Consider the following 72089-nt stretch of genomic DNA (forward strand, 5'->3'; position numbering starts at 1 on the left):
GAATTCATTGAATAAATTACCCAAAAGGCACTCATTTAGACGGAGGAAAAAAATTCTAAACTGGAATTTAACGACATATTTAACGATTATTGTTTGTCTCACATTAGGGAAATGGGGGGTTTATGTACAAAACGATATCCTTTGTTAGAAATAAAGGAAGTTCAGAGCCCTGTGGCCTCCATAAGTATTTATATTCTTATCCCCTTAATCGCTTTGTCTTAAATCCTTTTGTTTATGTTTATCTATAAGAGGTGACTGTTAAATGGGAAAAATGATCCAACTGTATTTGAGTCTCCAATATTCATTCTAGCCTCCCTTCACTGATAAAAATATATAGTTTTTGGGAACTGATTCCAGAGCCAGGAATGGTCCTAATTAGTAAAACCAGTCACTGTACCCATTTCCCTTGCCAGTAATCGGTTCTGGAACCTAGATCAATCATGCAGGGTTTTCCCCCAGCAAGAGGCAAGTGACTTGTGCTAAATTAGAACATAGGGGAAAAATGTATCCTATAGATGCAGAAGAGGAGACGTGGACACAGAAGACACGTGGAGTCCTTTGACTTAGAGCAGCCTGTAGTGTAAGCCCTGACAACTTACTTTCCTTTTTTGTGATGCAAGCGCCTGACAAGTTTTGATTGTGGAGGTATCCCCCTCAAAGATGGCTCTCTCTCTCCACTGAACACAGTACCGGCCACAGGAGTAGAAAAAGAGCCAGCCCGCCTCCCCCTCTCCCCCCAGGATCCTTTGTTTTACAGCTCTTGGTTGATCTCGATAACTGGCCATCTGGGCTCTTGCTTTTTCTCTTCTCACGCGCTAAAGTCCCACTCTTAGGTTTTCTCCACCAATACAGAGTGAACCCAAGAAACCCTAGGCCCCCACCCTTGACCCCAGTAAATGCAGAACCCCAGGCACACGCCCTCTGTCTCTCTTTCTCCCTGCAACCTCTCTGTGTGGCCTCAGGGGTGCAATGTAATTTCCAGGACCTGTAAATAATAAAAACTTCTCTTTTTTCCCCCAAAGTTTCCTGATGGTTATTGCTGTGGGTGTCTTGCAATCATAGTAAGAACCACAAGCACCGGTAAAGTCACAGCATTGGTTTTCCACAGGCTGAGACTGGGACAAAACACAGCCATTTTACCCCAGAGGAAAGACCTCAGAAAGAAATGAGTATCATACAATGTGGACCGGAGAGATGGAGGAATCTGAGTCCTTAACGATATAATTGAGCTGCTGAATCTCACAAATGTGAACCCACACAACTTCTGAACTTTTGCTATTTCCTTACTGTTTAAGTCAGTTTGTGTCAGGCATTTTGTTATTTAGAGCTGTCACCAGGTGGATGAGCGTTGTAATAAAATAGCTTCAACCGAGGAGGTCAACGGAAGGCCCAGACCAGCAATCTCGGTTCCACGACAGTAAGCAAAATATTGTGAACTACCACGTTAAGCTTAAGCATGAAGTAAAATTTATTTAAGCATAGGTACACTCTCAGAGAGCGGGCTGTTTCTGCGAATTGAAAGCAACACTCCTATACAGGCTTAAGGGAGCTTTTAAGGAGCATTTTGCAGGGAGGCGGGGGTGAGTGACAGGGGATCATTATTTGATTGACAGTCCCGAGCTACGGAACAAGTTTACTGCTGCGCATGTTCTCACCCTTGAATTGCTAAGAAACGTCCCGGGGTGGGGGTGGGAGGGGGCAAAACCACATGCAGATTTTATTATAATTATGGTATAATGAGTTTGGGTTTACTGTAGGTTAAACACCTGTCTGGTCTGGGCATGCGCAGCCCGGGGAAGCCGATCGGGTTACTGTGCTCCTCTTTATCAGGATAAGCTGTCCACCACACGACCATAGTTTCGCCTGTTCCAGGTGCAGGTCAAGGGAGAGTCCCCCAGACGGCTGGGTGTGACTCGATTTCTTCTTGTCTTTCTCACCACTGTCACCTCCTCGCTGCCAATGTCTAACTACCTAAGAGAGCCAGAAGCATCCCAATTGATACACACCAAGACAGGTCAATTTACAATGTTCTTGCAGCCGGTGGTCCCTATGAGTCAGTGTTATCTCAGATGAAAGACTTATACTGCCATTCACACCAAAGCTTTAACAGGAGTTAACAGAGGCTATTTCTAAAATAGCTTCAGCAAGGAGCTTCAAGATGGCGGAAGAGTAAGACGCGGAGATCACCTTCCTCCCAACAGATACATCAGAAATACATCTACACGTGGAACAACTCCTACAGAACACCTACTGAACGCTGGCAGAAGACCTCAGACCTCCCAAAAGGCAAGAAACTCCCCACGTACCTGGGTAGGGTAAAAGAAAAAAGAAAAACAAAGACAAAACAACAGGGACAGGACCTGCACCAGTGGGAGGGAGCAGTGAAGGAGGAAAGGTTTCTGCACACTAGAAGCCCCTGTGCGGGCAGAGACTGCGGGTGGCAGGGGGGGGAGCTTCAGAGCCACGGAGGAGAGCGCAGCCACAGGGGTGCAGAGGGCAAAGCGGAGAGATTCCCGCACAGAGGATCGGCGCCGACCAGCACTCACCAGCCCGAGAGGCGTGTCTGCTCACCCGCCAGGGCGGGCGAGGGCTGGGAGCTGAGGCTCGGGCCTTGGTCGGATCGCAGGGAGAGGACTGGGGTTGGTGGCATGAACACAGCCTGAAGGGTCTAGTGTGCCACAGCTAGCCGGGAGGGAGTCCAGGGAAAAGTCTTCGAAAAGTCTTCGAGCTGCCAAAGAGACAAGAGACCACTGTTTCGGGGTGCACGAGGAGAGGGGATTCAGAGCACCGCCTAAACGAGCTCCAGAGATGGGTGCGAGCCGCGGCTATCAGCGCGGACCCCAGAGACGGGCATGAGACGCTAAGGCTGCTGCTGCCACCACCAAGAAGCCTGTGTGCAAGCACAGGTCACTATCCACACCGCCCCTCCTGGGAGCCTGTGCAGCCCGCCACTGCCAGGGTCCCGTGATCCAGGGACAACTTTCCCGGGAGAACGCACGGTGCACCTCAGGCTGGTGCAACATAATGCTGGCCTCTGCCGCCACAGGCCCGCCCTGCATCCGTACCCCTCCCACCCCCGGCCTGAGTGAGCCAGAGCCCCCGAATCAGCTGCTCCTTTAACCCCGTCCTGTCTGAGCAAAGAACAGATGCCCTCAGATGACTTACACGCAGAGGCGGGTCCAAATCCAAAGCTGAACCCCGGGAACTGTGCGAACAAAGAAGAGAAAGGGAAATTTCTCCCAGCAGCCTCAGGAGCAGCGGATTAAATCTCCACAATCAACTTAATGTACCCTGCATCTGTTGAATACCTGAATAGAAAACGAATCATCCCAAATTAAGGAGGTGGACTTTGGGAGCAACAATATATATATATATTTTCCCTTTTTCTCTTTATGTCAGTGTGTATGTGTATGCTTCTGTGTGTGATTTTTTTCTGTATAGCTTTGCTTTTATCATTTGTCCTAGGGTTCTGTCTGTCTGTTTTTGTTTTTATTACTTAAAAATTTTTTTTATTAATAATTATTTTTTATTTTTATTTTAATAACTTTATTTTATTTTACTTTATTTTCTTTCATTTTCTTCTTTCTTTGTTTCTTTTTGTTCTCCCTTTTATTCTGACGAATGTGGAGGACAGGCTCTTGGTGCTCCAGCCAGGCATCAGGGCTGTGCCTCTGAGGTGGGAGAGCCAAGTTCAGGACATTGGTCCACAAGAGACCCCCCCACTCCACGTAATATCAAATGGCAAAAATCTCCCAGAGATCTCCATCTCAACAGTAAGACGCAACTCCACTCAACGACCAGCAAGCTACAGTGCTGGACACCCTATGCCAAACAACTAGCAAGACAGGAACACAAACCCATCCATTAGCAGAGAGGCTGCCTAAAATCATAATAAGACCACAGACACCCCAAAACACACCACCAGATGTGGACCTGCCCACCAGAAAGAAAAGATCCAGCCTTATCCACCAGAACATAGGCACTAGTCCCCTCCACCAGGAAGCCTACAGAGCCCACTGAGCCAACCTTAGCCATTGGGGACAGACACCAAAAACAACGGAAACTAAAAACTTGCAGCCTGTGAAAAGGAGACCCCAAACACAGTAAGTTAAGCAAAATGAGAAGACAGAGAAACTTACAGCAGATGAAGGAGCAAGGCAAAAACCCACCAGACCTAAAAAATGAAGAGGAAATAGGCAGTCTACCTGAAAAAGAAGTCAGAATAATGACAGTAAAGATGATCCAAAATCTTGGAAATAGAATGGAGAAAATACAAGAAACATTTAACAAGGACCTAGAAGAACTAAAGAGCAAACAAACAGTGATGAACAACACAATAAATGAAATTTAAAATTCTCTAGAAGGGATCAATAGCAGAATAACTGAGGCAGAAGAACGGAGAAGTGACCTGGAAGATAAAACAGTGGAAATAACTACTGCAGAGCAGAATAAAGAAAAAAGAATGAAAAGAATTGAGGACAGTCTCAGAGACTTCTGGGACAACATTAAATGCACCAACATTCGAATTATAGGGGTCCCAGAAGAAGAAGAGAAAAAGAAAGGGACTGAGAAAATATTTGAAGAGATTATAGTTGTAAACTTCCCTAATATGGGAAAGGAAATAGTTAATCAAGTCCAGGAAGCACAGAGAGTCTCATACAGGATAAATCCAAGGAGAAACACACCAAGACACATATTAATCAAACTATCAAAAATTAAATACAGAGAACAAATTTTAAAAGCAGCAAGGGGAAAGCAACAAATAACACATAAGGGAATCCCCGTAAGGTTAACAGCTGACCTTTAAGCAGAAACTCTGCAAGCCATAAGGAGGTGGCAGGACATATTTAAAGTGATGAAGGAGAAAAACCTACAACCAAGATTACTCTACCCAGCAAGGATCTCATTCAGATTTGACAGAGAAATTAAAAGCTTTACAGACAAGCAAAAGCTAAGAGAATTCAGCACCACCAAACCAGCTTTACAACAAATGCTAAAGGAACTTCTCTAGGCAGGAAACACAAGAGAAGGAAAAGACCTACAATAATAAACCTAAAACAATTAAGAAAATGGTAATAGGAACATACATATCAATAATTACCTTAAATGTAAATGGATTAAATGCTCCAACCAAAAGACATAGATTTGCTGAATGGATACAAAAACAAGACCCGTATATATGCTTTCTACAAGAGACCCACTTCAGACCTAGGGACACATACAGACTGAAAGTGAGGGGATGGAAAAAGATATTCCATGCAAATGGAAATCAAGAGAAAGCTGGAGTAGCAATTCTCTTATCAGAAAAAATAGACCTTAAAACAAAGTCTATTACAAGAGACAAAGAAGGACACTACATAATGATCAAGGGATCAATCCAAGAAGAAGATATAAAAATTGTAAATATTTATTCACCCAACATAGGAGCACCTCAACACATAAGGCAAATACTAACAGCCATAAAAGGGGAAATTGACAGTAACACAATCATAGTAGGGCACTTTAACACCCCACTTTCACCAATGGACAGATCATCCAAAATGAAAATAAATAAGGAAATACAAGCTTTAAATGATACATTAAACAAGATGGACTTAATTGATATTTCTAGGACATTCCACCCCAAAACAACAGAATACACATTCTTCTCAAGTGCTAATGGAACATTCTCCAGGATAGATCATACCTTGGGTCACAAATCAAGCCTTGGTAAATTAGACAAAATTGAAATCGTATCAGTATCTTTTCCGACCACAATGCTATGAGACTAGATATCTATTACATGAAAACATCTGTAAGAAATACAAACACATGGAGGCTAAAGAACACACTAATAATAACCAAGAGATCACTGAAGACATCAAAGAGGAAATCAAAAAATACCTAGAAACAAATGACAATGAAAACACAACGACCCAAAACCTATGGGATGCAGCAAATGCAGTTCTAAGAGAGAAGTTTATAACAATACAATCCTACCTTAAGAAACAAGAAACATCTCAAATAAACAACCTAACCTTACACCTAAAACAATTAGAGAAAGAAGAACAAAAAAACCCCAAAGTTAGCAGAAGGAAAGAAATCAGAAATAAATGAAAAAGAAATGAAGGAAACAATAGCTAAGATCAATAAAACTAAAAGCTGGTTCTTTGAGAAGATAAAATTGATAAACCATTAGCAAGACTTATCAAGAAAAAAAGGGAGAAGACTCAAATCAATAGAATTAGAAATGAAAAAGGGGAAGTAACCACTGACACTGCAGAAATACAAAGGATCATGAGAGATTACTACAAGCAACTATATGCCAATAAAATGGACAACCTGGAAGAAATGGACAAATTGTTAGAAATGCACAACCTTCCAAGACTGAACCAGGAAGAAACAGAAAATATGAACAGACCAATCACAAGCACTGAAATTGAAACTGTGATTAAAAATCTTCCAACAAACAAAAGTCCAGGACCAGATGGCTTCACAGGTGAATTCTATCAAACATTTAGAGAAGAGCTAACACCTGTCCTTCTCAAACTCTTCCAAAATATAGCAGAGGGAGGAACACTCCCAAACTCATTCTACGAGGCCACCATCACCCAGCTACCAAAACCAGACAAAGATGTTAAAAAAAGAGAAAACTACAGCCCAATATCACTGATGAACATAGCTGTAAAAATCCTCTACAAAATACTAGCAAACAGAATCCAACAGCACATTAAAAGGATCATACACCATGATCAACTGGGGTTTATCCCAGGAATGCAAGGATTCTTCAATATATGCAAATGAATCAATGTTATAAACCATATTAACAAATCGAAGGGCAAAAACCGTATGTTCATCTCAATAGATGCAGAGAAAGCTTTCGACAAAATTCAACACCCATTTATGATAAAAACCCTCCACAAAGTAGGCATAGAGGGAACTTTCCTCAACATAATAAAGGCCATATATAGGAAACCCACAGCCAACATTGTCCTCAACAGTGAAAAACTGTAACCATTTCCACTAATATCAGGAACAAGACAAGGTTGCCCACTCTCACCACTATTATTCAACATAGTTTTGGAAGTTTTAGCCACAGTGACCAGAAAAGAAAAAGAAATAAAAGGAATCCAAATTGGAAAAAAAGAAGTAAAGCTGTCACTGTTTGCAGATGTCATGATACTATACATAGAGAATCCTAAAGATGCTACCAGAAAACTACTAGGGCTAATCAATGAATTTGGTAAAGTAGCAGGATACAAAAGTAATGCACAGAAATCTCTTGCATTCCTATACACTAATGATGAAAAATTTGAAAGTGAAATTAAGAAAACACTCCTATTTACCATTGCAACAAAAAGAATAAAATATCTAGGAATAAACCTACCTAAGGAGAGAAAAGACCTGTATGCAGAAAACTGTAAGACACTGATGAAAGAAATTAAAGATGATAGCAACAGATGGAGAGATATACTGTGTTCTTGGATTGGAATAATCAACATTGTGAAAATGACTATACTACCCAAAGCAATCAACACGTTCAATGTAATCCCTATCAAACTACCACTGGCATTCTTCACAGAACTGGAGAAAAAATTTCACAATTTGTATGGAAACACAAAAGACCCCAAATGGCCAAAGCAATCTTGAGAAAGAAAAACGGAGTTAGAGGAATCAGGCTCCCTGACTTCAGACTATACTACAAAGCTACAGTAATCAAGACAGTACGGTACTGGCACAGAAACAGAAATATAGATCAATGGAACAGGATAGAAAGCCCAGAGATAAACCCACGCACATATGGTCACCTTATCTTTGATAAAGGAGGCAAGAATATACAGTGGAGAGAAGACAGCCTCTTCAAGAAGTGGTGCTGGGAAAACTGGACAGCTATATGTAAAAGAATGAAATTAGAACACTCTCTAACACCATACACAAAAATAAACTCAAAATGGATTAAAGACCTAAATGTAAGGCCAGACACTATCAAACTCTTAGAGGGAAACAGAGGTAGAAGACTCATGACATAAATCACAGCAAGTTCCTTTTTGACCCACCTCCTAGAGAAATGGAAATAAAAACAAAAATAAACAAATGGGACCTAATGAAACTTAAAAGCTTTTGCACAGCAAAGGAAACCATAAACAAGACCAAAAGACAACCCTCAGAATGGGAGAAAATATGTGCAAATGAAGCAACTGACAAAGGATTAATCTCCAAAATTTACAAGCAGCTCATGCAGCTCAATATCAAAAAAACAAACAACCCAATCCAGAAATGGGCAGAAGACCTAAATAGATATTTCTCCAAAGAAGATATACAGATTGCCAACAAACATATGAAAGAATGCTCAACATCATTAATCATTAGAGGAATGCACATCAAAACTCCAATGCGATATTATCTCACACCATTCAGAATGGCCATCATCAAAAAATCTACAAACAATAAATGCTGGAGAGGATGTAGAGAAAAGGGAACCCTCTTGCACTGTTGGTGGGAATGTAAACTGATACAGCCACTATGGAGAACAGTATGGAGGTTCCTTAAAAAACTAAAAATAGAACTACCATATGACCCAGCAAACCCACTACTGGGGATATACCCTGAGAAAACCATAATTCAAAAAGAGTCATGCACCACAATGTTCATTGCAGCTCTATTTACAATAGCCAGGATATGGAAGCAACCTAAGTGTCCATCGACAGATGAATGGATAAAGAAGATGTGGCACATATATACAATGGAATATTACTCAGCCATAAAAGAAATGAAATTGAGTTATTTGTGGTGAGGTGGATGGACCTAGAGTCTGTCCTCCAGAGTGAAGTAAGTCAGAAAGAGAAAAACAAATACCGTATGCTAACACATATATATGGAATCTAAAAAAAAAAAAAAAAAAAAAGGTTATGAAGAACCTAGGGGCAAGACGGGAATAAAGACACAGACTTACTAGAGAATGGACTTGATGATATGGGGAGGGGGAAGGGTAAGCTGGGACAGAGTGAGAGAGTGGCATGGACATATATACACTACCAAAGGTAAAATAGATAGCTAGTGGGAAGTAGCCACATAGCACAGGGAGATCAGCTCGGTGCTTTGTGACCACCTAGAGTGGTGGGATAGGGAGGGTGGGTAGGAGGGAGATGCAAGAGGGAAGAGAAATGGGGACATATGTATATGTATAACTGATTCACTTTGTTATAAAGCGGAAACTAACACACCATTGTAAAGCAGTTATATGCCAATAAAGATGTTAAAAAATATATATTATTTTGTAAGTTTGTATGATGATAGAGGATAACTAGACTTACTGTGGTGATTATTTTGCAGTGTATACAAATATCAAGTCATTGTGTTGTACACCTGAAACTAATATAACGTTATATGTCAATTACATCTCAATGAAAATTAAAAAATAAAATGAGACCAAAAAATAATAATAATAATAAAATAAAATAAAATAGCTTCAGCAGTAACCACAGTAGTAGTCAGCTTACCTCTCCAGCCTTAGATGCTATTTTGTAGTCCTATTATAAAGATCAGTGAATTGTTCTCCTTATTGAATTCCTTTTCATAAAAGAAAACTTTATTTCTTAAATTGCACAAGGGGGTGTTTTTCAGGAACAGAGAATATTCTCTACTGACAAACTAACAATAATCTCCAAACCCTCCTCTCTGGTAGAGCAAATTTTTAAAAAGAAAATGATTATCATATAATGATATTACTCTTGTAATTTTCATTCACACTGCTTGCTAAAAGCCACAACAAAAGTGCTACCTCTTCAAACGCTCCTTTGTGGAGCTCATTTGTAATGTGTAAAAATGGGTAGAAATTACAAGGCATTGTACAAATGAAGAATTTTAGAAAAAAAAGTTGTATAAATCCAATATATCTAATTATTTTTAAAAGAGAGAGGGAGGAAAGACTTAAGGATTTTTCCTGTACTAGTAGAAGAAATAATTATAGACATGTTTGTTGAAATGCTTCTTTATCTTAAAGCAATTTATCTTTTATTTATTAGTATTGCATACTTAAATATATACTGAAAGAAATGTAGGATATTGCTGGTAATGTTTTGTCCACTACATTTTGTAGCTATTTTATTGTGACACTTATAAAATTACATGTCAGGTAGGAAATTCAGAAAGAGAGATTCCAAAGGAACATACTGCCAAGTTCTCCTGTTAATTTATCTCAATTCTAGAAGCAGAGCCACTCTCAAGGTCAAGGAAGCTTTGCAACAGGATAATCCAGCTGATGCCTGACTTCAAACAATGATTTTGTTTATATTTGCCTTTAGAAAATATCTGCATAGGCAATGCAAATCTTAATTCTAAATTGTGAAATTTTGGCCTTACCTTCTAAGAGCTCCCTTTGCCATTCCAATTGTTCATTCAGGATTTACTCCAGAAGAATTTTATTTATTTTTTAATTTAATTTTTATTTTATATTGAGGTCAGAAGAATTTTAAAATTGGTCAATATTTTCTTAAAGTTATTTAGGTTTTGAAAATAGTATTAAAATAATTAGTGAGGAATAAGATGAAAACTATATAAAAAAGGAAAGTTATATGCTCCATGTTCAATTGAAAAGGCACAACATTTACACATGAGAAAAACAAGACCCTACATATTTCCTAATATGACATCACTCAATCTGGGTTTTAACTCACTTCCATAAGCTTTTCATTCATTTTAATTTGTAAAATAAATGAGTTGCTCTAAATAGATCTCTGAATAGTTCCTTAGAGCTTTAAGATATTATTCTGAGAATATATCAATAAAATATAAAAAGCATATTAACAGAAAATAAATAATTGAATCTAAGTGGGATCTGTGAGAGAATTTGGAGCCCAGAAGGGTGAAGTATTTGTTCTTCTGTCATGTTCCATCAAAAGAACAGAATCTATACCCTAAGTCTTAATCTATATTTTTAATAAATATTATTAGATATCTCCCTCTATTCTCTTTTTAAAAAGGAAGCTACAAAATCACACCTCATTTTCTTCTATGGTATCTAAAATTCTGGGTTTTATGGCCATCAAATGCTTTGAAATTTTTTCCTTGATTTATTACTTCTAACAATTCAGAAATAAATTCTATTTCAAATTAATTCTATTTTAATTAGCTAAGAATATCAGAATTTTCTTCAATTTGGACAAGCCTCTTCCTGAATTTGAACCTCAATTTTTCATCAATTAAATGAAGGAATGAAAATGTTGGATAAGGTTGCTTCTGTAGTCTCTACCAACACTGAAACTAATGATTCCATGGACCAATTTAGAGATACGTACTACAATATCATTTTTCTGGTGGAAAGTGGAGCTAGAGGCAAAGAATGGAAAAGTTCCCTGCAAATTACTACATGTAGCTGACAGAGAGAACATAAAAAATAGATTTTTTATAAGTGAAAATCTAAACAGCTTTAGAATTAAGTTTTGCTTGCATTACCTGAATAAGTTGAAATTATATAACATTAAAATAACTATTTTGAAGGCATCATCATCCATTTGGAAATACAATTCCAAAAAATTACTCAGTAAAAGCAATATTCTCCAAATATTCAGGATCTTGGGGGACTATACACACATATAGCCCTTTGCAAATTCATACTTTGCTAAAAACTAATTATGAATTCTTTTCATGCAAAACATGGCTTTTTGCCATATAACAATATAAAAATGTGAACTTCACATATACCAGATATGTTTTAATTATTTCCTTAAAGTTCTGTTTGTAATTATCCCATTTGGGTGGGAAGGAAAGGAGAGCAGATGGCAGATAGTATATGGGGAATAAATATACTCGTGTACTAGTATGTACTGTGATACATATCCTGTTTGTCCAGATGATACCTTCAGAACCAATACAGAAATACCTTGGAGATACTGTGGGTTTGGTTTCAGACCACGACAATAAAGTGAGTATTGCTATAAAGCAAGTCATGTAAATTTTTGGTTTCCCAGTGCATATAAAAGTTATGTTTACACTATACTGTAGTCTGTTAAGTGTGCAATAGCATTATATCTAAAGAAGTGTACATACCTTAATTAAAAATAATTTATTGCTAAAACGTACAAACCATCATCTGAGCCTTCAGTGAACTGTTTTTTTGTTTGTTTGTTTTTTTATTTGGTTGCACCAGGTCTTAGTTGCGGCATGCGGGATCTAGTTCCCTGACCAGGGATCGAATCTGGGACCCCTGCATTGGGAGTGCAGAGTCTTAACCACTGGACCACCAGGGAAGTCAGCCTTCAGTGAATTGTAATCTTTTTATTGGTGGAGTGTTTGCAATATTGAGAGAATTACCAAAATGTGACACAGAGGCACGAAGTGAGCAAAGGCTGTTAGAAAAATGGCACCATGGACTTGCTCCACACAGGGTTGCCACAAAACTTCAATTTGTAAATAACATGATATCTGTGAAGCACAATAAAATAAGGTATACCAGAACAGTAGTTATGACTGCCTCATAAAACAAGGTAATAATTGCCAAGACATAGTCCAAGAAGAACCAGTAGCATCATATTCATTTAGAAAAATATTTGTACCAAGAGAAAGAAATTTTACCATATTTTGAGAAAAGTGATAGAACAGGGTTTTGATATAACAGCATTCTTTGTTTTCTGTTTATCCTATTTGATGTTCTCTGAGCTTCTTGGATCTGCAGTTAGGTATCTTTCACTAACTTTGGAAAGTTCTTAGCCATAATTACTTTAAATATTTATTTTGCCTTGTTTGCCTTTTTCTCCCTCTGGTATTCCAATTTTGTGCACCTTTTGATGCTATCCCACACAGTCTGGATGTGCTATTCAGCTTGCTTTTATTTATTTTTTTTCTCTTTGTCTTTCAATTTGGGAAGTTTCCATTGAGCTATCTTCAAGTTCACTAATTATTTCCTCAACTATGTGGAGGCTAATAAACCTATCAAAGGCATTTGTGTTACAATGTTATTTTTTTCATTTCTAGCATTGCCTTTTGGTTCTTTCTTATAGTTTCCATCTCTCTGCTGATATTATCCATCTGGTCTTGCATGTTATCTAATTTTCCCATTAGGGTCCTTTACATATTAATCATAGCTATGCTAAATTCCTTGTCTGATAGTCCCAACACCTGTGTCTTTTCTGAGTGTAGTTCTGAAGCTTGCTTTATGTCCTCAAATTGTATTTTTTCTTACCTTTTAGCTTAGCTTAGATTTTTTTGTTGAAAGCTGGACGTGTTGTATCAGGTAATAGGTACCCAAATAAATAGGACTTTAGTATAATGATTCATGTTAATATGGCTAGAAGCTGGACTGTGTTTAAGGTTTGTTACAGCTATAGGTATCAGAGACTTCAAATTCTTCTAGTGTTCTTGTTTTTGTATCCTGACTTGGGATTTCAGGCTCTCCTTATACTGCTGTTTAGAGACAGTCTGTGTCTTGCAACTCTTTCCGTTGTAATCTCCTCTTAGTATACTAAAGGGCTTTGGGTGTGATGATGGGGCATGGGGAAGAGAGTGCATTCAATAGTATTCTGATTAAGATGCAGTCTTTTAGTGAGCCAGTGTCTTGAGGGTGTGCTCTTCACAAGTATGTTTGTCCCTCCTCCAGGGGTATAACTTGTTCTCCTCCCTGCCTCTTACACTCTTCCTTGGCTATAGTATTCTCAATATATTTCCTTAAAACCCTCTTCCCTGTTGAGTTTGATTTTTTATTTTGTTTTGAATGATTTTTTGTTGTTGTTTTTCTTGTTTGTTTGCTTGTTTGCTTTTTCCCTAGGGGATACAAGAAAGTTGAAGCTGGGGTGAAATTCCCTTCCCTTACCTGTGGTAAGTTTTCAGAATTGCCCTCTGGCAAGTTCATTCCCCCTGGAGACCAGGCTTTGTAGGGAGAAAAGTCTGAGCAAGTTTCCATGATGGCTGTAACACCCCTCCTCCAGCTCTCGGTCGGAAGGACATTTTTCTCAAAGGCTCACTGGGATAACCCAGGGGGGTTCCTGGAGTCAAAGACTGAATGAGTGTGGGACCCACCTATGACTGCAGCAACTGGGATTTTTTCACTCATATGTTAGCCTACACTCAGCCCCAGCAATTCTTCAAAATAGCCACTTAACTTTTCCTACCATCTTATAAATCCCAAAGGCTTCTGCTCCAGGTAAACCAATCTCAGGAGCTATTTGTCTCTTCCTGTATCTGACTCTCCAGATTTAGGGTGACCATTTGCCCAAAGATCAGCTCTCTGATGGGTCCAAGAAAAGCTGACTTCCAGTTTGCCCTGCTTTTTCTTGTTGTAAGAGTAACAATTTCAAGCTCTTCACATGTCAGAACTGAACTAGAAGTCTCACATCCTTCATTTTGGTTTGTGTCCCTCCATCTTTCTTCTGCTTTTCTAAGAGTCTTTTTTCAAGTGTTCAATTTGATCAAACTGTAGAGATGAATTAGGAATTATGTGGGAAGTTTTATCTTCAATTCCCCTAGTTTAGTGAGACATGAAATGGCTAAATACAAAGTACTGATTCACCAAGTCCTAGAGGTTTACAGAGGAAGATATGAAGTTTTAGTGTGATTGTCCGAATGAGGAACCAATGGGGACTCTGTTGATCATGATCTTAGTGTCACCCGGACTTAGAAGGCAGTTCTTGTGGTCTCTAGATTTAAGTTTCTCAATCAGAAATAGTGATATTGGGGCTTCCCTGGTGGCACAGTGGTTAAGAATCTACCTGCCAATGCAGAGGACACGGGTTCAAGCCCTGGTTCAGGAAGATCTCACATGCCATGGAGCAACTAAGCCCGTGTGCCATAACTACTGAGCCTGCGCTCTAGAGCCCTGAGCCACAACTACTGAGCCCACATGCTGCAACTACTGAAGCCCACGTGTCTAGAACCCGTGCTCCACAACAAGAGAAGCCACCACAGTGAGAAGCCCGCACACCACAGTGAAGAGTAGCCCCCGATCACCACAACTAGAGAAAGCCCACGCACAGCAACAAAGACCCAACGCAGCCACAAATAAATAAATAATATAAATAAATAATTTTTTTAAAAAAAGAAAATAAATAGTGATATCAGTCTAGGAAAGAACACACAAATGCTCTGACCTGTAGCAAGTGAGAAGGATGAGATTCTGAGTCAGGTTATTTGTGATAACTGAGCTCACCAGAATTAGACTTAAAGGAGAGATGATCTTCAGACACAGAATACTATTGCCAATCCTATCCCAATGGAAAAGAAACACCCTAGATAATTTAAGTTTTTTCTCTTCCCCCAAAGAGCATGGTCATAGATTTTTGATATTTTATTTTTTGTTACATATGTTTTGCTGTTACAGCATTTTAAAATGAGAATTCTTTCTTATAGTATAGTTTGGATGAGACTTTATATATATATACTATATATAGCACATATCTAAATTGCATTTAAATTATTCATTACTCTGGAAAACTGAAATCCTTTAACTACTTAACTAGTATTTGCAAGATCCATGAAACTGATTGCTGTAACTCAAAATTACTGCAAGATATAAAAGCAACTGCTAAATATTTTTGTTTTTAAAAATGTAAGTCTGTATTGTAATTCTTATATAAATTTTGCATTCAGAATTTTGAAACTGGATCATCAATTCATACTGTACAAGTTAAAGCTGTTAAGCAAGTATTTATGATTAAATAGAAACCCCACTCCTCACCCAAACCACAAAGCAGAGGATTGCTTATAAACAATTCTTGGCTTAGTAACAATTAGTGATGTCTACAGTGTGCAATGCCTGAATCCACAGACAGCACTGTATATCTTCTAAATCATTTACAAAATTTTAGTCTAACTAATAATAGGAAGGAATTGGAATAATAATAGGAATAGGAATTGTAGGAAGACTGAAAAGAATTAAGATCCTGCTCACCAATATGTTTTAATCTTGCTCTGAAAAAATTAGCATGGATCCTATTCTTGTTCAACTCTTGGCTAGTTCAAGGCTGGCAATTAGCATCAATGGAGGTCTTTTCACAAATGGTCTTTTAACTCCCTGCCACCTGTCCACTAGGCAGAGAATTTATATCATCAACAGATTAAGCATCAGTTACTAAACAGATGGGAGCAATTTTTAGTTACTATTAATTTGATCAGATTTGAAGTAGCAACGTAACTGTGAAAAAACTCTCATATTATTTGTTTTTCATGTGCATTACTTTATTTATTTATTTTTAGTAAAAGATACATAGCTCTGGCAATTTTCACTTTGTTTTAACAAGCTTCTCATGTTCCACTGAGTTTTTCATTGACTCCAATGTACATTCACCTTTGTAAAACCAAAATCTTTGAGAAGTACTTAAAAGTATGGCTGAATTAAAAGAATTTTTGTAAGAAAGTTTTCTCTAACTGCTTAGTAGATAGATTGTCTAGGGTTCAATCATTTAGCATCACTAAATGCAATATGGTAAAGTAAGAATCTTTGTTATCCTTGCTTTTCATTTCCATAACAAAATGCCGCTTTGGAAACTTTTGCTTGTAAGATTCAGATTACAACTATAAAGATAGCATTCTACGCAGGACCTGATATATAGTGGGGATAAAAACTATTAAGATTTATCTGATTACATGCAATGCTCATTATTTACAAATTCCATATTTGTGAATTTACCTACTTGTTAAAAGTTATTTGTAACCTCAAAATTAATATTCAAGGTACTTTCAGATCATTTCTGGACATGCACGGAGCGGCAAAAAATTTGAATCACCTAACACATACATTCCCAGCTGAGATCAAACAAGGCAATGCTCTGCCTTGTTTTTAGCTTTTACATTGTAAAAAAGTATCCTTTTGTGGTCAATTTAGAGCCATGTTTTTCACATATTTGAGGGTTTTGTTGGTGATTTTGCTGTTTAAAATCCCCAAAGTGTAATGCTGAAGTGCTGTCTAGTCTTTCTAAGCTCAAGAAGGATGTGACATGCCTTATGAAGAAAACAAAAAAAATTTGCATTATAAAAAAAAAAAAGAAAAGAAAACGTGTGGGATAAGCTTCACTCAGGCATGAATTATAGCACTGCGGGCTGTGCGTTCAGTGTTAGAGGATCAATAATATACATAAATAGAGTGTCTTTAAACAGTAATACACACAAAATGAGGTTACGCATTGATCTGTTGATGAAAACTGTGTGAGCAAAAGCTGCAGGAACCTAACCCTGTATTTCTTCTAGAAGCAATGATTCAACAGTCATTAATTCAGGGTTCAGCATGCTTTTATAAAGCTTAACTGCTGCAAATAATGAGAACCTACCATATCTACTTTCAGACTACTGGCAGCATACTCAAGTATATACTAACCTTTTTAATGTAAGGAGTTATAGTGATGTTGATGGACACTACAGTGAGATAGATACTAATTCATAAAGGTGACCTACTCATGAAATAGCATCTGTATCATAGGCAATTCTGCATTTTTCTTGGGTTATCATTTATTTGAAAGGAACTATTTATAATATTTACATAAATTATTACATAACCACATGTTTTTCTTCAAAGGTTTCTATAATAAATACTTTACAAAGATCATTGTGAATCTATTCACAAAGAATTTGGCACTTTAATTAATATTTCCTCAACCATATATTTTTGCATAATGACTTTTCTAGAAACCCTGATATAAACACTGAAAACCACACCAAGACAGAAAATGACCTGAAGCAAAGATAAATAGGAAAGAGGCTGAGGTCCCTCAGTAATTATTGTCTCCAGCATTCACAAAATCATGTTCCTAATATCCACTTAGGTCAGAGAGGAAAATAAAATCTGTTTGACCTTACCATATGAGAGAGTGAAAACCACTTTCTTCCACTTTCAACGAAACTTCAATTTTTCTTTGATTCAGGCCAACACAGTCCTTTCAGAATTATGTGAAAAAATTTTGCTTTGTTTTTTAACTGCTGAAACAAGCTGCTTTCAGATTCTCAGGCTTTTGCATTAGCAATCATAAAATTATTGTAGTAGAATACAATTTTTGAAACTTTTTTAGTATGTTAGTAAATTAACAATTTTGTCTTTAGTCCAAGGAAAAAAAGTCAGCAATTTTAGATACATTGACAACAATATCAAAATTTGTAAGATTTTAGACTATTTCTTAAAGCAATACAAATTCCCCCTGCTGCCCCAAACTGAGGTCAGACACACTTTCCTAACAACCTTGAAATAGTCTACCATAAGTATTTATTGATACTTTAAGAGGAGTCATATTTTACTAGGGGTAGATTTTAAACCAGTCTACAAATGCACTTTTACTTGAACTCAGCTGGGAGTCTCAAGAGATATAATCACTACAACTGCACAATAATTGAATTGCAAAAAATGAAAGAAATAAACTGAATAACAAAATTTGATCAGAAAGAGTTCTTTTTAAGGGAAAACTTTTTAGAGTGTGATAGAAAGTAAAGCTTCTGGAAGGCCTTGATTATTTTTTAATCACTTTAGCAATCTGGAAGCCCTATGTCTAAATGCAGAGAATGCCTTGGGCTTCCCCAGGAAGAGAATATATTGATTTCTGCATCAGGCCCTGAACAGATGGATGAGGGTCATAGTACATTATGCCAGAAATCAATGCCGTTTGACTCCATCACTTTCCAAGCAATAAATATCCTGTTATAACTGATGCCGTTATTTTAGTGTCTTCTATAGTTAAATTCTAAACACAATGCCAACCTATTAAATACTCTATATTCTACTCCCAAAATAAAGTAATTGAAAGAGATAACTTTTTAAAAAAAAGAAAGGCAGAGCTGCCAGCATCAATATAGAAATTATAAAAACCCTTTTCTTTATTCCTATCAGGAATTCCAGCTCAAGAGTGCTCTAGTAAAAATGCCTAAGAAAACTTCTGGACAATGACATCAGGAAATGTTCCAGATGAAATTGTATCTAATATGCAATCCATCTGGTGCTTGCCTGAAAACAAACTTCAGAGAGAACCAGAATACAGCCCAGCTGCTTTCTCAAGTGGCACCCAAGAGACCTTCTGCATCCTCTGCTGTTACACCCATGCTTGAGTGAATCTTTTACTGAGGCACAATTTCTGTTATCAGAAATCAGAGATCTTTGATTTATGGTATTTTTAACTTATGACCCCAGATGAGACTGGTAGCTTTTAGCCTCTATTCTTGCAAGACTTAATAAATGTCTTCCTTGTTAATAACCATGCTCAGGAAGGAATTGTTCTCTTAGCAAAGAGAGTTCCTCCAGGCATTTTTGTTTTACTTTTTGAAAACTTTAATTTTGATTTGTGCCTCTTTTGAGATGATGAAGTTCATGATTGAGAGTTACCTGTGACCTTCTATTTCCATTCTCTTGCTCCTTCATCTTGGAAATAACGGAACAATGGGATGCCTGAGTCCTAACATACATTTTGTCTCCTTTTGATACCTCTTGAATTCCTGAAAACCAAATGAGGACAGAAAATGCTTTGAATCACATATAGCTAGAAAGGGACTGGAGGAATTATTGCCAGACCACATTTTATATATTTTACTTCATATGATTATGAGTCTCTAACATCTATGTACTTAGGAAGCTTAGGTCTAAAAGTCTGTTCAAATAACCACAAAGCTCAAAATCAAAACAAACACACTATATGAGCTTCTGCCAATCACTGATTTGCAAATATGAAATGTGTATAAAGTATATAAACCATGCTTACTATGCAAAAGATGCTTTGGTTAATAATAAAACTGGTGGCTAATGTACATGGGGCACATTTGTAGCAGGTACTTTCTAAGCTCTTTATATAAATAATGTCATTTATTCAGTGAAAGTAATTTTACCATAAATACCCTTAGTCTACATATGTTATGACTGGGATCCAAAGAGGTCAAATACTTTGTCCAACTCACTATAACCGTATGTGGTTAGAAATGGGATCCATTTTGGACTTAGGTGTTTTCAAAAGTAAACAATTAAATAGACTTAAATTCCAATCTCTAGGTTTAAAATTTCAATCTCAAAAATGATCCAAAGTTATGTGAATTAATTAAATTACAGATAATCTTTTGCAATTCCCACCAGATGCTAGAATCCCTTGAATCATTTCTTTGAATCCTCTGAATTTTTATAAGTTCCAAGGCTGTTTATTCCTACAAAGTTCATCCTTATACACTTCTACTCAGAATACCTTCACTTATTTTTTCAAACTTTTACAGAAGAATGCCATTTCTGTTTGACACCACTTGATCTTCAGTTTTCTCACCTGAGATGTGTTCCACAGACAGAGCACTTCAGCCTCGACTCTGCAGTTCTTGAAATCACTAGCTACCTGGGATGAGAGATGGCACTTATGTGCCCAAGAAGGAAATGTCAAGCTACTCCTTCATTGTCAAAACTATCAGAAACTGTTGAAGTTGAATCTAAGAGCTTGGCTTACAATGCATGAGCTCGTTACAATATCCCTTTCACACTCCTGGTCTCAAGACCACACTCTGGGCTTGCGGCACTGTCCTCTCCCTACTAGAATCTTCAGCAATTACTTGGGGAGTCACAGCAGTACAAAGGCTGAATACGGGGTGTAAGAATACAAAGGACCTGGGAAAACGGTTATGCCGTTTCTCTAAGAGGAAGGAGAAGCCTGAAATAGCAATAAATAATCCTATTAGAAGGAAGATAGTACCTATAGGGACTTCATTTGACATACAGTATAGAAAAAAAAAAAAGAGTAAAAATGAATGCTTGCAGGAATAAGTCTCACATCATAAGCACCGTACCATTGTGTGTTAAAGAGTTACATTTTCTACCCCAGTTTTTGTATTGGTGGGGACAATCTCTTTCTGTTACTCTTTATTATTATATTGATACAGTGATAAAATAGACCCTACTTGTGAATAAACAGTGACAATGGCATATCTAATAGAAACACAATGACTCAAAAGTCACTAAGTTACTACTATCCAATAGAGACAAATTATTACTTAGGGAGCAATAGTAACAGTAGTATTAGTATAGGTAGTTGTTTTAAAACTTAGTCTATGAATCAAAATTGGTCTATGAACCAAACCATTTTCTTAAAAAGATTTCCATCTAGTTTTTTTCCAGTTTTTTTTTGTTGTTGTTGTTGTTGTTTTGTTTGAATTTAGGAAAATGTGTAATCAGATAAATCAGGGAGAGATTGTTATGTCTTATCGTGACAGAGATGCTGGCCTCAGCATGCTGGTGTGCATGAAAATGAGTCTTTGTACAATAGTATTATTAAATGAAATGAGTTGAACTCTTGACATCAAATGGGTAAGCTGTGATATTTCAATTAGTTTATAATAAGACATTAAAAAGTGTGTTTCTCCAGAATTTCTTAAGAACATCCTTTTGTTGATGATTTTTCCTAATTTGTTCATTATTTCCCAATATATTTTCCATTCAGCATTATTTATCCTTTCAAAGTCCAAATATTTAAAAATTATGTGATTATAAATAATCTTTCAACTCGAAATCTGCACTGTGAGCTGTGAAATTAATTGTATAGGCTATAATTATTAACCAAGCACTTAATTCCTGCCTATAAAAATTCTAGATGAATAAGAGGGAAAAAACAAATGGAATATAGGTTAGCTTATAGTGTTTATTATTCTAATAGGGTATAAGAAGTTACATAACTGGTCTTTATCTGTTTACTGTCTACTTTTATAACATTTCAATGTTTAAGAAGGAACTAATCTTTATTAAAATAACATCGTCATGTATATTTTGGTAATTACGGTCATCTTCAACCCTACCTCACTGTTACTCACCCTCAAATGCTTCCTTCAAAACCAAGCTTAGGACTCAATCCTGATTTCCTTAACAACTCATCACCAAACATGAAGATAACCATAGATAACCATTTTATTTTCAGATCTTCTCTTTGTAATAAATTGCGGCAAGTCCTGGATTTGTTGCTTTCTGACATTTTCCATATTACTTCAAGAATGCATATTAATATGGTCATAAAGAACAAATAAACATTTTTAAATTATGCTGTATCTATCCCATAGGAACATGCTATGCCTCAGGAAGTTGGAACTCAATAAATGTTCTTTAAATAACAAAAATATATTTTCTGCCAGTAGCATGCTGATTAAGATCTTTCTGAATCAATCACTTCCCCTAAGAAATCAGAAACTCATCAACACAAGAGACATAGCCAAATGATAAATATGACAGTTCTAAAGAGAAAAACAACACAGTGATTAACAATCTGAAAATCTGCCCTGAAGCCAAATAGCCCCTTCTTATTATTAACCAAATCTATATAATCACAGCAAAAATCAGTTTGGGCCTAAAGGTTTTGATCTCCCTGTAGCCCAGAAATCCATTTAGCGGGGCACGTACATGCCTCCTGGGTGCCTTGATGCAGGAAAAACACTGAATCGATTGTTTCAGTTCTGTCTGCTTTGGTCACTGTCATAGTGCTGCGGACTAAGTTGCTTCTTCTGCTTTCTTTATAAACAAATGTCATTGCTTTGACAGAAAAGAAGTAGATACATTTATTTTTCTACATTCTTTTTAATTATTAGCCACTGCTATGACATAAAATGGCAGATCTGGAAGGAATGGCATTAAACTGAGTCCAAACTGAGTTAATATTCCAGTTAGTCTCATTGTAATTTATAGTTAGATATTTTTTTCCTCTTTCCTCTTCAATTATTTCCTTGAAATCAAAAACATGTTAATTATATTTTTGTCCTAACTCAGTTTTATTGCTTATAATAACTGTGGTAAGGAACAGGACTATATTTTTCCAAATTAGAAACAGATAGAATTTACACACCAAATGTAAAAAAAAAGGAAGTTGATAAAAATTAAATAATTGGGGCAATAATTAAAACTACATGCTGGGATTTCAGATTCTGGCTTGAATATATAAAGCATGGCAGGTCATTACTTCATTGTAAAAAAAAAACTAGAAAAAGATATATTTAAAATAACAGAATTTTTTAAGGCACCTAAGAGTTTTGCATGCAAAAGAGTCTAAACTAACTGGTGCTCAGAAAGTTAGTGGAAATTGGCAGCTGCTTACCTGCATGGGATATTTTCTAAGTATAGGTGGGAAATTGTCCTGTCATAGGCAGAGGAGCTCTTGAGGGGGAAGAGGAACCAAGCAAGGACTTTAATGGTCAACTAGTCTGATGTGGTAAATAGGGATTTGGAGAACATCTAAACTCAAAACTTATTCTCTCTGCTCGCAGATTCTCTGCCATGGGCTTTAGCTGAGTATGTGCCAGTGTGCAGTGGAAAAGCAGACAGATATTACTCTCTTAGTGCTCAGATCCCAAAGCCCTGCATGTTGCAATACATACAGGACAAAGACTGCCATCCTGGTTTTGGAAATTAGAAAAGAAAATAAATCTTGACGTTAAGTTTTGAGAAACCAGAAGTTAACCCAAATTAAGTAAAGTTAGAACTAAGCCCCAGTTCAAATAAATTCCTGCTTGAAGTGATCTGGCCTGCATCCTAGCTACTTTCCCTTTCTAGGGAAAAATGATATCCTCCATAGGTTTATGGTTTGTTTATATACAATGTCCAGTATACATAAAACATTTCAAGATATGCAAAGAAAACATAAGGGAAAGAAGGGTCAACTAATGCAAAACACAGAAGATCAGATGTAGGGATTAAAAAATGTATACTTAACCATTAACATGAAAAATGGAGAATTTAAACAGGAATGAAATTTTGGATATTCTACAACATGTACAATAATGTAGGAATTCATTCTAAGATATTTACAATAATGTAAATTAAGAATGTGTCAGATGAGTTTAACAGTATACTGGACACCGCAGAAGGAAGGATCAGGAAACTAGTAGCAGTAGAAATTACACAATGTGGAGGACTTCTCTGGTGGCGCAGTGGTTAAGACTCTGTGCTCCCAGTGCAGGAGGCCCGGGTTTGATCCCTGGTCAGAGAACTAGATCGCACATGCCACAACTAAGAGTTTGCATGCCACAACTAAGGAGCCCATGAGCTGCAACTAAGGAGTCCGCCTGCCACAACCAAGGCCTGGCACAACCAAATAAATAAATAAAAATTTTTTTTAAAGTAACTCTTAAAAAAAAAAAAAAAGAAATTACACAAAGTGGAGCATGGAGACAAAATGATAATATAAAAACAGAACAAAATATGAGAGATATGTGGACAACATTATACAATTTAATATATATTGTGAGATTGGACCATCATAAAAAGATGTGAGAAAAAAGAAGCAAAAAATATTAGCAAAGATAATGGCTAAAATGTTGCCAATACATATTCAAAAAGCTCAGTAAAACCCAACCTAAGTAATAAATTTAAATCATCAAAATTAAAATATTTCACTGATTAGGAAACATTATTAAGAAAGTAAAATGGCAAGAAATAGGCTGGGAGAAAATATGACCAAGATTTAAATCCAGAAGAGAAAAAAAGAATTCCAATAAGTAAATCAGAAAAAGACAACTCAATTCAAAACACAGTCAAAAACTTGAACAGACATGGAAAAAAAAAAAGGTAAAAGGTAATATCAATATGTTCAATAAGCATCATTTTATGTATATATAAACATATGCTCAGTGTCATTATTTATCATAAAAATACAAATTAAAATTGCAATGAAATAATATTTATCACCAGAATGGATAAAATTAAAAACTAACAATAGCAAGTGTTAGTAAGGATGGAGAACAAATGGACCTCTCCTTAACTCTAGGAGGAGTGTAAAATGATAGAGGTGTTTGGGAAATAGACATTTTCTACTAAAGTTCAACATACCTTTAACCTTAACCTGGTGATTCCACTGCTAGGTATATACTTAACAGAAATTACTGCATTTGTCTACAAAAATAGTTGTGTAAGAAAATTAATGTTGGTCTTATTATAATATTCAATTATCAACCCAAAAACCCATCAAAAGAGAATGGATAAAGAAGTGTTTTCTATATATAAAGAAAGAGAGAGAAATATTAACACCAATAAAATGAATGAACTATTAGTACACACAACAACATGGGTGGATTTCAAAAACACCTTGAAAGAAGCCAAACAAAAAGGAATACATACTCTATATGATGTATCTGAAATACAAAATAGAGAGAACTAATTCATGGTGCTGTAAATTGAAAAGTGGTTAATTCTGGAAACAGGAAGGAGGATTATGGGCTATTAGAAGGGAAAGAGCACATGGGAATTTTCTGAGGTGAAGGACATTTTCTGTATCTTCTCTGAGTGGCGGTTATATGGGTATATGCGTATATGCATATGTTATAACTGATAGAGCAGCTTACTAAAAATTTATGTATTTAACTCATAATAAAATATGCCCCAATTTAAAAATATAGTTAACCCTTGAGAATCAGAAACTTGGGAAAATAGAATAATTAAAAATTAATGTTTGAATATTGCTATCTAAGGTAATTTAAAGTTAAGTCAGGGATATTTATTGTAGTTTAAATCTGTTGATAATTAAGACAATGCAATATGCTCAGGATATCTACATTTTACTATCTGTTGTAATTGATTCAGAGCTTCTTTCTTTTATGACTTCAGTTAGAAGGTGAAACTGATCTAAGGTAAAGAAAATTATTTTAAAATTTTAATGTTTTTATCATTTGAGCAAACCTAAAATTTTCAGAAATGTAAAAATAATAAATTCCTGAAAGTAGAATAACATGGCTAATGGGAGATTCCTGAAGAGAAGATGTTGCATAAATATCATAACTTTAGTTGTTATTACTTTACTATATAGTAAAATCAGCCATTTAAAACAAAGATGTATATTAGCAGAAGTCCATTTACATCATCATAACAAAATGGCCTACCCCACTGGCTATGACTACAGGGCTTCTAGAAAGTCATCCATTAGAAAAATGTACATTAATCATAAGTATGTAGGTATTAATCAATCAAAATGTAAAAAAATTTTAGAGATTGTCTAAGTGATTATGGCTATGCGAAAATTTGACTACGGACTTAATGAAATTATTTCCCAAACTTGAGCAATCAGAAATAGGATGCCAGAGAGATATGTTTCTTAGACTTAGAAACAAGACAAAAAACTTAGAATTTTTTCTATCTTTGCAAAGTATGAAACTGTGTAGAGCTTCCTCCATCATTCTTTATTTCTGTCATTTTTCCTTAGTTATCATCACTTTCTCTAAGATGTTAATTTTTTTAGACAATAATGAGTCTTAATTTTAAAGTATTTAATACAAATTGCTACTAAGAACTTTTTTTAATTTAAAAAGTATTTCAAAAAGTTTGAAATTTATAATGATTCACTTTTAGGTGAATTTTTTCCTCTTTTTGCTTTGCTCCCTTAAGAATTGAATATATGGTACTTATTTGAAAATTATCATTGTCAACCCTGGAAAAGGAACGCAATTAATTTTAAACCTAATTTTCATAAATAAAAGAAAAGGAGTAGGATAGAGAGTAGAAGAATAAGAAAGTAATTTCTTCAAAGCCTTAAATCCACAATACAAAAATGATACATTCAAAATAGTTTGCATACTCAAACTCATGGACATCAAATTCATGACAGCAAAATGTCATGAAAGAAATTTAGAAAATTATGAAAAAAATACTATAAAATAATCTAGAAGAAAATATTTTACGTATCTAATGAAACACATATTAATATTGAGACTTTCAATGAAAGGATCATATACAAAAGAAATGTCTTCAAATTGAGATCTCTATATACCCACAAATATTTCCTAGAATAGATAACAAAAAAGAACCCAGACTGACATTACAAACAGCTGTGACATCTCTAGTAACCTTGGAGAGGCAATTGATCTGTTAGTGATGATCAGGAGATAGAAACTTGGAGATAGAAACTTTTCTAATTTATTTTCTCACTAGGCACTTTAAAAATTCTGTCACTTCTTAAAGCTTTTTTTTCTCTTAGCTAAAACACACATAGTATGCACTGCACTCACCCACTATGGATCTTTACTTTTTTGATCAGTTAACTTCCAAAATGAGATGCTGTTCCAATCTTTGAGACCATATAACAGTCCTATTTTTAAAGGAATTTCCCTGATCTGAGATTTTATTGTTTTGTTGTTGTTTTTTGTTTTAGTTTGGGTTCTGAGTTTTGGAGTTTTAGGGGGTTTCTTTTGTTTTTGCTACAGGTTATAAAGAAAGAGCTATGATCACTAATAAGGAGAGAAAAGACACTGTCTGTCTTCCAAGTTTTGAGGGCATTAGTAAAGACCTGTTGTTTCCCTGGATGACTAAGACAGGAAGCCAGCTAGAAGACACAGAGCTGAACCAGCAGAGAACAGTGTAACACCCCCCCCCAACACACACACACACACACACACACACACACACACACACACGGGGGAGAACTCATCAACTGAGATAAATAAGAGGACAAAAATAGCATTGAGCAATGCAACAGCCCACGTGAGAATGGCTTGTGCAAAACCTGAGCTTGCAAGCGTCCTTCATTCACGGTCAAAGGCATCTGAGCATATACAGATAACTGAATGCTGTTATTATACCTATGCAGCGTGGTTATTGCTTGATATAAAATGGTATATAAATAGATGCATATCTACCAATTTCTAAGCAAATTACCTTGTGATGTACCATGACTAGAGTGTCTACAAGTAGAGGACTAGTGCAAATTTGCGAAGCAAGATGGAGTTTACCCCCAGTATTTTTTTTTTCTTGTCTTTTTGTGTGTTTGTTTCTGCTGTATAACAAAGTGAATCAGCTATACATAAACATATATCCCCATATCTCCACCCCCTTACGTCTCCTTCCCACCCTCCCTATCCCACCCCTCTAGGTGGACACAAAGCACCGAGCTGATTTCCCTGTGCTATGTGGCTGATTCCCACTAGCTATCTATTTTACATTTGGTAGTGTATATATGTCCATGGCACTCTCTTACTTTGTCCCAGCTTACCATTCCCCCTCCCCGTGTCCTCAAGTCCATTCTCTACATCTGTATATCTTTATTCCTATCCTGCCCCTAGGTTCTTCAGAACCTTTTTTTTTTTTAGATTCCATATATATGCGTTAGCATATGGTATTTGTTTTTCTCTTTCTGACTTACTTCACTCTGTATGACAGTCTCTAGGTCCACCCACCTCACTACAAATACCTCAATTTCGTTTCTTTTTATGGCTGAGTTATATTCCGTTGTATATATGTGCAATAAAGATATCTTCTTTATCCACTCATCTGTTGATGGACAGTTGGGATGCTTCCATGTTCTGGCTATTGTAAATAGAACTGCAATGAATATTGCGGTACATGACTCTTCGAATTATGGTTTTCTCAGGGTATATGCCAAGTAGTGGGATTGCTGGGCCGTATGGTAGTTCAATTTTTAGTTTTTTAAGGAACCTCCATACTGTTCTCCATAGTGGCCGTATCAGTTTACATTCCCACCAACCGTGCAAGAGGGTTCCCTTTTCTCCACACCCTCTCCAGCATTTATGGTTTGTAGATTTTTTGATGATGGCCGTTCTGACTGGTGTGAGGTGATACCTCATTGTAGTTTTGATTTGCATTTCTCTAGTGATTAGTGATATTGAGTATTCTTTCAAGTGTTTGTTGGCAATCTGTATATCTTCTTTGGAGAAATGTCTATTTAGATCTTCTGCCCATTTTTAGATTGGGTTGTTTGTTTTTTTTGATATTCAGCTGCATGAACTGCTTGTATATCTTGGAGATTAAGCCTTTGTCAGTTGCTTCGTTTGCAAATATTTTCTCCCATTCTGAGGGGTGTCTTTTCGTCTTCTTATGGTTTCCTTTGCTGTGCAAAAGCTTTTACGTTTCATTAGGTCCCATTTGTTTATTTTTGTTTTCATTTCCATTTCTCTAGGAGGTGGGTAAAAAAGGATCTTGCTGTGATTTATGTCATAGAGTGTTCTGCCTAGGTTTTCCTCTAAGAGTTTTATAGTATCTGGCCCTACTTTTAGGTCTTTAATCCATTTTGAGTTTATTTTTGTGTATGATGTTAGGGAGTGTTCTAATCTCATTCTTTTACATGTAGCTGTTCAGTTTTCCCAGCACCACTTATTGAAGAGGCTGTCTTTTCTCCATTGTATAGTCTTGCCTCCTTTAGCAAATATAAGGTGACCATACGTGTGTGGGTTTATCTCTGGGCTTTCTATCCTGTTCCATTGATCTATATTTCTGATTTTGTGCCAGTACCATACTGTTTTGATTACTGTACCTTTATAGTATAGTCTGAAGTAAAGGACCCTGATTCCTCCAGCTCTGTTTTTTTCAAGATTGCTTTGGCTATTTGGGGTCTTTTCTGCTTCCATACAAATTGTGAAATACTTTGTTCTAGTTCTGTGAAAAATGCCAGTGGTAGTTTGATAAGGATTGCATTGAATCTGTAGATTGCTTTGGGTAGTATAGTCATTTTCACAATGTTGATTCTTCCAATCCAAGAACATGGTATATCTCTCCATCTGTTTGTATCATCTTTAATTTCTTTCATCAGTGTCTTATAGTTTTCTGCATACAGGTCTTTTCTCTCTTTAGGTAAGTTTATACCTAGGTATTTTATTCTTTTTGTGTAATGGTAAATGGGAGTGATTCCTTAATTTACCTTTCAGATTGTTCATCATTAGTGTATAGGAATGCAAGCGATTTCTGCGCATTAATTTTCTATCCTGCTACTTTACCAAGTGCATTGATTAGTTTTCTGGTAGCATATTTAGGATTCTCTATGTATAGTATCATGTCATCTGCAAACAGTGACAGCTTTACTTCTTCTTTTCTGATTTGGATTCTTTTATTTCTTTTTCTTTTCTGATTGCTGTGGCTAAAACTTTCAAAACTATGTTGAATAATAATGGTGAGAGTGGGCAACCTTGTCTTGTTCCTAATCTTAGTGTAAATTGCTTCAGTTTTTCACCATTGAGAATGATGTTGGCTGTGGGTCTGTCATATAGGGCCTTTATTATGTTGAGGTAAGTTCCCTGTATGCCTACTTTCTGGAGAGTTATTATCATAAATGGGTGTTGAATTTTGTCAAAAGCTTTTTCTGCATCTATTGAGATGATCATATGGTTTTTATTCTTCAATTTGTTAATATGGTATATCACATTGATTGATATGCATATATTGAAGAATCCTTGCATTCCTGAGATAAACCCCACTTGATCAAGGTGTATGATCCTTTTAATGTGCTGCTGAATACTGTTTGCCAGTATTTTGTTGAGGATTTTTACATCTATGTTCATCACTGATATTGGTCTATAGTTTTCTTTTTTGTGGGATATCTTTGTCTGCTTTTAGTTTCAGAGTGATGGTGGCCTCATAGAATGAGTTTGGCAGTGTTCCTCCCTCTGCTATATTTTGGAAGAGTTTGAGAAGGATAGGTGTTAGCTCTTCTCTAAATGTTTGATAGAATTCGCCTGTGAAGCCATCTGGTCCTGGGCTTTTGTTTGTTGGAAGGTTTTTAATCACAGTTTCAATTTCAGTGCTTGTGTTTGGTGTCTTTATATTTTCTATTTCTTCCTGGTTCAGTCTCGGAGGTTGTGCTTTTCTAAGAATTTGTCCATTTCTTCCAGTTTGTCCATTTTATTGGCATATAGTTGCTTGTAGTAATCTCTCATGATCCTTTGTATTCCTGCAGTGTCAGTGGTTACTTCTCCTTTTACATTTCTAATTCTATTGATTTGCGTCTTCTCCCTTTTTTTCTTGATAAGTCTGGCTAATGGGTTATCAATTTTGTTTATCTTCTCAAAGAACAAGCTTTTAGTTTTATTGATCTTAGCTATTGTTTCCTTGATTTCTTTTTCATTTATTTCTGAGCTGATTTTTATGATTTCTTCCCTGTTGCTAACGTTGCGGTTCTTTTGTTCTTCTTTCTCTAATTGCTTTAGGTGTAAGGTTAGGTTGTTCATTTGCTATGTTTCTTGTTTCTTGAGTTAGGATTGTATTGCTATAAATTTCTCTCTAGAACTGCTTTTGCTGCATCCCATAGGTTTTGGGTTGTCATGTTTTCATTGACATTTTTTTCTAGGTATTTTTTGATTTCCTTTTTGATTTCTTCAGTAATCTCTTGGTAATTTAGTAAAGTATTGTTTAGCCTCCTTGTATTTGTATTTTTTACCGATTTTCCCTTGTAATTGATACCTAGTCTCATAGCATTGTGGTCAGAAAACATACTTGATATGATTTCAATTTTCTTAAATTTACTAAGGCTTGAATGATCTATCTTAGAGAATGTTCCATGAGCCCTTGAGAAGAAAGTGTATTCTGTTGTTTTTGGATGGATGTCCTATAAATATCAATTAAGTCCATCTTGTTTAACATAGCATTTAAAGCTTGTGTTTCCTTATTTATTTTCATTTTGATTGATCTGTCCATTGGTGATAGTGGGGTTTTAAAGTCCCCTACTATGATTGTGTTACTGTCAATTTCCCCTTTTATGGCTGTTAGCATTTTCCTTAAGTATTGAGGTGCTCCTATGTTGGGTGCATAAAAATTTTACAATTGTTATATCTTCTTCTTGGATTGATCCCTTGATCATTATGTAGTGTCTTTCTTTGTCTCTTGTAATAGTCTTTATTTTAAAGTCTATTTTGTCTGATATGAGAATTGCTACTCCAGCTTTCTTTTGATTTCCATTTGCATGGAATATCTTTTTCCTTCCCTCACTTTCAGTCTGTATGTGTCCCTAGGTCTGAAGTGGGTCTCTTGTAGACAGCATATGGATGGGTCTTGTTTTTGTATCCATTCAGCCAATCTATGTCTTTTGGTTGGAGCATTTTATCTATTACATTTTAGGTAGTTATCAATATGTGTGTTCCTATTACCATTTTCTTAATTGGTTTGGGTTTGTTATTCTAGGTCTTTTCCTTCTCTTGTGTTTCCTGCCTAGAAAAGTTCCTTTAGCATTTGTTGTAAGGCTGGTTTGGTGGTGTTGAATTCTCTTAGCTGTTGCTTGTCTGTAAAGGTTTTAATTTCTCCATCGAATCTGAATGAGATCCTTGCTGGGTAGAGTAATCTTGGTTGTAGGTTTTTCTCCTTCATCATTTTAAATATGTCCTGCCACTCCCTTCTGGCTTGCAGAGTTTCTGCTGAAAATCAGCTGTTAACCTTATGGGGATTCCCTTGTATGTTATTTGTTGCTTTTTCCTTGCTGCTTTTAATATTTGTTCTTTGTATTTAATTTTTGATAGCTTGAGTAATATGTCTTGGCGTGTTTCTCCTTGGATTTATCCTATATGAGACTCTCTGTGCTCCCTGGACTTGATTGACTATTTCCTTTCCCATATAAGGGAAGTTTTCAACTATAATCTCTTCAAATATTTTCTCAGTCCTTTCTTTTTCTCGTCTTCTTCTGGGACCCCTATAATTCGAATGTTGGTGTGTTTAATGTTGCCCCAGTGGTCTCTGAGACTGTCCTCAATTCTTTTCATTCTTTTTTATTTATTCTGCTCTGTGGTAGTTGTTTCCACCATTTTATCTTCCAGGTCACTTATCCATTCTTCTGCCTCAGTTATTCTGCTATTGATTCCTTCGAGAGAATTTTTAATTTCATTTATTGTGTTGTTCATCATTGTTTGTTTGCTCTTTAGTTCTTTAGGTCCTTGTTAAACGTTTCTTGTATTTTCTCCATTCTATTTCCAAGATTTTGGATCATCTTTACTATCATTACTCTGAATTCTTTTTCAGATAGACTGCCTACTTCCTCTTCATTTGTTTGGTCTGGTGGGTTTTTACCTTGCTCCTTCATCTGCTGTGTATTTATCTGTCTTCTCATTTTGCTTCACTTACTGTGTTTGGGGTCTCCTTTCTGCAGGCTGCAGGCTTGTAGTTCTTGTTGTTTTTGGTGTCTGTCCTCAGCGGGTAAGTTTGGTTCAGTGGGTGGAGGGGACTGGTGCCTGTGTTCTGGTGAATGCGGATGGATCTTTTCTTTCTGGGGGGCAGGACTGCGGCCGGTGGTGTGTGTTCGGGTGTCTGTGAACTTATCATGATTTTAGGCAGCCTCTCTGCTAATGGGTGGGGTTGTGTTGCTGTCTTGCTAGTTGTTTGGCATAAGGTACTCAGCACTGTATCTTGCTGGTTGTTGAGTGGAGCTGGGTCTTAGCGTTGAGATGGAGAGCTCTGTGAGAGCTTTCGCCGTTTGATATTATGTGGGGCTGGAAGGTCTCTTGTGGACCAATGTCCTGAACTTGGCTCTCCCACCTCAGAGGCTCAGGCCTGACACCCAGCTTGAGCACAAAGACTATGATTGTGGAGGTTTGGTGAATCCAAGATCTGATGTAGTAGGCCAGTGGGCCGGAGACTCTGGGAAGAGTTGCAGCCCAAATGAAGGCTGCTGGCAGAATCCTCTCCCCCAGTTTTTGAGAAAACAAAAACATAAGTTAATTTTAATTGTAAACATAGTTTAATGGAGAGGTTTATTTTCCTCTAGAAAATCTTTGCTCAGATAAGTAAAAATAAATGGTCTTTCTAAGTTTTATTAAAATTACACAAAATTGTAGAATTATTTTCACAAATAAGAAGATAATGCTGATTGTTGTGCTTCTGTTTCTCAATTAACAACTCATTAAAAAATGTACAATACTAGCTTGGGCAATCAAAGCCAGGCACAGTTAGGAGCCTGGTATCAGCCAGCAATTTTTTTCCTGCATCTCCTATCACTTTCTAACATAATTGTTGACTTATTTATGTTGTAAAATTGTCTCTCTTCTTAGGATGTAATCCCCTTAAAAGGTAGGTTTTCTCATTTGTATTCTTCACTGGTATTCCTACCCCTCAAAGAGTACCTGCCTTATAAATATTTGTTGAAGGAATATTTAAAAGAATGTCTGAGAAAATTTTGAAGACTTTTTATAAATACAGCTAACATCATGACTGAGAGTTCTTATGTCATCTAAAGAATCTCTCTAGATTTGTTACCTTCTGACTCAATGTGTCTACCACAGTTACATTAATAATAATTTCAAATTGCTCCTTCTAGTATTTATTCTTTCTTTATCAAGGAGTAGCATTTGTGTTGCACTCCCTAGAAACTTTAAAGAGACTATAACAAATAAAAATCATGGTAACATAATTATTGAGATGTCTGTCACATAATGATCAATATTCCTCCCCACTGTGGATCTTCCATATGAACTGAGAAGCCAAATGTCAGTATCTAGAAAATTACTGGATGCAGCAACATACATCTTTCCTAAGGTTTTGAAGTCAGTCCACTCATCCACAATGAAGCTAATACTGTGGAGGTATCGGTATTCACATGTATAGCAAGAAAAGGACAGTTTCTTGTCATTGTGCACACCTATGAAATTTTTTTTTTAAATATATTTTTCTTAACCATATTTGCTTATCTATTTATTTATTTATTTTTATTTTTGGCTGTGTTGGGTCTTCGTTTCTGTGCAAGGGCTTTCTCCAGTTGCGGCAAGTGGGGGCCACTCTTCATCACGGTGCGCAGGCCTCTCACTATCGTGGCCTCTCCTGTTGCGGACCACAGGCTCCAGACGCGCAGGCTCAGTAATTGTGGCTCACGGGCCCAGTTGCTCCGCGGCATGTGGGATCCTCCCAGACCAGGGCTCGAACCCATGTCCCCTGCATTGGCAGGCAGATTCTCAACTACTGTGTCACCAGGGAAGCCCGCACCTATGAAATTTCATGTTGCTTTAAATGTTTTTCTTCAATTCATCAAAAACATATTTTAAAATAACTTGTAGATAAAAAGACTTTGATCTGAAATCAAATTCTCAAAATTTTCATGGTCCAGCTTTGTAAATTAAAAAACCTCAGGTGATATAGGTTAGGGGCCATCCGTTTGCTTACTTGTTTAGATCCAAGCATGGCAGATAAACAAAATAAATAACAAAATTGTTTTAGAGACAACTGTATTCTTAAGTAATTTTATTTCTAAAACTTCCACATATGTAACTATATTTAGTTCTAAAAACTATATGTAATTCTATAATATTTAAGAATGATTTTATTTAAAAACATAGCCATGGTCAACCAAAAATTGTAGAGTTTTATATGGCATGTTGCTTTTCTTGTAAAAATTAAAAAATAAATCAGTGAACAAGATGTTAGGTTAATACTAACATCTTACATGTCAACATTTAGTGACAGGGAAATGTTTCAGATGCATATCTAATAAGCCAGGAGGCTTTATAGTCAAGGATTTTTTTTTACTGTGTACACAAACAAATAGTATTTACAGTCCTACGATATGCTAACATTCACTTTCCTATAAAATAAATCATGCACAACACATTTTAAAATATGACCCCTAACAGCAAAGTTTGACACGGTGCTTGTTTTTAATCTTTCATGGGAGGTTTAACTCCAACCAGAAATGCTATTTACATTCAGCAGTGCAATCAATTCTATCACATTCCATTTTTCTGGAAATAGTTTCATTGAAATGTGCTCGTGTAAATGGGTTTCAAGATGTTTATTAAATATCTCATAAGCCTCTTGGCACTACTAGAATATAATAATAGTTTTTAAATGTGTAAAAGCTATGCGTCTATACAACATAAAGTAAAATATTTGCAATTATGGTGAAATCTCACAGAGTAAGACACTGCATTTAAAATTTCTAATAATTTTAACTCATTGCTATGATGTCTGATCTCTTCTGGCTTTTAACCATAGTTTAACAGAAAAAAATTTTTTTTAAGCAGAAGCAATTTACACATATAGAGTTCCTGACATTGCATTATGACTACAAATTCCTGACTATAGAGTTATTAACACAGTTGTTTTAGCTCATCTGAAAAACTAATTTAGATCACTAGTATTAAAGAAGTTGAATTAGAGGCTCTCATATACAAAGTTAACATCTAACTTAATAATTAAGAATTTCAATTCAATAGTTTTTAACATTCCAAGAGATCTAAAAGTCATAGTTCATGCCCAAGCATAAAAATATTTGCTTTCAATAGATATTTAAAGTTATTTTATTCAAGACTATGGAAGAATACTGAGGTTGTTTTAGTATTTAAAGAATTTATATTCTAGAGATAAAATAAAACTCACATGTTGCATTATATTAGTTTCCTACTGTTACTATAACAAATTATTACAAACTTAGTGGCTTAACACCACACAAATGTATTCCCTTACAGTTCTGGAGGTCAGAAGTTCACAATGAGTCTCACAGGGCTGCCATCAAGGTGTTAGAAGCGCTGGTTCCTTCCTGAGGCTCTAGGGGAGAATCTGTTCCTTCCTTTTCCAGCTTCCTTGGCTCCTAGCCCCCTTTCATCCTCAAAGCCAGCAATTTCATGACTGCAACCTCTGTTTCCATAGCTTCTCTCATATTCTTGCCTCCACTTTCCCTTAAAAGGATCCTTGTGAATACCTTGGGCCCACTCAGATAATCCAAGATAACTTTCCCATCTCAAAATGCTTAACTTAATCACACCTGCAAAGTACTTTCACCATGTAAGGTACTATATTCCCAAATTCCAGACACTGGGGCATGGAGCCATTATTCTGCCTACCACATACGCAAAAGTAAATTTTACTTTAATTTCTTCCAGCACATCATAGCTTTTTTTTTTTTAAAAAAAAGCCTTAGTTCTTTTAATTATACTATTAAACACATGGTCACATTTTAATTTCCATCCTATTTTGATTGACTATGTAAATTTTTTCCACAAGCAGTCCTATCTCCTTCTGATCATTGTTAATATAATAAGGTGAATATTATCATCCAATTGAGGGTAGAGCTAACAGTAATTTTGAACTGATAGATGACTTTTAAAATGTTCTAAACTGCTTGTATACAACATTTTCATTAAGTTTTTATAATAGTTTATCATTTTTGGTGAAACATTACCTTTGTCAAGAGAATAAGCCTTTAATAATTCAGCTGAGACTTTTCCTTCTGATTTGCAGCCAAATCACACACTTAGCCTGCACTTCAGATACCCACTTCCTGTCACGTAAGCCATGTTTTTAATGGCATAAAACAAGAAGTGTTATGGTTAATTATTAAAACCTCACCAAAAAATTCGAGTTGGTTGAGCAAGTACTTCTATACATTGGGTAGTAATTCTTACAAACCTGACCAAAAAATTAAATGTAAGATCTGGAGATGTTTTTTCCAACACAGACGCATGACAATATAATGTACATTTTCGCACTAGGCCTGCAAAGGATAAACTATAAAAGAAAATGCAGTTTATTATTTCAGAAGGAAGGAAAAGAAAGTGAAATGGTTTATCACTAAGCACAGTCTTTGTAGGCAGGCCATTTAAAAGGTAGTGAGAATTTTACTGCTGTCCTTGTAAGAAATGGAATGCACTTCTTCTTCTACTCCCTTGACTCTAGTTCAAGCATTATACATGGAAGAATTCACAAAGGACAGGCTATAAAATTAGGATATTTTACTGCTCTTCATGGTTCGCTGGTTGGAAGGCAGTAGAAGATGCTGTATATAAATACCATTGCCTTTATTAGGGTGGAGAAAAACTAGATAAGAAGTAGTCATTCCACTTACTGTTTATGCAAAGAATAGTTGGGGTTATTTTGATTTCTACAATTCACAATGCTCAGACCAAACTTGGGCCTATGACCAAAAAATGAGAAAAAAGAAAAAAAGTATCCAGAATAAAATTGAGAATCTACATAGATCCTTCCCAAAAGTATACTGTCCTAGCACCCAAACTATTATCTGTAAGGTGGATAAAACTATGCCTAGTTTAACATCAGCAGTTCGTATGAAAGAAAATTTTATTTTTCTGTTGGCAACAAGTTCAAAATCCATTGTCCCTCAGATGAGACTGCCAAAAAGTTTAAACCTTGGGCTTTAATTATTAATAGAAATGTTATCCTGCACAATTTATATGTCTATGATATGATACAAAATGATAATTGAACAAATTGATAATACTCTGTACTGGTCATGCCATATCTAGAGTATTGTACATAGGACTGGACATCTTTCTTAAACCAGAGAGCATACATAAGAAGATGAAGCCTTTAGTGCAAAACTTTGATGGCTCCAAAACTCTTAATCTTTAAAAAAAAGTAATGAAGTTTCAATGTAGCCCCTGGCGGGGGGGGGTAGTTTCTATTCAGAAAAAGAAAATTTGAATAATTAGAGCTATTCTCATGGGCTACCTTGTAAGAAATAAATATAGCTATATTACACTAATATAGCTCTAAAGGTTTCATTGTGTTTTAACACCAAGTGTTTTCTTTAATCTCTACGACTTCCCTAAAAGAGAGACAAAGCGGTGATTGTTCCCATATGATAGATAAGAAAACCAAGCTAAAAGGGATTAAGTAATTTGTACCAGATCATATAGCAAGTGGGAAACTCATGTCTCAGATATTGATACTCTTATTCTAAGTCTTATTCTTATTAAGAATAAGATATAAGAATAATTAAGATATTCTTATTCTAAGTCTGTACATTAGACACAATAGTCTCTAGTGAGTGTGATATTATTGTATGAATTAAATGATATAATATATGTAAAAGCACATAGCACAATATGAGACAGTATAATGGACAAGAGCAAAACAGAGACATTGGACACAGATTACCTCAGTTTTAATCCCTGCTCTACCAATTACAAGCTATTTCATCATTTGTGAAATGTGTTAATACCACCTACTTTACAGGGTGTTTGGAGGTATAAATGAGTTACTATGTTATAAAGCACTTTGCTGTAAAAGCTCTCTCAGTGTTGATGAATATAAAAATCTATCATTGTCTGGCACGTGGAAGGCACTCAAATATTAGCTGCAGTAGCTCTCCAACATGGGAAACGTTAATTCAGATGATAAATTGATATATTTGTCATGTTGTAGAAGATATTCTAGAAACGCAGTAAGAGAGGGGTGGGAAATGTGAACAAGCAAACTCCCGAGTTCCTTTGTAAAATCCCGTGAATCAATGCTCTGTAAGGAGTTATATGGAAGTTCTCTCCCAAAAGAAATATGCTCTTTTTCCATAAATTCACACTCCATACGTATCTAATCTGTGTCTAATGTGCAATTAATTCAGTAGATAAGTTTGCAAACTAGCACAGGCCTCAGTAGATGAGAAGCTAGTCATAGATGTATATTCATGATTTCCTTTACTGGAAATTTCAATACCCACCAGTTTATAGGAATTCACATAAATCTTATTTGCTTGTGTATGAATAATATGACCTCACCACAAAGATTTTCCTAAAATATTCAGTTTTGCATTTAATATCATTTCCAAGTTTGCAGATTATGCATTCTATACTGGTAAAAATCAATTTCCCATATTTGCTTTGATGTTTACAGGGAATGAAATTCACAGGAAAAGAACTAAGTTTACATATTTCACTAGTACTATCTAAACCAAGATGAATTAGATGTATTTTTTTTCCTCAAGGCACTGGAGCAAAAACAGACGATAATTTAGTCACAGTACATCTCTAGAGGAAATTACAATTTGTAAATATGTCATGATCTGAGAAAAGGTGGAGCCACTATACATATTTTACAACTATAATACTGTCTTATGTGTGCACAAATTTATGAGCTGGATACACTGTGTTCTCTGCTGGACTCACGGTTTTATCTATGTTACAATTTATTCCTCTCAATATGAAGTAGAGAATGATTATACTAGGCCAAGGGAATATAGCCATCTATTATGACCTAACTCCAATAACCCACTAATATGTTGGTGCCTTGAACAGTAAGTTAGAAATTTTTCAAATTGTTTTATTATTTTGTCAAAACAACCAAATTAATATCTAAGCTAATGTAGAAGAAAAAGATGCCTATAAATTATTGACAATGGAAGATCCCTATATAAATTCTACAAATCTATATTATGTATTAAGTGGAATGTTTTTCATTTCCAAAATATTTTTTTTCTCTTTTTGGTGGCTGATCAGTTTTTTTGCTCTCTCCCTCTTTTTTTTTTTTTTTTTTTTTTGGCTGCAATGCGTGGCTTGCAGGATCTTAGCTCCCCAGCCAGGGATCGAACCCGCACCATCAGCAGTGAAAGCGGTGAGTCTTAACCACTGGACAGCCAGGGAATTCCCAACTTCCTCTCTTTTTTTACTGTTTATTCTTTTTTTTCCTCACATTATTCGTTGCAATTTCCTACTGCTTATAACGCTGTTGTTTTCTCACACACATGTATTTCTTTTTTAACAAATGTACTGAGGCATAATTCGTATACAATAAACTGTACACATTTAAATATTAAACCTTGTTAAATGTGACCAATATACATTCTTTTAAAAGTGCCACCAAATTCAAGATACAGAAATTTTTCCCCCAAGTTTTTTTCTTCCCCTTTACTATCCATCTCTCATGCCACCCAGCCCCAGACAACTACTGATCTACTTTGTAACTCTAGATCAATTTCCATTTTTTAGAATTCTATGTAAAGTTTACACAATACAAACTCTATTTACCTGGTGTCTTTCAAGCAGCATGATTTTAAGATCCAACCATACAGTGATCAGTTCTGGCACAGGACATAAATAATGCTGAGCCATCACAGACTTTCACTGTACTTCTATTGATATATGGACACTGGTCAAACAGTACAGTGGAGTGGTAAAGAGCATCATTTCTAACGTAAGACTTTTTGTATTGGGAACCTGGGTCCACCACTGTGGAGCTGTGTGACCTTGAGACAGTTCCTTAAACTTCTCTGTGTTCCAGTTCCTCAAAACCAAAATTGATATTTAAAAAATAGCATCTGCCTCATAAGGGTTGTTATGAGTATCAAATGAATTAAGACATATAATGTTATATTACACACATATTTACACGTATATGTATAATTATATTTACCTACCAGTAGCCACCAGGAGGATCTGCATCTGTGGTTGTAGGCATCCATTTTCCTAACTATGGAGAAGGAGACTTCCTGTAGAATGAAACCAAAAAAAAGAATGAAAATTAAAATTAATATTACCAATATCAGTGTTTGAGCCCTGGAATCCAGCTTTGTCTGAATTCATACATGGACTCGTCTGTTTAGCAAGCCAATAACTTTCCTTCATTCTTGCCTAAGTTAAATATCAAACTTGCATTTGAAAGAGTCTTGAGAAATACAGTAGGTAAAGCTGATGGCACTGAGCCTAGCACATAGTAAGTTGCCAGGAACGTGACTTTTGCTCTGACACTAGTTATTCTACTACATATAATTTCAACGAAGAAGAAACTGAAGATGATAATAAACTTTGAATGATGGTTAAGTGGTCATCTTAAGGTCCAGGTAAGCGAGTTAGAAGGGGTGAATTGACACTGAATTCTCATTCACTAGATCACTGCCTGGGAAGATTGTATCTCTGCTCAAAACAGAAAGGGTGGTTCCAGATGAATTGAGGCCTGGGACAATGGCCAGAGAAAAGAAATTATCAAAGGAAAATAATGCCTTTTAAAACACATACCAAAAGGTGTAGGGACAGCAGTGAGTGGGTGTGCTAGGAAACTGCAAAGATCTTAACCATCTGTAAAATTTTTCCTGGAAGTAATATGGAGCTCTTGTCTCACCATTTCAAAGCTCTCTAATAAATTATATTGAACCAACTCTCTATCCACCAACTTCCTATCAACCATATCTTAGCTTCATACCAAAATATTCCTAAAGTTGTTTTGCTACATAAAAGAAATTTAATTGAATTCCTAATGTATTAAATTTACAGTACCTTGTTGTTTTATTATTATTATTTATGACCATATAAATTACAACTTGCTATGAAGGATATAATTATTTTCCCTTTGAAATTGTGTGAATATGTAAACTGTATATTTGAGTGTATATACAAACACATATACTCACACAGCAAATAGTCTTCTTAGCAAATAATTTTCTGATACATTCTATTTCTTTTTGGTTTTCCTACATTTTAATAAGTTTACTTTTCAACTATAGAAGAAGTAAAGCAACGTTTTTAAAGTCTAGAAAATAAATGCAGGACACTCATACCCCACTATTACAACTATTTTTCATTTTTTACATATTCCCTTATAGCATTTTTGTATGTGTGTTTACATGGTTACCATCACAGTAAATACAAAATTTTATGGTCAGACTTTTTTTTGCATCATATTAGAACACTGTTCTTGCTTCTACATAGACTTCGTATGTCTCATTTTTGCTTATTTATTTATTTATTTACACCAAAAATATAATCTCCTTTCTTTTCTTTTTTTTTTTTTTAACATCTTTATTTCAGTATAATTGTTTTACATTGTTGTGTTAGTTGCTGCTGTATAACACTTCCAGTCTGTATGTGTCCCTGGGTCTGAAGTGGGTCTCTTGTAGACAGCATATATATGGGTCTTGTTTTTGTATCCATTTAGCCAGTCTATGTCTTTTGGTTGGAGCATTTAATCCATTTACGTTTTAGGTAATTATTGATATGTATGTTCCTATTACCATTTTCTTAATTGTTTTGGGTTTGTTATTGTAGGTCTTTTCCTTGTCTTTTGTTTCCTGCCTAGAGAAGTTCCTTTAGCATTTGTTGTAAAGCTGGTTTGGTGGTGCTGAATTCTCTTAGCTTTTGCTTGTCTGTAAAGCTTTTAATTTCTCTGTCAAATCTGAATGAGATCCTTGCTGGGTAGAGTAATCTTGGTTGTAGGCTTTTTTTCCCTTTCATCACTTTAAATATGTCCTACCACTCCCTTCTGGCTTGCAGAGTTTCTGCTGAAAGGTCAGCTGTTAACCATATGGGGATTCCTTGTATGTTATTTGTTGCTTTTCCCTTGCTGCTTTTAATATTTTTTTCTTTGTATTTAATTTTCGATAGTTTGATTAATACGTGTCTTGGCATGTTTCTCCTTGGATTTATCCTGTATGGGACTCTCTGTGCTCCCTGGACTTGATTGACTATTTCCTTTCCCATGTTAGGGAAGTTTTCAACTATAATCTCTTCAAATATTTTCTCAATCCCTTTCTTTTTCTCTTCTTCTTCTGGGACCCCTATAATTCGATAGTTGGTGTGTTTAATGTTGTCTCAGTGGTCTCTGAGACTTGCTCTGTGGTACTTGTTTCCACTATTTTATCTTCCAGGTCACTTATCCGTTCTTCTGCCTCAGTTATTCTGCTATTGATTCCTTTAAGAGAATTTTTAATTTCATTTATTGTGCTGTTCATCATTGTTTGTTTGCTCTTTAGTTCTTCTAGGTCCTTGTTAAATTTTTCTTGTATTTTCTCCATTCTATTTCCAAGATTTTGAATCATCTCTACTATCACTACTCTGAATTCTTTTTTAGGTAGACTGCCTATTTCCTCTTTATTTGTTTGGTCTAGTGGGTTTTTACCTTGCTCCTTCATCTGCTGCGTATTTCTCTGTCTTCTTGTTTTGCTTAACTTACTGTGTTTGTGGTCTCTTTTTTGCAGGCCACAGGTTCGTAGTTCCCGTTATTTTTGGTGTCTTCCCCTGGTGGGTAAGCTTGGTTCAGTGCCTTGCATAGGCCTCCTAGTGGAGGGGACTAGTGCCTGTGTTCTGGTGGATGAGGCTGGATCTTGTCTTTCTGGTCGGCAGGACTGGGGCCGGTGGTGTGTTTTGGGGTGTCTGTGAACTTAGTATGATTTTAGGCAGCCTCTCTGCTAATGGGTGGGGTTGTGTTCCTGTCTTGCTAATTGTTTGGCATGGGGTGTCCAGCACTGTAGCTTGCTGGTTGTTGAGTGGAGCTGGGTCTTAGTGTTGAGACAGAGATCTCTGGGAGAGCTCTCGCCAATTGATATTACGGGGGCCAGGAGGTCTCTGGTGGACCAATGTCCTGAACTCAGCTCTCCCACCTCAGAGGCTCAGGCCTGACACCTGGCCAGAGCACAAAGACCCTTTCAGCCACATGGCAGAAGTCCACGGTGCTGCCCCTTTGGCCTCCATGAAGGCTATAGATTTGCAGCTGCAAATGCACAGTTCACTCCCCAACTCTGGTTTGAGGAGTCACTCAAAGCCTTTGGGCCAGAGCCTATTCCCACACTTGGCAGGACTCCTGAGGCAAGGGGGTTGGGTGGTGCAAGGTGTTGGGGGTTGCTAGACAGGTGGCAAAGCCAAACTCTTTACAGACAAGCCTGGAAAGTGGGGTCTCTGTCACCCTCTGCATGCAGGTGTTTCTCATCCCAGGACTCTGCAGCCACCCTGTGGAACACCCAAGATGTTTTATTTATTTTTTATATCCATTCATTTGTTTTATTTTTTAGATCCCACATATAAGTGATAATATAGAGTATTTGTCTTTCTCTGTCTGACTTATTTCACTTAGCATATTGCCCTCCAAGTACATCTATGTTGCTGCAAATGGCAAAATTTTTCTCTCTTTTATTGCTGAGTAGTATTCCATTATGTGTGTGTGTGTATGTGTATAAATATATATATATATATGCCACTTCTTCTTTATCCATTCATCTGTTGATGGACACTTAAGTTGCTTCCATATCTTAGCAGTTGTAAATAATGCTGCTAGGAACATTGGGATGCATGTATCTTTTTGAATTCGTGTTTTAGCTTTTTTCAAATATATCCCCAGGAGTGGAATTGCGGGGTCATATAGTAGCTCTATTTTTAATTTCTTGAGAAAACTTCATACGGTTTTCCACAGTGGCTGCACCAATTTACAGTCCCACAAATGGTGTCCAAAGTTCCCTTTTCTCCACATCCTTGCCAACATTTGTTATTTGTATTCTTTTTGATGATAGCCATTCTGACAGGTGTAAGGTGATATCTCATTGTGGTTTTGATTTGCATTTCCCTGATGATTAGCAATGTTGAGCATCTTTTCATCTATATGTTTTCTTTAGAAAAATGTCTATTCAGGTCTTCTGCCCATTTTTATTTGGGTTTTTTGTTTTTTTGATATTGAGTTCTACTATATTTCTTGCTAAAGCATGTTGTGAAAGTGATATGACAAGTTCTCAAGTATTAATCTTTTGATAATTAATTATAAGAAGAAAAGACTAGGAAACCAATTGAATAATTACCTTCAATAGAAAACAATAAAAGTATTATTCACTCCCTGGCCCTCAATAGGAAATGCAAGGATTTATTTTAATTCAAACAATGGACATTAAGTTACAAAAAATAATATGTATGTTATATTTTCTAGAATGAGAACATTTCAAAAAAACAATTGCCATAATATTAGTATCAAATGGTATTGCTTAATTTTCTAACCTGAAACTTGGAACTGGTCATGAATGCTAATAATAAGAGACATAAAATTTAATTAGACTGGCTTTTCAGGACAATAAGAAAGCTTCTGAGTCTGTTGCATCATTTTGAATTAAGTCACATGTAAAATGTGACCCAAATCAACTACTGATGATGAAATATAAAGTGTTTCACACATCTAAAATATAAGACGTATTTCAAAATATTGATGTGGTAAAAACATTCTGACACTTGGCAAGTCATTGATTCAATTTTTCATTATTCACTCAAATGTGTAAGTCTCACATCGGCAAAGCTCGTGCCACAATTTCATCAATATTATCGGTCAAAAATATGCAATCACATAATATAATGGTAGCAGGTTGACTGTGAAAATATAAAGTTAGAGTTTGTAGATATGGCCTGGTGCAACTGCCCCATTCCTCTCAACATGACGGCAAATTCAGAAAAAAATATTTAAAATTAGCAATTTTGTGAATTGGAATTACTTGCCAATTTTCACTGGTCTGTTTTACGTATATTAATTATTCTTTAATTGTCTGTGCCATGGGACATGTTCTGGAATTGTAAGCCACCTAAGTCAGCAGGTTTTTCTCGGTTGTAACTGTAAATTTGGCATTTGGAAAATAAAATGAGGGGAAAAGACTTAAACGAGAATAAAAGAAAATGACCTCTTTATCATGAGCTTGAAGGCAGCATATCATGCAGAAGAGGACCAGTTGCAACCACAGTGAGAACTGACTTATACTCATACCACATGCTAATATTTTAGCTTTCAGTGCTGTCTATTCTCAGTGTAAATTGTCCACACTCTTGGCCTCATGTTGAGCAACACACCTGACAGTAGAAAGAAAATCCAGAGGCAGATGATCTGCTGCATTGTTCATAGCACTTGCTCTGTGGGGAATCTGTGCTCATTTTGAACTCTGCTGTGGATGAGAAGACAAACCAATAACCTGTGGTAAGTCGAAACACACACAAAATTAACCTTGATAGGCCAATAATGGAGAAACCAATTAAAAGACCACATATTAGCCAGTATGCTAACTCTGATTGATTCACCATGCTTTTCTCTAACAAGGCATTTATGGTCCTTGTTAAAGTAACTGGCTTGCTCCTGTTCCTCTAAATTTACATGCTTATAAAGCTAGTCTCTTTTTAAAAATATTTTATATATTCTTTTCCAAATGTCACTTTGATAGTCTTCTATGAGCTTTTATAGAATACTTGTTTTTTCCTAGTTCTTCATAATTATTTAACCTTTGCATATTATTTAATAATTATTAATAATATTATTATTTCTTAATGGATGATAGCCCTCTGGTACTATTTTATTGTTATTAGTATTATTTTTTAAAACAAATGGTCATTATCAAAGAACCATCCCAATATATCCTTTAATAACTATCCTATTTTTTAATAGGCCAACATAAGGGGAGTCTACAGTCTCATTTCCTAAATTACACATTCATGAACTTCTTTTGCATTCATAAAGTTCTTCCTTATATCAAACCTAAGTTGCTCCTATTACAAATTACAACCATTTTCTGTGGGTCATTGGAAATAAGCAACAGCTGGTTGCATTTTCTGTATAGTGATATGAAGGATGAAATTGTTAGGGAGCTATTTAAATTTGGCAGATGACACATGAATCAAGGAAGACTGAAGATATCCTGACTATTCATTGTCTTATCCTTCAAGTTAATATCTAAATAACTTTAGGAAGATTATCAATTATTTTATTGAATAATACTTAAAGCGTCAGTAACCTAAGTAGGTCTTTGTTGCTAGGACATCATGGTAAACTTATTATTTAAAATCCATTATACTATATAACTCTTTATGTTTTAATTGTTAGCACTTTATTCACCTGACCATTCATTGACTCAGTGGTCTCTTCCTTATTCTAAACAATGCTATGGATCAAATCAACTAGAGTATGAATTACAATTTTTAATTAGGTAATAAAGAAATGGCATTGATAGTACTTTTCTACGTCTTGAATGATATATTAATTGAATTTTTAAATGACTAATATATATTAAAACTGAAATTTATTTAACAAACACATACATTGCAGTCATCACATACCTGGAATCATTATAAGTGCATTAGAAATATTAGTTCATGCAATCTTATAATAACCCTTTAAGATAAATTGTATTATTATCACAATTTTAGAGTCCAGGGGTGTGCCAAGGTAACAATGCTTATAAGTGGTATTGTTACCTGGGATTTTAACCCAGGTAGTTTGAATCTAGAGTCAGTACTCTTAACCACTATGGTGCCTCATCAAAAAAAGGGAGGAAGAGGAGATTGTGGGAGGATGGCTATAGCAATATAGCTTTTGATTCTCATAAACACAGAGAGAGCAACTAGATGGTAAAGCATACAAGACACTAGATAGTATATCCAAAAACTCATAAGCAATATTTACAGCAAGTCGAGGTGGCAAGGTATCCCTGTAAATTTCAAAATATAATTGATTGAGGATGAACCACAAATGACCACAAGACTCATATCAGCGTCTGTGCATGAGAAAGCACAGAAAAGCAATAAGGTGTATGACAGAACTAAAAATAAGGAGAACCTCAAAATATGCAGAAACAATAGTAGTTCAATTTGGAAGCAGCTACCAAAACTGATAGTGTTTTTGCCAAATCCAGTATGAGGCAAGTTGAGGGGCCCACGATAAGATAATCTGAAAAGGTTAGAGCAGTCAGGTCTCCTAGGCTGAGGAAAAACTGTCTGCAGTGGAATCAAAATTGAACAGGACAATTAAAACAGAAATGAAGGGGAAAATTTTCAGAGAAAAGTGGGGAAGAAACAAAACCAGGAAATCTTAGAAAGCAATTTTCTATAGTTCCAGTGTTAGATGAAAACAAGAGAAGAAGGAATTTAGAGAAGTTTAGAAAATCTCTCAGAACCAGAACTCCTACTAAAAGTTCAGAAAAAAAAAATAATTTCACATCAAAATAGGAAACAAAAAAAGTATTGAGGTCAAATTCCATGCAAAGTTTTTATGTGAAAAATGCCCCCCAAAATATTGTATAGATGAACTATAACCTGCTAGTTCAAAATGAGCTAAATACATTAAAAATTACTTAAGACATAAAAAAAATTTTTTTAAGCATGAAAAAAAGCCCTGAAGCATATTTATAGACCTCAGGGAAAAAAACAGAAATAAAAGAAACCATCTTTTCAGAAATAAAGAATGAATTAGAGAAACACAAGCAAACATAAACACAATAGGTAACACCTTAGGAAAAATAGAAGGTAAAAAAGTGAAAAAATTTAAAAACCAGAGGTAAATGAAAGAAGAGATTTTTAAAAAATAATAATTGCAAAGTGAGGAATATTGAAGATAGCAAAGGAAATCCAAGACAGAAGATCCAACAAACATCAAGGGCAGCCCAAGGGATGGAGGAAGAGTAAGGGAAAAAGAAAGAGAAATACTAAAAATTTCAATTCAGGAAAATTTTCTTATATAAAGAAGAGTTAAAATTACATATTGAAAAAGAATATCACATTCATGAAAGTATAGTCTCAAAATGACCATTGACAAGAAATACTGGGCTTCAAACAAAAAAGAAAAAAAGACTTTTGACATTAGGCAGAAAAAAGAAATTGACCTATAAGAGGAAGAAATTAATTTATCATCAGTCTTTTTGATAGTAATGTTTTAATCCAAAAGAAAATACAGTAACGTATTTAAGGTATGCAAGGGGGGAAAAAATTAGGGTTTTATACCTAGCAAAACTGATTTCAACTATAAAGGCCCAAACTGTTATCATATGTAATAACTCAGGAAATATTGCTCCCATGAGCCTTTCCTGAGGAATTTACTAAACATTACACTTCAGACTACTACAATGACTACAAAACATCACCGTAAGGACTAGCGGGCAGCATTAAAATCTATGGATATTTGTAGGTCTAAGTAAGACTAAATAAAGGTTAAAATGTAGAGAGTATTATTTGAATAGCTATGTGCTCAAATATTTTTAAACTGTGGAGTAAGTGAGGAGGACTTTTATGAAAAGAATACTTTAAACTATTCTTGTTAATTATATTGGAGGTGGTAGTATTAGTATTGTTATTCTGAGATTATCATATGTCTAATGTACAAAGCAAATGAGTAAATTACGATTTCCTCTAACTCTATCACTTGTGATATTGAGAATGAGGATTTTTAGAATGGAAGAAAGGAAATATAGTTTTAATACTGAAGAGTTAAGTTAAAAAATCTGTAGGCCTAAATTTGAATTGGAAATATCTATATGAACTCATGCTATTGGAAACCTCATTTCTACCCTATTTTTTTAACTACATAGTTATGGAATGCAATCCAGTTGCAACAAGCTTTCCTAATTCCCACGTTGAAGTTTTCAAGAGCCAATTTGAAGAGGCTCTTACTCGTCAATGATGGGAAAGGCATTTATTTATAATAATATATTTTAAAACTAATTGATTAATATTGAAGGATGATAGGAAACCAATTAATTACCTTGAAAATGAGTACATAAAAGGGCAGGCTCAGGACTTCCCTGGCAGTCCAGTGGTTAAGACTCCACACTTCCAAAGCAGGGGAAGCTGGTTCGATCCCTGGTCAGGGAACTAAGATCCTACGTGCTGTGCGGCACAGCCAAAAATAAATAAATAAATAAAAGGCGGGGGGCAGGCTCAGGCATTTATCTTACCTTTCCAATTTGAATTTTCCACTGTATAACCAAATAGTGCCTTTTTATAAAAGTATTAAATTAATAAGTAAAAATAGAAATGATAGAATTGGAGCATGACTGTTTTGTAGCCCTCAATGAATTAATAGATCTATGCATTAAAGGTCACTGCTAATAACATCACAGAAAAGAGACATGGAGACACAGGTATACGGACTCTAGAATCCATGTGATGAGATCCTCTACAGGTCAAACACAGCGTTCTTCAATAGACTATAAAAAAGTGGTGTATATATACACACACAACAATGGAAATTTACTCAGCCATAAAAAAGAATGAAATATTGCCATCTGCAGCAACATGGATGGACCTAAAGAATATCATACTAAGTGAAGTAAGTCAGAAAAAAACAAATATTGTACGATATCATTTATATGTAGAATCTAAAAAATAATACAAATGAATCTATATATAAAACAGAAATCGACTCACAGACATAGAAAATAAACTTACGGTTACCAAAGGGGAAAGGGAGGAGGAGAGATATACTAGGAGCATGGGATTAATAGATACAAACTACTATACATAAAATAGAGAAGCAACAGGGATTTACTGTACAACACAGGAAACTATATTCAATATCTTATAATAACCTATAATGGAAAATCAACTGAAAAATGTGTGTGTGTGTGTGTGTATATATATATATGTGTGTAAAACTGAATCACTTTGCTGTATACTTGAAACTAACACAACATTGTAAATCAACTATACTTCAATTTTAAAAAAGACTTTAAAGACAGCAAAATTTTAGTATTATGAAACTATGTTATTGAGTGATTCTCACGTAAATGTAACATTATAAAGAAGTGCAAGGAAATGGTTACTAGTCAGGATAGAGATTACTTGAAACATTTATTTGGAAACTGGCATATATCATATCTTCTAAGTGTATACTTATAAGCCAAAGTATATACTTCTTATCTTAAATCTCTGTTTGGAACACAAGAATCCATCATATTTTCCAAGCCCAATATATCAGAAAGTCATTGCAGATGTCATGCTTCTCTCATGTTAGATCCACTTTGGCCATTCTGCTTTAACTTTTCCACATATCCCTTTCTTATCAATCCCATCATCCACGCCTTCTTTCAACGTTTTAACACTTCTCTCCCTATAATAGAATTTACCTGCTGTCTGATCACTGACTCCATTCAGGTTGGCTTCTATATCATCCTCCATATTATCACCAAAGTGAGATTTCAAAAATTAACATTTAAGATATGATCATTCATGATTAGGATGTCAAATATAAGGAAATTGAATGTAAGAGTGGGTTTTGCTTTCACACAGAGCTTCAATGGAAGAATACATTTTTGTAAACTTTCAATTAGCTCTATTTTAAAGCAAGTTTTAGTCAATCATTACATGAAGTAATAGGACTAAACTAGATTAATAGAGCAATTAGAGAAGATTCTGATGCTTCAAGGACAATTGAATGAAATTCTTTGAATCATAGATACTTGCCACCATTAAAGCTTTTCATGGCATTTGTCTCCTTAGAAGCTGACCACCTAATTAGGCTAAGTGCATTACAATCACTGGCATCATCCAAAAGATTAATCTTTAGGTCTAGCCAGTCAGGAGAACTCCATGGCAGCTTGTAGAGATTCTTTTGTTATTTTTCAAGATGCCCAGAAGAACTGCAGATAAGACTCTTACAGAGTCACAGACATTGTGTTTTCAATATAGAAAATGCTTTACGAGCCTAGTATTTCCATTTCAAAAATACAGACATTTAGACAGAGTGAGACTGGGGGGGGTGGTGCGGGGAGTTGCCCAAATTCCTAGCAGTAGAGGAGACAGATAAGAGAAGAAACCAGGTTGCTTGACTCCCAATCCACTGCTCTACCCTCTTGGGTATCAATAAAATAACAGAGCTCGGAGACCTCACGAGAGCAAACCAGGGCTTCCACGAGAGAAGGCAGTTTCATTTGCCAACAAAGGCCTTCCTGACTACACATTAAATGAGATGCGAGGAAAGAGCAGAGGCGATGCCCTGGCTTAGTTCAACCCCAGCCCTAGTTCTGATGCACTTTAGGGTAACAAGAGGTTTCTATTAGCCACTGAATTTTTCAATAGTAAATAAACTATGAATCAATTTATCAACTTTCTTTTATTAGATTACAATGTGAGTTACCTATTTTTCATAGAATGGGTTAAGAACAAGTTCAAATCATAGTTCCCATAAAAATGCAAATTAACAAAATCTGCCCTTAGAAAAGACAGAGAGATTTTGAAATACATAATACAGAATAATTTCTGATCTATAAAGGAGGAAAAGTATGAATAAATATTATGACCATCAAGATAGATATTAAGAAAAGGAAATTGAAGTCAATCCCTTAACTTTCTATAACACGGAAAAAGGAGATAAAGTCAGGTTTTGATCTTTAAAGAGAAAATTACATAGAGGAAAATTGCATATTTAAGGTTTTTATAACTGATAAGAAAACATTTGAAACACTAAAGGTTGCAGTAAGCCTTAGGTTTTAAATGTGAAGTTACTAGTTTATACTTCCTTTCATTCTATAAAAACAGCATTGCCTTCAAATTTTTTTCTCTGAAAATATAATAAGATTTTGCTATTTAAAGTGAACTAAAAGTACCTAAGTTCAAAGTTTAGAAATCATCCACAGTTAGAACAAATGAAGTCCAGAATTAGTTCATAAACAATTACATTCTAAGCACTACATGTATGTACCAAATCCAGAAGTAGAAATGAAGGACATAACTTCAAATGGGAAATCTGAATTTGTACCAGAAAGATGAAACAAAAATACCCTTACCTTGGTTTTTTCACAAATGTTCTTTTTAAACACTGTGGTTAATGTATTGTGTAGGCTTACATTCTAGAAAAAAAAGCATATCAAGCATGAAAGACTGACAAATGTATTCAAATAAAATGAATAATTTATAATCTTCACCCTATTTTTCCATTTCCTTTTTAATATTTGAAATGAAAGTGGAAAGAATAAAAAGAGGGAAGATTTTATAAAATAGTAGCTCTTTTGTTCAATATCCTTCTTAGTATATATTAATCATTCTTTTCACCATACTTACTTATATTCTGATTAAAATTCCATTGTTGCCTTGTATGTCAAAACAGGCCATAATGATAAACCTCACCCTTTCCTATTGTTTTCATATGAAATTAGCTAGCCAGAATAACTATGCCTTCTTTCATACAAATAAGGAATGTCGAAAAGGAGACAAAAAGCCCTCTAAACAACTGAAAAGTTTTTCCTCATTTTAAATCTATGAGTTAAAGGTACATTTGTCCTTACACTACCTTATATGTCTCAAAAACCCACGCTTTATTATTGAGTAATCACACCAAAATGGCATTTCAATGATGCTTCAGTTGGAGAGTTTCAAGGGACGTTGATTATAAAAATGTTCATTATCCTTGTTGCTCATGCCAGTGTGTCTGGATTGCCAAAGGAGTTTTTTTTTTAAGTTGACAATTAGCAATATAATTACTTTCATTGTCATTTCAATAAAGAATTCATCTAGTCATCTGGATTTGAGTAATACATGTGGCTCTAGCTTTAAGATAAAGAACTTTTTCTTTTAAGAAATAAATTGAGCAGCTCATCCATCAAGGCTCTAATCACTTCTTTCCTTTCAGAGCACTTGGAACACTGTGTCAGCAGTGATGCTGGGAAGCTGGATGCCAAGTATCTCTGTTTATTTCATTATTTCCAGTGTGTTCTCAGAACATCAAACCTGTTTTTAAGATAAAACTTTGCTTTTTTGTTACCCTGGCTCTGCATTACTTCAAAATGGGCTATTTGATTAATATACAGGATGCAATATAATTGCCACACACATGCCAGAAAAGAAACATGTTTCCTGTTCCAAAGTAAATAATTCTGATAAATATATAAAAGAATATTAGTTTTCTTTATTAGGTATTTGTTATTTAGATTTGCTATGGTTTTTATATGCATAGATAAGAAAACACTAAGACCCTTGGTTGGGCATTTAAATAAATATGATTATTTTTCTGAACCATTTTGGCAGGACATGAGAGTTACAACCAAGACCTTGACAGTTGTAACTGCCAGTTACTTTCCCCTGACATTGAACAAGAATAAAACAGATACTTCATTGTACCGTGTAGCGTTGTTTTGCTTCTTTAAAATTATAGTCTTACAGCTATCTAATTACTCATTCATTTTTCTGTTTATGAAAGAATCTCAATGTTTCCCTCCTCCTATATACAAAAAAAAAAATTGAATATAGAAAGAATCCAACATTAAAGTGGATACTAAGCATGTTTTACATAATTCTCCTAATGTGAGCAATTGATTTCAAAAGAGAAATGTTATGGCAGACTAAAATTGTATTTCAACATAAATATTAACCAGTAATCCTTTGTTAAAATATATTTTAGGAGTTAGGAAATAAAATGTATGGGAAAAAGCAAAGTAATTGAGTTTAATCAACATGCAAATTTGACATTAGCATACACAACTTAATAGTTTTCAAAGATAAAAATTGTTCCAACACAGGGAATGTTAGACAGCTGTATCTGTACCTAAGGACAAGGCTAGATGCACTGGGCTGAAAATGCAGCATGAGCAATTTAAGTTTGAAATACAAGTTCTGAAGCATTTGAGCTGGGGAAAACTAGGAAGTTCTCTCACAGGCCTTTGCAGAGAGTTTCTCTCTCTGAGTTATGATTGGATCCCTTATCTCAATTATTTCTTTCTTTTGGCTGTGACTTGTAGACACTACTGAAAATTCATTCAAGAAGAGATAACATTTACTATGCAGTCATTTGTGGAAACAGTCACTTGAGGACCTTTTTCTCCTTACTGGCAACTTATCCTTACCACCTACCATAGAGCATGACACATAGTAAACACACAGTTACTACAGGCTAATTAATAAATCAATGAAGGAATGAGCCTATATAGGGTGTTCTATCAACCATCAGGCTAAGGCAGGGCAGGTACACAGTGGTTAAGAGCAAGTTGTCTGGAGCCCCTGCTAGGATCAAATCCTGGCTCTTCTACTTACCAGCTGTATGACCCTGGGTAATTTTATCTCCCTGTGCCCCAGTTTATGCATCTGTAAAATGGGATATTAATAATTAAGTAAAAATTAAGTGTTTAGGAGACTGAAAGGAAACAATAAAGAAACAAATAGAAATGAGATGTTAGTCACAGTGAACTTTGGGAAAACACATTAAAATAATAACATTAAAATACAAGGCAGGGGCTTCCTGGTGGCGCAGTGGTTGAGAATCTGCCTGCTAATGCAGGGGACACGGGTTCGAGCCCTGGTCTGGGAAGATCCCACATGCCGCAGAGCACCTAGGCCCGTGAGCCACAGCTACTGAGCCTGCGCGTCTGGAGCCTGTGCTCCGCAACAAGAGAGGCCGCGATAGTGAGAGGCCCGCGCACCGTGATGAAGAGTGGCCCCCGCTTGCCACAACTAGAGAAAGCCCTCGCACAGAAACGAAGACCCAACACAGCCAAAAATAAAAAAATAAAATTAATTAATTAATTTAAAAAAATACAAGGCACATATATTTTTATACATGGAGATATACATATATTTCTTTATACGTAGGAAAGAATCTAATAGCTAACATTTTGAAGCTGACACATATAGGATCTCTTACGTATCAATCATTGTTCTAAGCATATTTTCACACATTTTCAGGTTTTCAGGAAAACTTTGCAACACTTAACACACAGTGTGAGGAGTAAAAGCAACACTTGTAAAAAGCTATCCACAAAAACTAAACCCTCACAGGCTGTTCAGATGTCAAAGCAGTGATTTTTCTTCAGGGCCAGCAAAACCATGGATTAAGCCATTGCATGTCTCTGGAAGGCAGGGTCTGTCATGAGGAGCAGACGTGCAGGAAACACTTCACAAGGACCACCTCCCCTGTGTGTTGCACACACTTCCACACAGCAAGTCCTTACTCCTGGAGGGCAGAGTCCATCAGACTGGCACGGTGGTGGCAGCATGGTCACACCTGAAGTGCAGCTTCAGAAAGGCGAGCTTCATTCATCAGATTATTACAGGGACCCAGTAATCGCCTCTAATCCTCAAGAATGTAGAAAATAACCCTTACCCCTCTTTCCCTCTTTTCCTCAAAAAGTAAGTGAACTATGTGACAATTTTTGGTTATGAAAATTTCAAAGTAATAATTTGAAAGGTACAGGATACTTCAAATAATTCTTCTGCATGTTTTGATCCATTTCCCTACGGTCAAAATATTATAATGCACACAGAGACATAGCATAGAGCTGATCATTACTAATAATATCAACCATATTTTAAAATTATGAACGTACAAATGTTTAAATAATTTTAATAGCAATTAATAAAAATAAAAGCAAGATATGTACAAATCCACTAACCTTTTGGTGGCTATCATTTAAAAGATTTCTTATTAGTAAATTTAATTATGTAAAATTTTACATGAATATCTTAAAATATATATTGAGGTCAAATTATTTGCCTTGCTTGAAAGTAAACTCAAATATTCATTTTCTGTTGACTTCTCATTCTGACAACTGTCTATCAACTTATTGTCTATTCATTATTTAAATTAAAAGTAAAATAAAATGAAAAATCCCATAATAAGAATTACTTCTCAATAAAATATCTAATTTCCATCAAGAAAATATAGGTTAATACAATTTTAGAAACTTATGGACACTAACTTCCTATCTTTTCATTAAAAAAAATCAATTCTACTGTAATTTGAGAATAAATCTTCATCAGTCTATTGCTTCACAACTTATTCTATTTATACCATCAAGAGTAGCTAGACTAACTTTCAGCAATGCAGTTCGGCATTCTCTGCTGAACATAATTCAACTATGGAGAAGGAAAATTCAGCCATGGTCTTGGAAAAAAATGACGACTTTTGATTTCTTAGGCTAAAAATGTGCTTTTTTAAAAAACTAATTTTTAAAATCTCCTTCTTTTATAGTTAACTCAAGTTCTACTTAAATCTATTACAGTCTTCTGCCCAATCATTATACTAAGAATTGTTTTCTCTTCAAATACTTCCTGCAAAGCTATTTCTGAATCCATTTCAATGCTGATTTACCACAGAGAAGGAATCATACTGACTTTGCTGCTGAGTAAAAGAAAAGGGAAAAGTGAGCATATAAGTCACCACTTACTAACTGAGCTTCTAATATGGGCCAGGCACTCAGCTACCTGTTTCTTTCCAAGACATATGAAAAGTCCACTCTGTTTTAGAAAACTTGGAAGTAAATTACATGAAATCAGAAGATCAAGATTAGGCAAGGGTGAAAATAATGGGAAATGTTTAATTACTCTTTAAGTAAACAAACAAAAAAATCTTCTCTCTTTAAGGTTGTATTTGATCTATTATTGCAGTTATTGGCATACTCCTGATATAAACTGGTTTTGCTTTCAGAGAAGCACAATTATTGCAGAAGATGTTTGTATTAGAGGAAAAAAAAACAACCAAAAACAGGTAATAACACCTAAAATTGTACCTTAGAAAAACAGACCTGGGAAGAAGGGAACAATCTAGTTGCCCTATTGGCTGCAGTGTCCATCAATTAAATTGCTGCTTACCTACCTGAGGGAGAAACATTTGTTAAATGCTACACCTGGATCAAAGGTGAAATTTTCAGATTCTGGAAAAATAAATTGGTGTGCCTGTATATATTATTTCCCTATTTTTAATAAATGCATATATTTCAGTACAATAAGCATCCTGCCCTGCTGCTGTTCAGTGCCTTTTGCACACTTTGGAGATATCATCATAAGTTTTGTGAGACTGATATGCAGTCTAAAAGTAAGTGTTTCAAATAATTTTTGAAAGGCAACCTCCAGCAATATACACTGAGCACTCACAATTAGCTCCACACCCTCAGAACCTCTGATAAATGACTCCTATTCTCACATATAAAAAACTTATTTATAGTATCTACCAAATTCTTTCAACTCTTTGGGTCAAAACTAAAATGTATATGCTCCAACTTAGCTTTCATTTGAAAAAATTACTTTAGCTGAGTGTCTTGAGAAAAAAATTGATGAAGAATTTAAAGGAGAGCACATAAATTAGAAAAAAAGAGATCCTCACTACACACATAATAAGTAAATATCTTATACAAATATACACAGATTCCAATTTCCCTAGAATTTATGATGTTTGCAAGTTTTCATCATCCTTTTTGCCAAGAATTTAAAATTTAAAAAATATACAGACAGGTAGCTTTAGATTTTAATTAGCTTTAGAAAATGGTAAAAACTTTATACCAAAAACTTCATTCATTAAAAATGTTTTTGGCTCCATATATTCAGGATTCCATGACTGATACTAGCTTAGGGATGGGGTAGCAATAATAATTGAGATATCAACAATAACCCCAGGAACACATTCTCATGGGGGGAAAAGAATTATATAAAAGTCCCTCCATTTCATATTTACTGATTTTAGAATGTGATAGGAATAATGATCTGACTATGAAAACAGAATATGGAGATATCTAGTTAAGATGCTTCTGTTCTATATGTCCACAGTTGAACACACCTTCTCTAATCTAAACACTTAGCACTAACAGAAACAAAAAAATTTTTTAAGGCATAGCCTCTTAAAAATAAGATAAACATCTTCCTGGGGAAGAAATAAGACAGAAACCTGAGCAACGTTTTGGCTGAAGATAAATGCCTGCTGAACTAGGGAGCTTGGTCAGACAGCATTGCTCTACAATTTTGGCTACTGAGGGCAAAGGAAACTGAAGTGTTCTGTAGTCAAACTGGGAAGGAGATCTTGGTGCTCTACTTAGAGCCACTGGCTTCAGTGGGTTTCCTCTGCTTGTGAAAGGAGGGGAGCAAAGAAAAAATACATGTTGCTAACACAGCCTGTGCTGTTTTTGTTGGTTTGTTTTATCAATAAGAGAGCATTGGGAGGTAGGAAAATATAGATATTACCTTCTGACTGAGAACTGAAACAAGCTGCCTGCCGCTGCATGGACCACTCTAAACTCATTGTAGGTTGTCCCAATTTCAGTGCTATGCCAGATGAGTTCTTTTTGCTACAGCAGATAACAATGTTTCAGGTATGTGGCCATTGATCCTACAGAAAAAGAGGATCAGAAACAGTTGCAACTCCGTGGAGAAAAACAAGAGTATATTTTGTGGGGGTTTTTTCTTTATAAATTATTTTTATTATTTTTAATTTTTTTAACATCTTTATTGGAGTATGATTGCTTTACAATGGTGTGTTAGTTTATGCTGTACAACAGAGTGAATCAACTATATGTATACATATATCCCCATATCCCCTCCCTCTTGCATCTCCCTCCCACCCTCCCTATCCCACCCCTCTAGGTGGTCACAAAGCACAGAGCTGACCTCCCTGTGCTATGCGGCTGCTTCCCACTAGCTATCTATTTAACATTTGGTAGTGTACATATGTCAATGCTACTCTCTCACTTCGTCCCAGCTTACCCTTACCCCTCCCCGTGTCCTCAAGTCTTTTCTCTACATCTGCATCTTTATTCCTATCCTGCCCCTAGGTTCATCAGAACCATTTTTTTTTTTTTTAGATTCCATATTATATGTGTTAGCATAAGGTATATGTTTTTCTCTTTCTGACTTACTTCACTCTGTATGACAGACTCTAGGTCCATCCACCTCATTACAAATAACTCAATTTCGTTTCTTTTTATGGCTGAGTAATATTCTATTATATAATCCAAAAAATGGGCGGAAGACCTAAATAGATATTTCTCCAGAGAAGATATACAGACTGCCAACAAACACATGAAAGGATACTCAACATCACTAACAATTAGAGAAATGCAAATCAAAACCACAATGAGGTATCACCTCACACCGGTCAGAACGGCCATCATCAAAAGGGAACCCCCTTGCACTGTCGGTGGGAATGTAAATTAATACAGCCACTGTGGAGAACAGTATGGAGGTTCCTTAAAAAACTAAAAATAGAACTACCATACGACCCAGTAATCCCACTACTGGGCATATACCCTGAGAAAACCATTAATTTAAAAAGAGGCATGTACCACGATGTTTATTGCAACACTATTTACAAAAGCCAGGACATGGAAGCAACCTAAGAGTACATATTGACAGGCTTACACCAAGCCAATGTTAACTCGTCCACCTCTTGCCATTATATGGTTCAAAGAGACCTGTGACAGTCAGATATAGTACAAAATTTCACATCATTCCATGATACTGATAATATGCACATAATTAAACCACTTAAGCAAGAAACAACTACATTGGAAGCTTTGGTAAGACACACGTAATCCAATGAGTGGAAGATAAAGCCTGTAAAGATTCAGGTTTCTGCCATTTCAGTAACATTTTTAGAGTTCTAGTGGTCAGAGACACGCTGGACATCCACTAAGAAATAAAAGACAAATTATTGCATCTTGTGATCGAAAAAAGGAAGCCCAACACCTGATCTGCCTCTTTAGGATCCAAAGGCAGTGTATTCTACACTTGGGAATAATGCTTTGACCATTATGCCTAGTCACATGGAAGGCTGCCAGATTTATGTGGCACTCAGAGTAAGAATGGGCTCTGCAGCAGGTCAAGGCTATAGTACAAGAGCTGTCACTTGACTCATTGTCCTGGCATCTTATGGTGCTGGAGGTTTCAGTGGTGAAAAAAGATAAAGTGTGAAGTTTATGGGAGACTCATAATCAAGCCCTTGGGTTGTGGAGCAAAACCATGTCATTTTCAAGAGGGAATTATATACCTTTGAAAAAACAGCTCCTGGGAATTCCCTGGCATTCCAGTGGTTAGGACTCCGCACTTTCACTCTCAAGGGCCTGGGTTTGACCCTAGGTCGGGGAACTCAGATCCCACAAGCCGCATGGCACAGCCAAAAAAATTTAAAAGAAAAGTAAAAAACAGCTCCTGGTGTGCCACTGGAACCTGATAGAACACTTGACCATTGGATATGATGTGATGCTGCATATGAGCCATCCAATATCCAGACCCAACAAGTCATAAAGTCAGGGATGGCCAGGAACAATTCGTCATAAATTGGAAATGGTACAGCCATGACTGAGCCTGAGAAAGACAACAGAGTAGGAGTAGGCTATGTTATCTCATGGCCCACTTCATCTATCACAGCCGTACCAGCACTACTCATTCAGGTCACACTTATGACCTCGTGAGTTGGGGTCCTTTATGACCAGCTGACAAAAGTGGAAAAATCTGAGTTTGTCTGGTCAAAAATCAGCTTGGGATGTGTGTGCATTCTGAAAATGGGCTGCAGCTGCACTACAGCCCCACTACTAGAGCCTGAAGAATGATTAGGAATGTTGATCTTCCCACTGGGAAAGTATATGTGCTCATCTACTTTGTGTGGAAAAAGTACCTCAATGTTAGAATATATAAAGGTATATAAGCACTGATGAATTGCTTTACTGGTTGGTCAAGGACCCAGAAGTAGAAATATTTGAATATGGAGGCTAAAAAAGTATAGGCAAGAGGTGTATGATAAATCTATGGGAGTGGACACCAGTGAGATATTTAGAACTACTTGTTACTTCCCCCAGGAAATTTTGAACCCAGAAGAGGTTTACTTCAACAAAAAAGTACACAGGAGGGAGGAACCAAGATGGCGGAGTAGAAGGACGTGCTCTCACTCCCTCTTGCGAGAACACCAGAATCACAACTAGCTGCTGGACAATCAGCGACAGGAAGATACTGGAACTCACCAAAAAAGATACCCCACAACCAAAGACAAAGGAGAAGCCACAATGAGACGGTAGGAGGGGTGCTATCACAGTAAAATCAAATCCCATAACTGCTGGGTGGGTGACTCACAGACTGGAGAACACTTATACCACAGAAGTCCACCCACTGGAGTGAAGGTTCTGAGCCCCACGTCAGGCTTCCCACCCTGGGGGTCCGGCAACGGGAGGAGGAATTCCTAGAGAATCAGACTTTGAGGCCTAGTGGGATTTGATTGCAGGACTTCAACAGGACTGGGGAAAACAGAGACTCCATTCTTGGAGGGCACAAACAAAGTAGTGTGTGCATCGGGACCCAGGGGAAGGAGCATTGACCCCAGGGGAGACTGAACCAGACCTACCTGCTAGTGTTGGAGGGTCTCCCGCAGAGGCGGGGGATGGCTGTGGCTCACCGTGGGGACAAGGACACGGGCAGCAGAAGTTCTGGGAAGTACTCCTTGGCGTGAGCCATCCGAGAGTCTGTCATTAGCCCCACCAAAGAGCCCAGGTAGGCTCCAGTGTTGGGTTGCCTCAGGCCAAACAACCAACAGGAAGGGAACCCAGCCCCACCCATCAACAGTCAAGTGGATTAAAGTTTTACTGAGCTCTGCCCACCAGAGCAACACCCAGCTCTACCCATCACCAGTCCCTCCCATCAGGAAACTTACACAAGCCTCTTAGATAGCCTCATCCACCAGGGGGCAGACAGCAGAAGCAAGAAGAACTACAATCCTGCAGCCTGTGGAACAAAAAACACATTCACAGAAAGATAGACAAGATGAAAAGGCAGAGGGCTATGTACCAGATGAAGGAACAAGACAAAACCCCAGAAAAACAACTAAATGAAGTGGAGATAGGCAACCTTCCAGAAAAAGAATTCAGAATGATAGTGAAGACGATCCAGGACCTCGGAAAAAGAATGGAGGCAAAGATCGAGAAGATGCAAGAAATGTTTAACAAAGACCTAGAAGAATTAAAGAACAAACAAACAGAGATGAACAATACAATAACTGAAATGAAAACTACACTAGAAGGAATCAATAGCAGAATAACTGAGGCAGAAGAACGGATAAGTGACCTGGAAGACAGAATGGTGGCATTCACTGTTGCGGAACAGAATAAAGAAAAAAGAAAGAAAAGAAATGAAGACAGCCTAAGAGACCTCTGGGACAACATTAAACGCAACAACGTTCGCATTACAGGGGTCCCAAAAGGAGAAGAGAGAGAGAAAGGATCTGAGAAAATATTTGAAGAGATTATAGTCAAAAACTTCCCTAACATGGGACAGGAAATAGCCACCAAGTCCAGAAAGCGCAGCAAGTCCCATACAGGATAAACCCAAGGAGAAACAGGCCGAGACACATAGTAATCAAATTGGCAAAAATTAAAGACAAAGAAAAATTATTGAAAGCAGCAAGGGAGAAACGACAAATAACATACAAGGGAACTCCCATAAGGTTAACAGCTGATTTCTCAGCAGAAACTCTACAAGCCAGAAGGGAGTGGCATGATATACTTAAAGTGATGAATGGGAAGAACCTACAACCAAGATTACTCTACCCGGCAAGGATCTCATTCAGATTCGATGGAGAAATCAAAAGCTTCACAGGCAAGCAAAAGATAAGAGAATTCAGCATCACCAAACCAGCTCTACAACATATGCTAAAGGAACTTCTCTAAGTGGGAAACACAAGAGAAGAAAAGGACCTGCAAAAACAAACCCAAAACAATTAAGAAAATGGTCATAGGAACATACATATCGATAATTACCTTAAACGTGAATGGATTAGATGCTCCAACCAAAAGACACAGGCTTGCTGAATGGATACAAAAACAAGACCCATATATATATGCTGCCTACAAGAGACCCATTTCAGACCTAGGGACACATACAGACTGAAAGTGAGAGGGTGGAAAAAGATATTCCATGCAAATGGAAATCAAAAGAAAGCTGGAGTAGCAATACTCATATCAGAAAAAATGGACTTTAAAATAAAGAATGTTACAAGAGACAAGGAAGGACACTGCATAACGATCAAGGGATCAATCCAAGAAGAAGATATAACAATTATAAATATATATGCACCCAACATAGGAGCACCTCAATACATAAGGCAACTGTTAACAGCTATAAAAGAAGAATACGACAGTAACTCAATAATAGTGGGGGACTTTAACACCTCACTTACACCAATGGACAGATCATCCAAAATGAAAATAAATAAGGAAACACAAGTTTTAAATGACACAATAGACCAGATAGATTTAATTGATATTTATAGGACATTCCATCCAAAAACAGCAGATTACACTTTCTTCTCAAGTGCACACGGAACATTCTCCAGGATATATCACATCTTGGGCAACAAATCAAGCCTCAGTAAATTTAAGAAAATTGAAATCATATCAGGCATCTTTTCTGACCACAACACTATGAGATTAGAAATGAATAACAGGGGAAAAAATGTAAAAAAACACAAACACATGGAGGGTAAACAATACATTACTAAATAAGCAAGAGATCACTGAAGAAATCAAAGAGGAAATCAAAAAATACCTAGAGACAAATGACAATGAAAACACGATGATCCAAAACCTATGGGATGCAGCAAAAGTAGTTCTAAGAGGGAAGTTTATAGCTAGACAAGCCTACCTCAAGAAACAAGAAAAATCTCAAGTAAACAATCTAACCTTACACGTAAAGGAACTAGAGAAAGAAGAACAAACAAAACCCAAAGTTAGCAGAAGGAAAGAAATCATCAAGATCAGAGCAGAAATAAATGAAATAGAAATAAAGGAAACAATAGCAAAGATCAATAAAACTAAAAGCTGGTTCTTTGAGAAGATAAACAAAACTGATAAACCATTAGCCAGACTCATCAAGAAAAAGAGGGAGAGGACTCAAATCAATAAAATCAGAAATGAAAAAGGAGAAGTTACAACAGACACCACAGAAATACAAAGCATCCTAAGAGACTACCACAAGCAACTCTATGCCAACAAAATGGAAAACCTGGAAGAAATGGACAAATTCTTAGAAAGGTATAACCTTCCAAGACTGAACCAGGAAGAAATAGAAAATATGAACAGACCAATCACAAGCACTGAAATTGAGAGTGTGATTAAAAATCTTCCAACAAACAAAAGTCCAGGACCAGATGGCTTCACAGGTGAATTCTATCAAACATTTAGAGAAGAGCTGACACCCATCCTTCTCAAACTCTTCCAAAAAATTGCAGAGGAAGGAACACTCCCAAATTCATTCTATGAGGCCACCATCACCCTGATAACAAAACCAGACAAAGATACTACAAGAAAAGAAAATTACAGACCAATATCACTGATGAATAGAGATGCAAAAATCCTCAACACATTACTAGCAAACAGAATCCAACAACACATTAAAAGGATCATACACCATGATCAAGTGGGATTTATCCCAGGGATGCAAGGGTTCTTCAATATACACAAATCAATCAATGTGATACACCATATTAACAAATTGAAGAATAAAAACCATATGATCATCTCAATAGATGCAGAAAAAGCTTTTGACAAAATTCAACACCCATTTATGATAAAAACTCTCCAGAAAGTGGGCATAGAGGGAACCTACCTCAACATAATAAAGGCCATATATGACAAACCCACAGCAAACATCATTTTCAATGGTGAAAAACTCAAACCATTTCCTCTAAGATCAGGAAATAGACAAGGATGTCCACTCTCACCACTATTATTCAACATTGTTTTGGAAGTCCTAGCCACGGCAATCAGAGAAGAAAAAGAAATAAAAGGAATACAAATTGGAAAAGAAGTGAAACTGTCACTGTTTGCAGATGACATGATACTATACATAGAGAATCCTAAAAACGCCACCAGAAAACTACAAGAGTTAATCAATGAATTTGGTAAAGTTGCAGGATAGAAAATTAATGCACAGAAATCTCTTGCATTCCTATACACTAATGATGAAAAACCTGAAAGAGGAATTAAGGAAACACTGTCATTTACCATTGCAACAAGAAGAATAAAATACCTGGGAACAAACCTACCTAGGGAGACAAAAGACTTGTATACAGAAAACTATAAGACATTGATGAAAGAAATTAAAGATGATACCAACAGATGGAGAGATATACCATGTTTTTGGATTGGAAGAATCAACATTGTGAAAATGACTATATTACCCAAAGCAATTTACAGATTCAATGCAATCCCTATCAAATTACCATTGGCATTTTTTACGGAACTAGAACAAAAAATCTTAAAATTTGTATGGAGACACAAAAGACCCTGAATAGCCAAAGCAGTCTTGAGGGAAAAAAATGGAGTTGGAGGAATCAGACTTCCTGACTTCAGACTATACTACAAAGCTACAGTAATCAAGACAATATGGTACTGGCACAAAAACAGAAACATAGATCAATGGAACAAGATAGAAAGCCCAGACATAAACCCATGCACCTATGGTCAACTAATGTATGACAAAGGAGGCAAGGATATACAATGGAGAAAAGACAGTCTCTTCAATAAGTGGTGCTGGGAAAACTGGACAGCTACATGTCAAAGAATGAAATTAGAACACTCCCTAACACCATACACAAAAATAAACTCAAAATGGATTCGAGAACTAAATGTAAAGCCAGACACTATAAAACTCTTAGAGGAAAACATAGGAAGAACACTCTTTGACATAAATCACAGCAAGATCTTTTTTGATCCACCTCCTAGAGTAATGGAAATAAAAACAAAAATAAACAAATGGCATCTAATGAAACTTAAAAGGTTTTGCACAGCAAAGGAAACCATAAACAAGATGAAAAGACAACCCTCAGAATTGGAGAAAATATTTGCAAACGAATCAATGGACAAAGGATTCATATCCAAAATATATAAACAGCTCATGCAGCTCAATATTAAAAAAACAAAAAACCCAATCCAAAAATGGGCAGAAGACCTAAATAGACACTTCTCTAAAGAAGACATACAGATGGCCAAGAGGCACATGAAAAGCTGCTCAACATCACTAATTATTAGAGAAATGCAAATGAAAACTACAACGAGGTATCACCTCACACCAGTTAGAATGGGCATCATCAGAAAAATCTACAAACAACAAATGCTAGAGAGGGTGTGGAGAAAAGGGAACCCTCTTACACTGTTGGTGGGAATGTAAATTGATACAGGCACTATGGAGAACAGTGTGGAGGTTCCCTAAAAAACTAAAAATAGAATTACCATATGATCCAGCAATCCCACTACTGGGCATATACCCAGAGAAAACCATAATTCAAAGAGACACATGCACCCCAGTATTCATTGCAGCACTATTTACAATAGCCAGGTCATGGAAGCAACCTAAATGCCCATTGACAGACGAATGGATAAAGAAGTTGTGGTACATATATACAATTGAATATTACTCAGCCATAAAAAGGAACGAAATTGAGTCATCTGTTGAGACGTGGATGGATCTAGAGACTGTCATACAGAGTGAAGTAAGTCAGAAAGAGAAAAACAAATATCGTATATTAACACATGTATGTGGAACCTAGAAAAATGGTACAGATGAACCGGTTTGCAGGGCAGAAGTTGAGACACAGATGTAGAGAACAAAAGTATGGACACCAAGGGGGGAAAGACACAGGGGGTGGGGATGGGGGTGTGCTGAATTGGGCGATTGGGATTGACATGTATACACTGATGTGTACAAAATTGATGACTAATAAGAACCTGCTGTATAAAGAAATAAATAAAATTAAATTTAAAAACTAAAAAAAAAACGAATACTAAACTTTCTTTGGATTATTTGTATGGAATTATGTTAATATAAATGTTTCAGACATTACATGAAATTCCTAAAAATCTTATATGTACTGGTATAATGTTATAAGTCATAATTCTAGTTATTACTTTAAAATGTATATCTCAGAAATAACTAAATTTCCTTGTCAATTGCATTATTATGAACTTTCATCAAATCTTTAACCGTGGTCATTTTTAAGTCTTTTGTCATTTACAGACAGTTCTGGGTGTACTCTGATGCTTTTGCAAAAATGTTCCAATAAAAGGGTTTCATCTTCAAGGAATTCATGGAAAAGACTTTGACAAGTACAGGTTTCTGGTAACTGACTATACTGCTGAACTGAATGAATAAGCATTTTCAGAACTCTAATGGAAAACTGATGAATTCATAAAAGTGCTAACAAAAGATCAAGATGAAAAAAAATTAATTACAGGGGACTGAGTGAACTGATGAGGATATTATAATTTTTGTGACTTTCTGTTTGAATTTAAAAAAATGTGATGTAAAAAAAAAAACAACAATAAAGTAGACAGACTAACTCTATTTGTTGTCTTTTGTTAGTCACTGTCATCAGACATCAGAGTATTGGCAAATGGATACAGCAACAGAGTGGCCATGGTGGCCAGGATGGAGACTAGACATGGGTCTGTCAGTATGGTCTCTCACTCACCAAGGCTGATCTAGCTACTGGTGATACCAAATGTCCAACGTGCTAGCAAAAGAGATCAAAACTGAGACACCAATATGACACCAAGTCTTTCAAAATCCAAAGAGCTACTTGGTAGAAAGTTGACTACATTAGACCCCTTCAAACACAGAAGGGGCAGTAATTCATAGTAACTGGAATTGATATATATTTTTGCCTTTCCTACCCACAGGGCTTCAGCCAGCAGAGGGCGTGCTTGACCCACCAACACTAAGTCACTAACTGGTGTGATACATAAATCTGGAAACCAAGAGGATGTAGTAGGAGTGGTCCCTTTTAACATGACCGATTTGGGAGAGTCTATACTTCCTCTTGCTGTGACTCTTGGTTCTTGGATCGAAGAAAGGGGAGATGACACCAAATGACACAGCAAATATGTCATTATATTTTAAACTAGATTTACCATCCAGTTGCCATTATAACTTAAACAAATCTCTGTGTCAGAGTATGTTTTTTAGGGAAACTGACCTGCTAAAATCCCCTCCTCGGCGAGGCTTTCCTACTATATTTAAAATGATACCTCCAACAACCCCTAATCCTTTTCCCTGCTGAATTTTTCTCTGTAACCCAATATCTAATCAAGCTATTTATGTTATTATTTTGTTTATTAAAACAGGTGGGTAGGGAGTGTTGTCTATTTTTTCATTCCTCCATCCCAAGGTTTCTGTTTCAGTTAACAATTGCCAAAATAGTGCTGCATAACTAACTCAAAACTCAATGACTTCAAATAATAATCATTTTTTCACTCATGGTTATGCAGGTTAGTGATGAGCCTATTTCATGCCTCAGGTCTGTATACACACAGGAGCAGTTAAATATGTCATCACTCAGAGTCTTTTGATTTGCTGTTGCATAGTAACACTCTTCAAATATGTTATCTCATCTGTAATTTTTATCTCTTCTTTAATATATATTTTATAAAAATTACACTATTTTCATAAACTTACCAAATTGATGCATCTAATTTTGACATTTAACCAAAAAAGTGCTACCTTTGATCATAACTAAAATGTAGAGTATGAAATATCATATGCCTTGAAGTTTCTTCTTTATCTACTATTCACCAAATAAGGTTCATGGATTTTGAGTACATAAAGATCACAAGACATCACTGTCAACTATTTTATACCTATAGTCCCTATATTGTGATTTTAGGAAACTGCTTCTGAAAGAAAATTTTAAGAATGCTTTTTTGTTTTATCTCAATGCACAAAGATTTTACTTATGAACATTTTCATATATTTATATGCAAATAGTATCTTTCTTTGATGTTTTACTTCTGAAGGCACAGATGACATGTTTTGCCTCAGGCATTTCATTCCCATTATGAGCTTTATGGAAACAGACAATATATTGTAGTACTTCTAAAGAATTCTCGTAAAGAACAACATGGTAAGCCTCTTCCTGTTTACCAAACTGATGTTAAAAAAAAAACACTTAAAAAAATCCATTATTAGAAAATTAATGTGAAAGATTTATGGACTAGTAGATGTATTTTAAAAAGATATGTTAAATTGGGGGATATATTGATCCCTGAACAAAGGATATAGCGAGAAATACTATAGTTTTAAAAATAGTATGCTTTTAAAAAGCTGATTTGACTCTTTAATAAAAGGAATGGAATTTAAGGCAATTAATACATTTATATCCATATGTATATCATATTTATATATGTGTAGATATCTACCCACATACAACAATATACATGCATATACATGTTCTATATGGGTTACACTTGGCAAAAATACAAAACTATCTTACTTTTCAAGGCTAATTTAATATCATCATGAAATTGATTTTCATTATCCACAAGTTTGTATATAATTATGGTGTCATTTTTAGTTAAAAAATAAGTATTACTTGAATTTTAATTTAAAAATAACATATTGAGGGGACTTCCCTGGTGGTCCAGTGGTTGGGAATTGGTCTTGCAATGCAGGGGATGCTGGTTCGATCCCTGGTCGGGGAGCTGAGATCCCACATGCTGCAGGACAACTAAGCCCATGCCTCAACTAATGAGCCTGGGTACTCTAGAGACCGTGCACTGCAACTAAGACCTGATACAGCAAATAAATAAATAAATATTTTTCAAAAAAGATACTGTTAAGCTCCATTAAAAAAAAATAAAATAAAATAACATATTGATACTTTTGATACTTTGTTGCTTATTAAACTTTGTGACTTTTTAACCTTAACCAGAATTGATTATTATTTTATCATTCAATCTTTAGAAGACTTAGTATTACAAAAATAAAAATACATATTAAAACAAACACAGATAATTCTTTTCCAAAAGGTTGTATTGTATATTAAGAATTAAACACTAATATACCAACATATATGAAAATAAAAATGATAGAAGCAATAATGGAAACTAACAAGGAAAAATATCTGTGGGATCAGGAAATAATGCATCAAGCACATGCACAAAGAGTTTGATCCTATAGTATCAAAAATGTTTAGGGAGGTATCAACAAAGAAACTATATTTAAGAAAATTTGAGGAAAAAAAAGGAAGGCAGTGAGGAAAATTACTCTGTAAAATAACATCTCTTTTTATTAATACAAGGTATTTAGCATTTACACTGATAATGAGAAGAAACAAATATCTTAGAGATATATATGAGAGAGAGAGAAAGAGAGAGGGTGGGGGGTGGAGGGAGAGATCTGTTCTTTCTAACCTTAGAAATTACTCTTTGCCTCACTAATGGATGACATGGGTACATCTCTACAAATGTGCAAGTAAAATCTCACACCATTTACTTTTCTAGTGTATAAAAGTAACACATTGCCTAAAAAATCTTTAATATGGTAGAGTGACATTAGAATTATTGTTACAAAAAAGAGAAACTTTCCCCAAAATCCAAGACTCTAATAGCCCTAGAATCAATACCAACTTAATATCTGAATAAAATATGTTATCTTTGTAGTTATGTATAAAATATACACACACATACACACCAAACACACACATATGCATTCACTACAATATACATTTTTCACAAAGCATAGAGAAAATTCTAATTATACTGTTATTAGCTTATATTTGTTTCACACAAAAATGTTAAACACTTAGCTAGTTAAAATTTATTATGTTATTAAGATTTTTCTAACCATTTTGTACATATCTACTTGTTTGATAGCCTTAGGTCAGGTTTTAAAACTACATGTATATTCATAACTACAATTTTATTTGTCATGATAAAAAAACTTATGAAATTAATTTTTATTAGTTTTGCAAGGACATTCATGCAAAATAACTCAGTATCTTGATATTTATATATATTTTCCTAATTTTTTGATTTCACATAAATACAAATATCAATCTTTTCACATACATATATGTAAGCAGTATGTTTTATGTATTAATTAAAATTAACAGATTTCTTTAAGCATACTAAATAATGCCATACACAATGAGAATAAAATTTCAATGTGTTGGTCTATAAAACTCCAAAGTATTTGAAAAGGAGTATTATATTTTTAGCTAGTGATGGAAAAATTTCCAGATGGCAAAAACGTGAATGATAAAAATAGGCAAATTGAAATTAGAACTGTGATGGATTAATTTCCTTTTGGTTGTCCTTATGTTGTTTATATTCATGCCAAATACATGAGCCAATAGTCTCGAAAAGCACAGACAGCAAAGAAAAGAAAATGAAAGGAATTTTTCTAAAGTAGTTTTCAATAACATTTGCAATTTGAAAATCAAAATAACTCTCCATACACACACAAAATAAAATTGGTTCTCTTGTCATGTTTAGTTTTTCAAAATGAAGGCTTTAAATTTTCCGTCTACATGCTTTCGAATATAAGCGCATATTAGAAGATTACTAGAAATAATGTAGCTAAACGTGGAGAATTAGTGTTCCTATGAAAACAAAACTTTCCCTAAGTTGTCATGTGAACAAACAGGCAATCAAAATATTCCCAATTAAAACAGGCCCACTCTTTTTCCTTGAAAAGTAAAAATGAATTCATCAAACACTCATGAAACAAATTAGGCAGAAATCAAGAAAAGTATAATTCTCCCAAAGTGGAGATTAATTTTTCAATTGTTTCCT

This window comes from Balaenoptera physalus (genome assembly GCF_965194825.1).
Source record: "Balaenoptera physalus genome assembly, chromosome: 5".
Taxonomy (NCBI): Eukaryota; Metazoa; Chordata; class Mammalia; order Artiodactyla; family Balaenopteridae; genus Balaenoptera; species Balaenoptera physalus.